The following is a 69,522-nucleotide window of genomic DNA, read 5'->3' as shown; positions in this document are numbered from 1 at the left end:
AGCCAGAGGTCAGTACGCCTCCCAGACTACAGTTCACAGGCTGGGACTCAGGCTCCCATATCCCCCGAACGTTCTAGTGACTCCAGACTTCCGTTTCCTCCAACAAGACCTTCCAGGACCCCCTGCGGAAATGGGAGAAGGCAGTGACCCCTGGGCGGGGGTCTCAGCCTCCTGACGGCTGATGGAGGCGCTGAAAGGGGAAGGCCCACTGCACGGGATGTCCAGTGCTGTCCAGGAAGGGCAGAGCCCTGAGCCACTGTCCGGGAGGTTCTCCGTCGGACGGCTCTCGATCTACTGGTTCATTCACACAAACATTTCCTGACACCAGCTCTTCGCCAGGCACCAGGGAAGCAGACAAATCTCTCTGCCCTCCATCAGCCTTTTTCCTAGTGAGGGGAAACAGAAGAAACAAATCACACAGAGGATGTGGCTCTCAAACGGTACTGAGCATTGTGGGAGAAACAGAGGACAAGGTGGGCAGCGGTGGGCAAATTCAAACAGGGTCGGAGAAGGCGTCACCGGTGGGTCAGCACGCGGCAGTGGAGGGCAGGTACTGCAGGGCAGGGAGGGTCACATGAGTTCATTTCCTTCCCCCAAAGCTTCACTACAGCCTCGGGCACAGAGCAAGGGCTTTCTGTGAATTTGCAATTGTCACAATGTGCCACTAGAGCGCAGTGTTGAAAGTGTCCCCTCCCTCCCCAGCACCCCTCCCAGATCGCAGCTTCCCTGGGACGGTGCGGGGATGGCAGCTGTCCCCAGTCCTGCCCCTGGTTCCTTATACCCGGTCAGGGACTGCCAGCCTGAGCTCTCGGCAGATCTGGGCGTCTGAGATCTATGTCGACGTTGCCAAAAGCTGTGTGAGAAGCACAGATTGACACACCAGGAACCTACACGGCAACACGTCAGGCTCCTCTGGCTTTGGTTGGTTTTACATTAACTTTAATTATCTCACACATAGGGGAAATTTTACAATTTCACTTTTAAAATGCTCCTGGAGAGGAGCAGAAAAGTTACTTAACAAATATATCTTTATTAGACAGTCTTTCTTAAAACAGGTCTATAGGAAAAACAATTTCAAAAAAGGTCTTTGATGGTGAAAATGGCTGTGAATCAGTGACTCTGGTAACCACCAAGGAGAGACGCTCAGACAATAGATTTGGACACACCTGTAGCTTTAAAGCAACCCTGTGATTTCACGGACCGGCCCTGTTGGAGAAGCAGAACACCATGCGTGGCTCTAAGTTCCAAAACCAACCAGGTCCTACCCTGGCTGGACACCCAAGCTGCTGGCCACTACAGGCTGCTTGTCGCCACGCGGACATTTGCCAAGCACTTCATCCTGGTTCATCAATCCTGAACTTGCGTCTTCACCCCAGCCTCCCAACACTTGCCGCTCCTTCCTGATCCCCGAACTCAGTGGAGACACTTTGACTCACACCATTTCCAGAGGATCCATCCAGAGACGGACCCATCCTTTGGTCCAGAGCCTCTCCCCCAGCCCCTCCCGCATCAACCTTCAGATCCCGCTGGTTCGTCTCCTGAGCCGGGGCTTCCTTTCATTCCCGTTATCCCCGCTTCTCTCTGCTCACCTGGGCAGCCGCACTGACCTACTGACTGGACTCCCTGCTGCAGCACTGCCCCCCAAGCCCATTGTCCACGCTGAGGCTTAAAATTCTATCAACAGACAGTGGCGCCCGTAACCCTTCACTGTGTTAAAGGAAAAGCTTCAGCAGCTCTGGTTCTTCTGGAGAAAGTCCAGCCTATTTATCTGATATCTGACCCCCATGACCTTGGCCGGTGTGTTCTCAGCTAATCTCGAGGCGCACCCTGCCTTAAGTTGATAATTCCGTGCCGTCCAACAGGGTGCGCTCCCATCACGGCTGTCTATTTAAATTTAAATTGCTTAAAATTAAATAAAAGTCCAAATTCGGTTCTGTGGCCGCACCGGCCACCTTTCAAGTGCTCCACGGCCGCAGGAGGCCAGGGCTCCCGGCTTGGACAGCCCAGATTCTAGAACATTTCCATGAAGGCAGAAGGTTCCACTGGATGGCACTGTTCTAGTACATTCGTCAGGAGTCTTAGTTACAAACAAGAGGATCCACTTTAGCAGGTTTAAGCAGAAAGGGAATTATTATAGAGGAGTAAGTACCTTGCAGAACTTTCCGGAGAGCAGGCCTGGAAGCTGCACGGCCAGAGACAGCGCACTCTACCCCCTCGTCCCAAGGCTGCTGGCAGAGCCCTGGTGGCTCCCTGGCCACCTGCTGCGCCCAACGCCCTCCCTCACCAGCATCCGAACTGGCTGGGACTCTGTCTTCCTTTTCGTCCGGGCCTGTGTCTGGCGTTCTCTGCCTCTGGCAGCTCTCACTGTGTGGTCCCCGGTCCCCCATCAATATTCCCCACTGGGCCAGCTGTGCGTGGGGGCCTCCTCCCTCCCCACTGTAGCAGGAGCCCTCGTCCACCGCCGCCTCCTCAGGAGAGGTCACCACGCGGCGACAGCTCTTGGCCTGCGACGCAGCCTGGCGGCATCTGACAGACCGGCTTGATAGAGCTGCATTTGTGTCCCCGGGGAAACACTCTCCCCTCGCTCCCCACTTGCAGCACCTAAAGGCACAGGCAAAGCCAAGACACCGGTTGCTCATGGCCCACTGGGTCCCACCAGCACCTGCGCCCCTCCTTCTCCAGCCCCTGGGGCCCGACAGAGAAGAGCCCCAGAACTGCGGTGTCTCAGTGCCCACCGCCTAGGCCAGGACCACACCCCAGTCCCCGCACGGTGACCTCTCCGCGGGCGGCCCCGGCGCTGTCCTACCCTGACACCGCCACAGGCCTTAAGGAAGCTGGGCAGGACCCTGAATCCCGGAGGCATGAGCCTTCAGGCAGAATTCCTCAGGCTGGGGGCTGAAGCAGCAGACAGTTCAGGGGGCCGGGGGTCTAAGGTCGGGGCGCCCGCCCCCTCGGTGTCTGGTGGGGACCCGCTTCCTGGTTCAGAGAAGGCTCTGGTCCCTTCGTCTTGTAAGAGCCCCTCCCCGCATGATCCCGTCTAACGCTAAGCCCCTCCCAGAGGCCCCCCTGCACATGCCATCACACGGGGGTTAGGGTTCACCGTATGGATGGGAGGGGATGCGGCATTCAGCTCCCCGCGCCCCCTTGCTCTGAGCCCCTTGGGCAGAAACGACACTGGGTGGGTCCATGGTGACGGGCGCTCGGTGAGCCCACGGCTGTTGTGTGAAGAAGCCTGATGGGGGCCGTATGATCGCACAGGGCTGTCTAGGAGCTGGGCCCACTCAGCCAGTCGGGGGGGCCTCCCTGGAGGCCATGCGGAAGGTGCCAGGGGGCGGAGACACCAGCTGACACGACACACCTGTGCTGGGCGACCCGCCCTGTCCCTCACCCCGACTCCCAGCTGTTTCTCTAACAAAGGGAGTTTTGGTCCTCTCTGCCATCTCCTCTGCCCCGACACCCTTCCCTGGCGGCTCCTGCTGGGGACTCAGGCCTCAGCTTCTCAGAGACGCTTTCTCCCATGATCCCACCCAAAGCAGCAGCGGGCCGCCTAGCCCGCCCTGTCCACGGCCTGCTCTATCTCATCACCCTGCCTCCCCCTCCTGGCGCTTGGCAGAAGCGCATTAACTCGTTCTCTCTGTCTCCGTGTCTGTCTGTCTGTCTGTCTGTCTGTCTGCTGGAATGTGAGCAGAGTCCTCATCTGTCTGAGTTTCCCTGAACCTCAGGTGCGCCACCTGGCATCTCCCGGGCTCTCAGGCAGCACCCGTGGGACGGATGGAGACTGGAGGGAGACCAGCATGGGAGCAGCGCAGAGACGGTGGGGGGGGGGGGGCGCCATGTAAGATCTGGGGTCACTAGATAGAGAAAACCTCCCCCTTCCGCTCCCCACCCCACCCAAAGTCACTGGAAGACTTCATGTCCACAGCCGGTACCAGCCGTGTGTGAAAATAGAAAAGCACGTTCCCTCTGGCACCTGGAAGTCACAGGCTCAAACCCTGGGCTATTCTGAGCTGCGTGAGGACCTGTCCTGTCCCAGGGGCTTCGGTGAAGGGAATGTGGAGTGAAGTTGGGGCCGTCCTGTTTCTCCCCCCAGGAGGGGAGCTGCGTGACACGTGGGGACCACGGGAGGTGCCTCACGGGTTCCCTCTCTCTCTCGGTGGAAACGTCCAGAGTAACTCTTATTGCTGTTGCAGGCAACGCCTCCTTCAGCTAAATGACCCGAGGATACTGGCATTTGCTTGATAGCATAGACTCCTGTAAGGCTGCATCTTCTCTTTTGAAGTGTAGACCTAGGCCGACGATAACAGGCGAGGACAGAGCAAATATTAGCTTTTAGATTCGCCACTCAGAACTGCAATCCAGACCACAGGGCATGGCCCATGTGGAAGTGTCTTTGAGGCCAAGTCAATAGACTTAACCAAGTCAAACTTTAACCCATTTTGTGGGTGAAAGATTTCTGAAGAAATTGATTGATCTTATCCTGGGTTTCAGTGTTTGTGACTAATCTGTGTAACCACATTATACTGATAGGGTATGCACTTCAACTATGCCCCAAGGCCACCAGCTACTTCCATCTCTGTCCTTTTTCCCATTTTGAAGATGTGTTAACTGAGGCCTAGTTGGAGCCGTTAGAATCCAAGCTCCCAGCCCACTGGCTTCAGGCTGAGATGAGGCACCGCTGTGGAAAGCTGGCAAAGCTTGTGGGGTGTTCTGCAGGTAAAACAAGGAGAAACCAGGATGGGGCATCAGAGGAAATGATCTGTAATGTGTCTTGAAGAAACTAGCAACTGACACAGCAGGGTGGGCGCTGCATGCTATGATAAAGAAAATTCATATTCATGAAAAATTGGTGACAAGTTGCCAATATTATGTATTCAGAATACACCCATCTTTCAATTGCTCGAAACATCATTTAGGTTTTCAAAAGGTAATAATAATAAACGGATCTAAAACGCACCTAAACATATCAAATATGGAACGAGATATGAAATGAAGGAAGATGGCATGGGCTGGTCCAAGGCTGAAGCCACGTACCAGGCCAGCAGCTGACTTGCAAAGGTAGAAAGAAATGTTGCCAATTCGTGGCCTGGAAAATAGAGCCCAAGGCGGGCATTTTGGGGTCTTTTAGAGCGTCAGCTACAGGTGAAAAAAACGGGTGTAATTTCTAACACAATGGATGGCACTCCAACTATGTTAGCGGAAATCAGGAATTTTGGGGAATTGTTTATTTATTTATTTCGGCTGCACTGGGTCTTCGTTGCTGAGTGTGGACTTTCTCTAGTTGCGGCGAGCGGGGGCTACTCTTCGTTGCGATGTGTAGCCTTCTTATTGCAGTGGCTTCTCTTGTTGTGGAGCACGGGCTCTAGGCCCACGGGCTTCAGTAGTTGTGGCACGTGGGCTCAGTAGTTGTGGCACACGGACTTAGTTGCTCCACAGCATGCGGGATCTTCCCGGACCAGGGCTTGAACCTGTGTCCCCTGAATTGGCAGGCGGATTCTCAACCACTGTGCCTCCAGGGAAGGCCCTGGAATTTTAAAACATGACACTGATGTTTCTCTTATTGCTTTGTTCCGTTGCGTGATGCGTATTGAAAATATTTGCATCCGGTTTTCTGAAGCAGACACTGCAAAGAGTGTCATAAATAGTTTTTCTTTTAATTGTTCCTTAAATGTGTGCCAATGCTATGACTCATCCTCAGTTTAATGGATTTGTTGAAAGAACCCATTAAGGACGAGGAATGTAATGATGTGTGCCAATGCTCACTGGCAGAGTTTTACTCCTACTTTACCTCCAGTTCAAGGATTTCTTGAAATAAAGGGACTATTTGCCAAATATTCAGTAATCAAAGGCAACAAACAGCTGTGTGATTTGGGTTTTCTCCCCAGCATCACACTGCATATGAATGAGCTAAACCTGAAGCTTAAAAACTTCACTTAAAACGTGAATTTAGGGGGGACTTCCCTGGTGGTGCAGTGGTTAAGACTCTGCGCTCCCAATGCAGGGGGCCCGGGTTCGATCCCACATGCATGGTGCAACTAAGAGTTTGCATGCTGCAACTAAGAGTTTGCATGCTGCAACGAAGACCCAGCACAACCAAATAAATAAAAAAATATTTCTTAAAAAAAAAGTGAACTTTTTCACATTTGTGTCCTAGCTAGACAGGTATGAGAATTTATTTGCAATTGAAATTTTTGGACTACAGATCAATAATAATGATTTTACAAAGCTTTCCTAACATGAATACATAGGCAGAACATTTTAATAGTAATAAACAGCATTATGTAAATTAACTGCAAAAACTACCCTCAAACTAAAGAGATGCTTTTCCATTTAGGCAATAACTAACCTTTTTTTTTAAAATTAATTTATTTACATTTTATTTTTGGCTGTGTTGGGTCTTTGCTGCTGCACGCAGGCTTTCTCTAGTTGTGGTGCACGGGCTTCTCATTGCGGTGGCTTCTCTTGTTGCGGAGCATGGGCTCTAGGCGCAGGCTTCAGTAGTTGCAGCACATAGGTTCAGTAGTTGTGGCTCGCAGGCTCCTGAGCACAGGCTCAGTAGCTGTGGCGCATGGGCTTAGTTGCTCCGTGGCATGTGCGATCTTCGCGGACCAGGGCTCGAACCCGTGCCCCCTGCATTGGCAGGCGGATTCTTAACCACTGCGCCACCAGGGAAGTTGGGCAATAACTAACCTTTGACGTTAAGGTTAACACGACTGAGCTGAAACAAGAGTAGGTGAATTTAAATTGAACTGATGTAATTTTGAATTGTCAATGCAAATGCAAATGTTAAAGGAAAATGATTTCTTTTCTTTTTTGATTCAGTTTTGGAAATTTTTTCAGTATGTTTGGAACAACTTGGGTGTGTAAATATACTTTTTTAAACTGTAAATGCTATGAAATTTAAATACAGATCAAATATTGCCAATGAAAATTTAGCATCTGAATTAAGATTAATTATAAGTGTAAAATACATACCAGATGTTGAAGACAGTACAAAAGAAGAAAATAAAATATTTCAGTGATATATGTTATTGATTATTTTTGAAATAATATTTTGGATATATTGGGCTAAATAGATGCATTATCAAAACTAACTTTCTCTGTTTCTTTTTACGTTTTTAATGTGGCTACTGAAATACTCAGAGCTTGGGTTGTGGTTCCTGTTACACTTCTACGGGGCACTGCTGATCTGGACCGTCCTCCTTCCTCAGGCCAGGGAAGAGAGGGCTTCCGTTGTCCTGTTGTCCTATTAAAATGTTCCACTTACTGGAGAAGCTGGGTCACTCCCTCACTAGTTTCCCTTGACTAGTTCTTCTAGCACCTTCATTTCCTGGGAACTTGAAGATGGACCCACATGCCTAATCAGATTCAGGTTCAAGATGCGGGGTGGGGGGGTGGGGGTACTGTAGGCCAGGTGCTGCCGGGAAGCACTTAAGAGTCAGCTGTGATGCTGAGTAGGTCCAGCTGCATCCCTCCTTGCAAATTTGCATTTTCCCCTTTCAGACCAGCAAATAATCCCTGGGATAACACTGCTGCCCTGCGAGCCCCAGTTCCCGTTCCTTTACTGAACAGGGTTAGCGTCCTTGATGATCTTTGTCTGAATCAATATTTCACGTGGGATTACAGACTGATGTTCTTTTAATTCTGCCATTCCTTCATATTTATTAGCTGGACTCATTCTGAAAAGAAGAGCTTTCCTTCATGACTAGGGCTGTCTGAAATAGTTCATACAGATAAATGCTTCTTCCCCTTTAATTACCAAGAGTTGATGTACTGATTATGACAAAGGGGTTTCAGGATTTTTGCTGTTTGCTTTTCTGTGCATCTTTTTAAAGATTTTTTTTCTGTTAAGTTTTAAAAAATAACTTTATTGGGATATAATTCACATATCCTACAATTCATCCCTTAAAAGTGTACAAGTCCATGGTTTCTAGCATAGTCACCGATGTGCAACCATCACTACAACCAATGTTGGACCATTTTCATCACCCCAAGAGGAGAGCGTAGACCCATTAGCATCTCTGTTTCCCCAACCCTCCCAGCGGAGGCAGCCACCAGGCAACTTACTGTCTCTACAGATTCGCCTACTCTTCACGGAAGTGGAATCACAGGACGTGTTCCTTTGTGTCTGGCTTCTTGTACTTTAGCAGTGTTTGCAAGATCTGTCCATGTTGTAGCACCTGTCAGAACTTCATTTCTTTTTATTGCTGGACAATATTCCATCTTATGGATATTCCATATTTACCTACTCACAGCTGATTAGACATCTGAGTCGTTTTCACTTTTTTGCTATTATTTACAGGGCTGCTATGAGCATTCGTACACAAGTTTTTATGAGGATGTATGTCTTCACTTCTCTTGGGTGTATACCTAGGAGTGGAATTGCTGGGTCACATGGTAACTCTGTGTTTAATCATTCAAAGAACTGCTAGACTGTTTTTCAAAGCAGATGCACCATTTTCCTTTCCCACCAGCTGTGCACAAGGGTTCCTATTTCTCTACATCCTTACCATTTTCCATTTTTTTTTTTTCATTTTCCATTTTTTGATTGTAGCTATACTGGAGAGTGTGAAGTGGTATCTCATTATGGTTTTGATTATCATTTCCGTGATTGCTAATGATGTTGAATATCTTTTCATGCGTTTATTGAGCATTTGTCCATCTTCTTCAGAGAAATGTCTATTCTGATCCTTTGCTTATTATTTAATGGGGTTCTTTGTATTATTGAGTTCTAAAAGTTCTTTAAATATTTTAGATACAAGTCGCTTGTCAGGTGTATGATTTACAAAAATCTCCCATTCTGTGGTGTATCTATCTTTTTGTTTTTCCTTGACAATCGTGAACTCACAAAATCGCATGCATGTTTCCATTGTCTGTAGTCATTCTTTTCAATACTTAGCCTGTCTGTGTTTAGCCAGGGGGAGACCCTCCAAGGACGGCTTCCTGTTCTGTCAATACAACACCGACTGTCTTCAAGAGCGTCCTCACAGAGGTAGAATTTCAGGTCAGTGTTAGCTGGAGATGAGAGAGGACTTCCCAGGCCCCTGTAACCACTACCCCAGAGTCCCTCACAGGGCTCAGGGCCAGCTCCCCCTGCAGGCTCCTACCACCAGCTAAGCCTGGGTCGGAGCTGGGAGCTACCCTTTGGGTGGACCTGGTTTTCCCCTAACCTGATTTTCCACATATACAGAACCAAATGATCGTGCAGGAGAAGCAGAGATGAGCACCCCCCACCCCCCCACCCCCCACCCCCACCCCCCCACCCCCCACCCCCACCCCCACCCACCCCCGCTGGCGAGCTCTGACCCCTCCGACCTTCCTCCAAGGACAGAAATCCACACAGATAACCTCTCGCCACCTTTGTCCTTCAGGAGAGTAGATAATGCTCAGAGGATTAAAGGGTGGTGCAAGGTACAACCTCTCCCTAATAATAATAATAAGAAAACAAACAACCCAGTAGCAAAAGACAGGAGGGCAGGCGGGAGCCCTTCCCAAGGGGGACGCAGGGAAGGAGAACTGGACATCCCCGCCCTTCTACAGCACAAGCACTGCCGTTGCACACACCGTAAGTAAACACAGCCCGTACTAACAGAGCTGGCCATGAGAGTGCTCTGAACCCGGGGCCAGCCTCCCTCCAACCTCTGGCTTCAGCCATCTGTCAAAGCTCACAGTCTGTCCTCAGCCAGCAGGGAAGCTCTGAGCGCAGCCTCGGCGGTGACTGCCTTTCCTGGACTCGGATGGGCATGCGGGTTCCCACTCACTGCTAGGCCTTTGCAGTCACTTTCGCAAACCTGGGGTTCAAAGTAGCCAGTGATGTCTGCATCTTCACCTCCCATACTCTGTCCGTGCAGGGACCACGGAGGGTTGGGCCTTTCTGAAGATTTAGGAAATAATGTAGCTGGGTTTATCTACTGTTATGTTTTCTTATACATTAGCCCATACTGCCTGCTCCATATTTAAAGCAGCAAAGATACTGTTACATGAAATCCTCTTTGCCCCAACATCTGAAATAGTGGAGAAAGTATGGCTCTCAGAGTAAGAGAACTGGGTTCAGATCCCAGGTTAGCTACTTAGTAGGACATTTATATATTCCTTTATCCAGTATATTCCTATACTTAAATACTCCAGTTGACATTCCTCCACACAATGGGAAACCAATGGAAAGCTCAAAGGCCCAGCTGAGGCCCAAATGGGAAAGCTGAGTCTTCGAGGCCGGCCGAGAGAGGACAGCAGTAATTGGGACAGATGACCTCAGCAGCCTTTCTCCAAGTGCTGTCATTTGACAATGAGGCTCAGGGCTCCACTCTGGACCTCCTGAGGCTTTGAGGTTGGGGGGTCTTCTGACAGCTCAAGTTTCAGAACCACTGCTCATGAGGGAAAGAAAAATATTAGGGGATAAGACTGAACCACTGAGATCCAGGAGCCCCTTCTCACATGGCAGGGGGCAGACACAGTTTGGTTTTATTTAAAAAGTCCTTCAGTTTCCTTACACCCACCTTCTGGGTTGATGTGAGGAGGAGAAATTACATTTGAAAAGTGCCTCTTGGGACCTCCCTGGTGGCGCAGTGGTTAAGAATCCGCCTGCCAAAGCAGGGGACACGGGTTCGAGCCCTGGTCCGGGAAGATCCCACATGCTGCAGAGCAATTAAGCCCGTGCGCCACAACTACTGAGCCCGCGTGCCACAACTACTGCAGCCCGCGTGCCTAGAGCCTGTGCTCCGCAACGAGAAGCCAGCGCAATGAGAAGCCCGCGCACCGCAACGAAGAGTAGCCCCCGCTCAACGGAACTAGAGAAAGCCCGTGCGCAGCAACAAAGACCCAACACAGCCAAAAATAAATAAACAAAGTGCCTCTTGGTCAACAAATGGGAGGTATTAATAATATTATGAATAATAAAGACAGCTTTGGTCCTGCTAGGTCGTACATTCCTCTCTCCACCATAAAGCACCAGTGGAATCTAACGGCCTTCCTGGTGTTATTATGGGATTGCAACATTGTGTATTAAGATATACTTTCACAGAAGATCAAGGTTAGGTGTGACCCATAGACAGCCTAACAGGAAATAAATCTGATTCAATGAAACGATTGCTATTTTAACTCTCAAAGGCATTTTGTTTCTTCTTTAATGCTTTTTATTTTGAATAGATAGCATATGTTCATTTTACACGCTTCAAAAGGAACAAGGGTATACAGTGAAGGTTCCCTCCCTCCCTCACCCCCTTAGCCCTCCCTACAGGTAAACACTAACATTTCTCCTCTATCTTTGGAGACAAATTTATACTTTCTTTGTCCCTATGTACAAATGACTGGCATACTTCACACAGGATTCTGCACCTTGATTTTTTTCCCTATAAATTTTAAAGATCTTTCCATATCAGCACACATAGTTCCCTTATTCTTTTAAACTACCGTATAGCATTCGATGATGGAATGGATGCACCACGATTTATTTGACTCTGTCCCTTTGGTGGATATGTAACTCATTTCCAATCCTTCCATATCAAAAATAATGGTGTTTACATTCCAACTGAAGTCCTTGCTAGAGATGCCCAAGGGTCTCTGCCCCCATGCTCTCATCCGGGGCATTTTAGATGACGCGGCCGTCTACAGTTTTGGCCAGGGTAAAACATTTACAATAAACAAAAACAAAACAAAGCCCTTAACAGCCGGAGCCTCCCACGTCTCCCTCTCCACGCGGTGCGCCCCACACGTGGCGCTGCGGTTCCCGCGCTGGTCCAGAGCTAGCGGACCTGCTCTCCGGCACGTGTAGCGGCAACTGCGTACGCAGCCCGCGCGCCGCTGCTGCGCTCCTCCCGGCGCCCACCTCCAGTCTGGAGCCTGCAGGCCCGGGCGGCCGCAGGGGCTCGCGGACGCTGCAAAGGCCCACGAGGTGTGGGCGGCGGGTAGTCCCGCGCGCCCTCGGACAATCATCTGCCCGCCCTGAGCGCGCCAGCGCGGATGCCTGGCAACCGCCAGCCAATCGCCGCCGGACCCCGGCCGTTTTACGGCAGCAAGCCTCGCCCCCACGCGCTGCCGAGGGGCGGGGAGGAGGTGTGCGGCGAGCGCGAGCCAATCCGTGCCGCCGCCTCCCGCCCTGCGCCCTCCCATTGGCCCAGAGTCAGGTGGCGGGCCGCGACCGTACGGTGGGGCCGAGCTGTCGTGAGGCACGCCGGCGAGCGGTTGCGGTGTCCGCGCTGTCCGCTCCGCCGGGTGTCATTGGGCTCCGAGGAGCGGCGCCCAGGGCACCGCGGGCGGCCTGGTGTCTGGCACGGCCATGGCGGGCGCGCTGGTGCGGAAGGCGGCGGAGTATGTCCGGAGCAAGGACTTCCGGGACTACCTCATGAGGTGACGAGTCCCCGGGGCCGGACCCACCAAGGGGTCCGGTGTGCGGAGCCGACGCCGCCGGGACGAGGGGCCGCGAGGGTGCGGGCAGCGGGGTGGGCTCCGCGCAACGGGGCGGGGATTCCGGGGCGGCGGGGCGGTGGGTTGCGGACAGCGGGGTTGGGGCTCCCGGCCTTGGGGCGGGAGTCCAGGCAGCCGGGCAGGGTCCCGGGGTAGTGGCGCCTGGGGCTCCGGACAGTGGGGCAGCGGGGCGGGCCGGAGCCCCGGTGGGGGGAGCCCCACCCCGGCGCGGGCGGGCGCCGAGAGCGGGCCCGGTCCGGCGAGTGGGGCCGGGGCTCCGGCTTGCTGCACCTGCTTGGCAGGTGTGTGCCCAGGTGTGCGGCGGACCTGCCCCGGGCGCGGGCTGGGAGGGCGCGTCCCGGCATCGCTCGGTGGAAGGTGAGCCGCAGGTGCTCCTTTTCCACGACAAGGGCACTGAGCCTGCCCGGTCGACCTCGCCCTTCGGATTTCGCAGCTTCAGGACGTCAAGCGTGGGACGGAATCAAATCTAACATACGAATATTCTGCCAACCAAGGGCATACTTTTTAATATTCTGCTTTCCATTAAGTCTTTATTTTCAATGAGAAAGAAAGGGCAGTGGCGGGATGAAAAGCCTACTTCCTATGTTTTATTTTATTTTTTGGCTTCGCCGCTCGTCAGGCGGGGTCCTAATCCCGCCCCCACACAGGGGCCACCTGCGGCCCCTGCATTGGAAGCGCTAGTCTTAACCACTGGACCTCCAGGGAAGTCCCACTTTCTGTATTTTATTTTCGCCTGTAATCTTGAGATGCTTGCTTTTTATTTCATTTATTTAATATAACTTTAAAACCGTTTGATATAGTTTATTTAGGTGTATACATTTTAGTTTTTCTTTGTGATTTTTTTTTAAACCTAGGTAAGTGTAGGGCTGCAGTATTTTTCAACAGGTTAGTGTAGTAAAGAGGTGAAGTGATGACAGCTGAGGAGAAATAAGTATCCATAGGGTACAGTATGAAGGCAGCTTCATTTTACCAGTAAAAGAAAAAAAAAGGATTATTTTTTTTAAATTCTGAATTTTATTGCAAATACTGTTTGCTTGTAATTTTAAGGGCAGTAGGGTAAGAAAAATAATTGCCACGTGGTAAATTTGGAAACAGAAGCTTCACTCTCGACTTTCCAAAAATGAACTTTGTGTACTTGCATAGGACCATGGTTAATTAGGACAGATGTTTAGTACTGTGGAGCAGAGTATTCATCAGAGTAATGTGCTGGGGAGATCGGAGGAGAGTAGTCATGGGAGGCTGTGTTATTAGTCCCTGCAGTCAAGTTTCTCTATGACTTCAAATATTACCTTAGGTTTCACTAATGTTTCTCCTTTGTATGAGCCTTCCTAATAGTTAAGTACAGCTAAGGGTAAAACTGTATGATGTAATTAAGAATAAAGTCTTATCCATATTAGAAATATGCTGATGATTACCTAACATTCTATTACACAAGAAGAATTTGTAAAATATATGTATTTTCAATGAAGAGAGTTAGCCCTGCTTTTCTACATGTATGGTTTTTTTTACTAGACAGGTGTCTGTGAGCCAGATATTTCAATTGAATACTTTGATATATGGTCTAACCTTTTTTCAAAGATTAAGTTCATGTAGCTTTAATGTTTACATGCCTTTTCTAGTATTGCTTTAATTGTATCAAGCTCTGACTAAATGAGGAAAAAAAGAGAATTGCAGTGTCCAGGAAAGTGCTGCCTGGTAGGACATCCAGCTAGGATTCTGAAGAATGACTTCTAGCCAAGGGATCCCCAGCAGTCAATCCCAGTGGACTTTTGTTACCCTGTCTGTGAGATGGGTTTAATGACAGTGCCCTATCTGGTTGGGTTGTTGAGAAAAGTAAACCAGATGAGGGATGTGAAAATACTTGGAAACCCCAAATCACTACGTATTTCTATTATATCTTGCTATTTTTGTAGGAGAAACATTTTAAAAAGTGTACTGATATGGGAAAAGTTAAAATCTTCAGTGTGAGTGTTACTGAACAGAACTTGAGTCTGTGCACCCGACGCACAGCAAAGCCGGTCTCCTGACACTGGTTGTGGGGAAGGGAAGTGCAGCGTTTACTGCAGGGCGCCTGCCAACCAAGGAGAAGGGGCAACTCATGCTCAAACTCCCAGATGGCTTTCAGGGAGGGGTTTTTAAAGACACATTAGGAGTGAGGGTTGCAGGGTGCGTGATCAGTTTGTGGACTTTCTTCTGACTGGTAGGTGGTGAGGTAACAGGGTGATATTTTGGGAATCTTTATGTCAACCTTCTAGTTCCAACTAGTCTGAAGGCTACCTCTTGTGGTGGGAATGTAGTGACCATCCTCCACCTGGGTGGGAGCCTTAGTTCCTGCAGAACAACTCAAAGATATGTGTTAGATTGATATGTGTATCCCTTCAGGAGGAACTAGGGCTCTGTTTTATCGCTGAACTATTGTTTAAGCTATCATTACTTTTCTTGCTTAACTGCTTTTCCTTCTTCCTGCATTCCCTCACTTCCCTCCTTAGCAACTGCTTGAGTCCGCCCTTGGGAACTTGGGGAAGGCCTGGAAGACTCAAGCCTTTTTCTACAACAAGAAACGGGGGACACAGAGGGGCATTTGTACTCAGGAAGGCCCTGCAGGGTCCTGCTCAGTTTCATGAGGCGTAAAGCTCTGCGATTTTGACTTGGAAATCCTTCTGTGGACTGAACAGGTGAAGTGAGATGTCCACTGGCCTTGTCTTCCCTGCTGCTCCTGGCAGCAGTAGGATTTCATGCCAGCCTGCAGAGCAGTGATTGGGCTGATATCAAAACGCTCAGCAGCAGCTCATTTATTAGCTTTTTCTCCAGAAAGGAGTCACTTCTCCCCAGCATTTATTAGAGGAACGTTTCCCCTGTTTGGTCCTCTAGTCTTCTTGCTTACGGCCCCTGCTTTGCTTTGGCAAATAAATAAAGCCATAAGGAGACAATTTCATATTCTCTTCCAATCAGAGACGGGGCCCTGTGCCTTCTCGCCTTGTCAATCATTTGCACTCCTGAACAACTCAAGCTCTCTAGCGTTGTTTTTACAGCCTGCCGAAGGGGTGTAGAGGTTTTCCAAACTAAAGCTGCTCTAGAATTTTTAAAGCCATTTTATTAACAACATAGTTGAAGTTTTTAGCAACAATTTAAAGTCATATTTTACATAGATTATAACCTCCTGTCAGTTACATTTTATGGATAAGACTGAAATGTCTTTCTTACTAAAGTGAATTTCCAAGTGTATTTTAAAATGTTGATTTTTTTTTTTCATTGAGGAACAGGAGTTAGAACAGGCTGTAACCAAAGGCAGTGTGTGGACTTTGATTGGATCTGATATGGGAAAAAACAGCTATAAACGGCATTACTGGGACAACTGGGGCATTTAACTTGGGTCTTAGTATTAAACTGTTAAGTAATTCCTGACAGTTTTTGTTGGAAGCGATGGCAGTAGTATTACACCTATAGGTGATGGGTTTGATGATGGGTTTGCAACCCAGCCCGTTTGCTTTCCAGCTGTGTAGTCTTGGACAAATTGCTTGGTGTTGGGGCTTTGGTAGCTGTTTGACAACACAGCACAGTGCTGTGCATATTACAAAAGTAAATGTTCTCTTGTTATTGTTATCAGTATTCCATGTTTAATCCCTGGGCTCCCAGTGCTCCTTCTGATGCCTTCCATCCTTTCACTGATTTCTTCTCACTTACTTTAATGAAAATCTTGAATCAAGAACTTCCTGGATCTCTATTATCGTTTTGTTTTGTTTTTTTAAATAAACTATTTCCTCACATACGTTATTGGTGGAGTAAAAGAAGATAGCTGTCTCTTTTTTGCTCTTATTCTCCCTCCTGAATTTTGGTTAAGAAAAATAAATTAGATGAGCAACTAAGTTTTGAGGTAGGATGTGTGTTCTAGTGGCTGAGTCGGTCAAGGTCTGTGTATGTTTATCCTAGAGATTTACTCCCCTCCCTCAGAGAAGTGAACAGAGGTGTACGTGCACATATGTATTTGGATATATGTGCAAAGAATGCTTGCTTAGGTAGAACCTAGATCACGAGTATTTGAAAATCAGTTAATCAGTCAGCATGCTCTTGTAGATCTGAAGTGAGTTGGCTGTTGGCAGTGAATAGTCTCCAGTTAATGAGGTTATCTATTCTAAGTTATTTTAACTTCTTAGTTTCCAGGAGAGCTTTAAGAATTTATATTTACTACCCAAGTGAGAAGTTGCAGTGGAAAACAGGGAGTCTTTCACAAGTTATAGGATATTAGAGCTGGAATGGACTTCAGACATCAGGTAGTCCAACACTTCACCTGCCATATGGAAAAACAGATCCAAACCAGGCGGAAAAGTTGAGACCCTCTGGACGCCAAACCTGTGAAACCAAAACAGGAATGTCATTAAGATGACATTAAGATTTAAAGGGAAATGGTTATGCACAAAAACCTTTGAAAAGAAGGTTTCAGGTACTTTCTTTGCACCTACTTTTCCTGTGTCTGCCTCCCTTCTCTGCCATGCTGCTTGCATACCCGCCCCTGGCCTTACTTCCCTGCCATGTAAATGACCTTCAGAAAGTTACTGAGGCTGAAAGCGTTGAAGCAGAACTGGCCACAGGAATCTCTTTTCTGCCGTCCAGTTTAGTTTTGACCATCTAAATACAGTTGAATATCACACATTCTGATTGTTAAAACTCCCTCTCATTTTAACTTGGACTAGAAAATGAGGTACAAGTTGCTGAGCATAACTGAAATGGCAGTGAGCGTTTTCAGCCTGTAGGAGAACTGCAGTCTCGAACGTCTCCAAGCCTTACCCCGCTCTCAGTGATGACATAAACAGACTATGCTAGGCTGCCACTTAGATCCTTTTAGTACTGTGTAAGCAAGTTATAAATTACTCACAGTACTTTCAGAGAAAGCTAACAGTTACTGTCAGTAATTTTAGGAAAGGAAGAAACAGATTGGCAATGCCGAGAAGACACTAAGAAAATAAAAATGAGCTTAGAAGAAACCTGGAGCCAAACAAACAGTATTCCAAATTAAGGAGAATCAGAGGATAAAGTTTATGCAGGGTAGTCATCCTCCTTTGTCACCTCCATCATCATTCTTAACGGGGGAGATCGGTTTTTCCTCCACAAGAATTCAAGGTCGTAAGGGAACCAAGAAAACCCTTATGCATTTTGAGGTTGTTTTAACCTTCACTGAAATAAAATACAGGCAACATACCGAATAAAGAGAAAGTCAAGGGTATTTTCCACACAGTTTTAACATTATTGTCCGCCAACTGCAGTTTGTGTTGCTTATAAGTTTACCTTTCTTTGGAACAGAAGCTAATACATACTAGGAAGCTTTTCTTGTCCAGTTTGGCTCTGCGCAAATATGCTTCTCAGATTTTTTGCCTGAGTACTTGATGCATGTTTTGGACAGTTCTGACATAGAATTAAGGGATGCTGAGTTGTGGCTTTTTGTATTTCCCAGGGATGTTTAGAATAAATTTATTCTCAGATTGGCTTATCGTCATTAAACCACTATTAAAGTGATGTGATCAGCTTTATTTTTGTGGTCACTTTCACATAGGACTTTGGGATTGAGCAGAGTATGATGGCAGAAGTTATTCCTCCTTCACACTCCTTTATAACCTGCCTGTTGTAAAATAGGGTAGAATTTGAACTATTGCACAACTCAAGGAAAGAGTCCTGAATTGAAAACTCAATTATCTCCAAGCTGACAACTTAGATTTTAAGAAACACATCTTTTAAAATATTTTTGTAGGAAAAAAATGTGCCATTGGTAATTTACAGATAAATAAAAGGCCTGTGTTCAGATCCTGAACAAAGGAGAGTGACACCACAGGTGACTATAGTCCATAAACTACTGGATCCTGCCCTCTGACCTGATAAGGGACTCACCCTCTCTGCCGTCCAAACACTGTGCTGAGCTTGGACTTGCTGTGAAATACAATCTTGGCAACGTAATTTGTTACCGCAGTTGAAACATTATCTATTAAAACAGTGCACTTAACATTGAAAGACAGACTCTTTCTAGGCTGTTCGTATTTCATAACAGAACCTATTTGAAGTATATTATTAGCATCGTCAACAACTACTCTCATGCTGGAGATTAGAACCTCCTTGACCTCTGCATCAAAACAACTAGCGGAGCTGTTTGGACGAGACAGTGTGTATAGAGGATTTTATCATTTTATTTCAGTAATTCTTTCAGGAGCTACACTTTCAAGAGTTTGCCTTGTCAGAACAATTAAGCTATATCCTGAAAAGAAGAAATGCCATCTCAGAAGTAAAATTAATTCGACGTATTTCTGAATGGTATTAATTTTAGCATTCAGGAAAACAATTCACTTAACATTAGAAGACCTTTCTCTTCATTCGTTCAGCAAACATTTTCTGAGTGCCTTGTGAATTCTGGGTACCACTTGGGCCAGAGTTTCAGCTGTGAACAGAATATGGAATTACACGCCTATTTTTAGGAGCTTACGTTCTGGTGAGAGGCTGTTGGTAAGTAAAAACGGAAAGTCCGTTGCTGGTAGAATTCTGCAGCATTGTGCTTCTCTCCAACTTGTCATTTTCAAAGAAATGCCCCCTATAAGCCTGTGCTGTCCAGTCTGAGAGCCACAAGCCCCAGGTGGCAGGGGAGCTCGTGGAGGGTGGCCAGTCCAAGCTGAGCTGTGTCGACACCCACCGGATCTCGGAGACTCAGTGCCGAAATAGAATGTAAAATACGTCATCAATAGGTTGTTATTGATTACGTAAAATAGTTAGAAATGTTGGAATAAATAATAAAATTAACTCCTGTTGTTTTTCACTTTTGTTAACATGACTTCTAGAAATTTTTAAATTTCATGTGACTCCTGTTCGTGACTTGCATTATATTCCTGTTGGATAGCTCCACTCTAAGGATTAAGTTTACGTTTCATAAAATTAAGGTTTACTTTCATTAGGTCAAAGTTATTGACCTAATATCACTAGATCTTCTCAAGAAAAAAAAAAGAATATGTGCTCCTAGTGTTGTAGTTCTGTTACTGAAACTTGAACACATGTATGAGGTTAAAGTAACCGAAATCTTACAAAGCATCTGATCTTTTTTTTTTTCCCCTCATGTCTCTCCTGTCTGAACCTCGGTGACTCCTCACAAAATAGTACGGTAAGAACCTGTCGCTACTTCATATCAGGCTTCTGCAGACTTTCTGCATTAACAGAGTATGGACAGGAGACAGCTATCATGCCACATCCTGGGACCTTGTGGGTCCCGGGCTAAGGGCACCTCCAGTGACCCCTTGGTCCTCCGGTTCCACTCTGGACACTAACTTCTCTGCAGGACCAGTGCATTGACTGATGAATATCTGACAGAGCACAGACCAAACATGTATTCCAGGAAAGGGAAGTGAGAACTAGAGTCTTGTACTCGATAGAAAAGATGTATTATTAACTTTCTGTGGTTAGATATTTTAGTAACTAGTGTTGAAATTATCTTTACCTTTTATGTTCTTTTTATGAAATATCTCAAGTATATCTCAATGCTTATAATCACAAGTGTATATATAGCCCTTAACTTGCGGAACGCTGCTTCATATAACCCTACACTCACCACAGTAAAACTTTGAATACTGTCTTGTGACCAGAAGTCCCCCGGGCTGCCTCAGGTTTCAGATTTATGCCGTGGCCTCTTACTACCTGGCCGCAGCTGTGAGCGCAGACGCCTGGCCTGGCTGAGCCTCTCAGGGCAGCCCTGAGTGTGTGCATAATGCGGGGATCTGGGGGCCACCGTGCAGAGTAGAGCAGAGCGGTGGAAAGTGATTAAACAGGCAAGCGATGGGAATAGACTGACGTGGTCAAAAAAAGGAGGAGAGAAACATCACTGGAGTAACAGAGAGTTGAAAGTGAAGGGACACAAAGGGAAGGACAGGAGGGGAAACAGGCGGGTAGGTGAGGAGGGACAGATACTCCATCACCAGAGGTCTGGAGGATGAGGAAGGAGGAAAATGGCCAGGCTTCATCTAGGCACAAGAAGCATTAAAGTGTCAGCAATGAGTAGCTGAGACAAAATCCAGTCTGAAAGCAGGAGGACTAAATAGCCTTCCCCAGAACCTCAAAGATTCTTTATACCAACTGTGCCTGAGGTGCGGCGTCCATAACTCAGGTGTGAGATTGTGCAGTACTCACCATGCTGGCAGTAGAACAGCTCTGACAGTTTTACAGCTATTTAAGGCAGAGGCCTCATGCTTACATTAAACACGTTATGTAAATGTTTCAAAATATTCTTAAATCATGACGAAGGTAATTCTCACTTATTTTTCTTGCATTTCCTTGTTTCTCATTCTTACGAAGTTTTTGGATTTTACTGACTCTTGGTCAGTATTAGAAATGCAGGTCTAGAAAGGTATTTTGCAGTCTGCGTTTATCTTAAATGCTCTGATAGGCAGAAATAAAGCACTGCTTAATGTTCTGATAACTGAAAAGGGTCTTTACCCAACAGTGTGTGGTTTCCTTCATATTTTATTTTATTTTTTGTTTTTCACTTTTTTTGGGCCGTGCTGCACTGCTTTCGGGATCTTAGTTCCCCCTCCAGGGATGGAACCCGGGCCAGGGCAGTGAAAGCACCAAGTCCTAACCGTTGGACCGCCAGGGAACTCCCTCCTTCATATTTTAAAGCATTATTTGCAAATCGTACATAAATAAAACAATTTTTAATTTAATGGGGAAAGCCCCTGGACTTATTTCAACCTCAGAAGTTAAATTAAATTGCATGTTGCTACTGTTCAACGTGGACAACTTCATTTCGGTACCCTGGGATGGCCATGGTCGTACATGAGAAACTCCTGATCCATTTCTTAAATATAGACTGTTCCTATTACTTCAAAATTAATTTTCAGTTTAATTTCTCATTATCTGGGGGTCTGAGTGTAGATTTTTAGGTTCTCTGATCTTCATATAGCTCGTATGAGCTGAAAAGCAATTTCTTCCCTTATTAAGTTACTTTCTTCAGAAAAAGTATCCAACTTAGGGTCTGCATTTTAAGAGATGTTGACAAATAAATACCTTAATGAAAATTTGAAAAAAGTTTGATAGATTTAAACGTTACATTACGAGAATGGTTGTAACAGGTTTAAGTTGTAGCAAGAGTGACTTGTGTAAGAATTTAATCTCATTCGAAAATTCTCTAAACGGGACAGTCTGAGATTACTTAGTTGTGATCTGGAAGCTGGTAGGGACCTTGGTAAAGTGCCCGATCCCTTCTGGTTTGGGGCTCTCACCTTGTGAGAACTGCTGATTCATAGGCACATGCTTGCACACTGAACGCCTGCACGGTAACCTTCCCCAGTTAACCGCACACTTCACGTCACTGGTTAAGAGAAGTTGTAGCTGTTCACGCTCTGTCTTCACTTTTCCTCTTCTTTCTCCCCTCATTTTTTAACAGCACTTTTGGGGCCCAGTAGCCAACTGGGGTCTTCCCATTGCCGCCATCAATGACATGAAGAAGTCTCCGGAGATTATCAGCGGGCGGATGACATTTGGTAAGGATGCAGATTGGAATAACTGGGAGGCTCTTCATATAAAATCATAGCATAATACAGCTCCTGCTTACATTTCAAGTGCGTAGCACCAGACACTACAGTCACCATTAGAAAGTAACGTAAAGCGCCTGACGTCATTGATGGGTGTTACTCCTCATGGTAAGGAAGGAAAAGGGTTACTGTAGTTGGAAGTATTTGTTAAGGTCCCGTTTGCCTTTCAGATGTAGTCCCCCTAGTTAAGGAGTGTGTCCTCTTGAACTTTATGTGGAAAAAGGATCTTAAAGTTTACCTGAAGTCCTGATATTTGAACATAAAACTCGTTGAGGGGATTAAATAGCAGTTCTTTCAGATAAGGGACTATAAACCACTCTAGGGGACAGAAAAGGAGGCTAGAACTGATGTCAGTTTACTGACATTATGTTCTTTAACTGTTTAAGTAATAAGTAACAGTACGTAACGGGAGCAAACCATCTGATGAGTTTCCCATTCATGGAAGCATCTAAGCAATAGCTTTTATCATCTGTAAAGGTTTTAGCAGAAAAGGTTCTTTTTTTGAGGCAGTTGAGCCCTGTCAGCCCTCAGCTGGAGGCTGTAGGTCACTGTCCTGCGTGTCCCCGGCAGCCCTCAGCTGGAGGCTGCAGGTCACTGTCCTGCGTGTCCCCGGCAGCCCTCAGCTGGAGGCTGCAGGTCACTGTCCTGCGTGTCCCCGGCAGCCCTCAGCTGGAGGCTGCAGGTCACTGTCCTGCGTGTCCCCGGCAGCCCTCAGCTGGAGGCTGCAGGTCACTGTCCTGCGTGTCCCCGCAGCCCTCAGCTGGAGGCTGCAGGTCACTGTCCTGCGTGTCCCCGCAGCCCTCAGCTGGAGGCTGCAGGTCACTGTCCTGCGTGTCCCCGGCAGCCCTCAGCTGGAGGCTGCAGGTCACTGTCCTGCGTGTCCCCGCAGCCCTCAGCTGGAGGCTGCAGGTCACTGTCCTGCGTGTCCCCGCAGCCCTCAGCTGGAGGCTGCAGGTCACTGTCCTGCGTGTCCCCGCAGCCCTCAGCTGGAGGCTGCAGGTCACTGTCCTGCGTGTCCCCGCAGCCCTCAGCTGGAGGCTGCAGGTCACTGTCCTGCGTGTCCCCGGCAGCCCTCAGCTGGAGGCTGCAGGTCACTGTCCTGCGTGTCCCCGCAGCCCTCAGCTGGAGGCTGCAGGTCACTGTCCTGCGTGTCCCCGGCAGCCCTCAGCTGGAGGCTGCAGGTCACTGTCCTGCGTGTCCCCGCAGCCCTCAGCTGGAGGCTGCAGGTCACTGTCCCGCGTGTCCCCGCAGCCCTCAGCTGGAGGCTGCAGGTCACTGTCCCGCGTGTCCCCGGCAGCCCTCAGCTGGAGGCTGCAGGTCACTGTCCTGCGTGTCCCCGCAGCCCTCAGCTGGAGGCTGCAGGTCACTGTCCTGCGTGTCCCCGCAGCCCTCAGCTGGAGGCTGCAGGTCACTGTCCTGCGTGTCCCCGCAGCCCTCAGCTGGAGGCTGCAGGTCACTGTCCTGCGTGTCCCCGGCAGCCCTCAGCTGGAGGCTGCAGGTCACTGTCCTGCGTGTCCCCGCAGCCCTCAGCTGGAGGCTGCAGGTCACTGTCCTGCGTGTCCCCGGCAGCCCTCAGCTGGAGGCTGCAGGTCACTGTCCTGCGTGTCCCCGCAGCCCTCAGCTGGAGGCTGCAGGTCACTGTCCCGCGTGTCCCCGCAGCCCTCAGCTGGAGGCTGCAGGTCACTGTCCCGCGTGTCCCCGCAGCCCTCAGCTGGAGGCTGCAGGTCACTGTCCTGCGTGTCCCCGGCAGCCCTCAGCTGGAGGCTGCAGGTCACTGTCCCGCGTGTCCCCGCAGCCCTCAGCTGGAGGCTGCAGGTCACTGTCCTGCGTGTCCCCGGCAGCCCTCAGCTGGAGGCTGCAGGTCACTGTCCTGCGTGTCCCCGCAGCCCTCAGCTGGAGGCTGCAGGTCACTGTCCTGCGTGTCCCCGCAGCCCTCAGCTGGAGGCTGCAGGTCACTGTCCTGCGTGTCCCCGCAGCCCTCAGCTGGAGGCTGCAGGTCACTGTCCTGCGTGTCCCCGGCAGCCCTCAGCTGGAGGCTGCAGGTCACTGTCCTGCGTGTCCCCGCAGCCCTCAGCTGGAGGCTGCAGGTCACTGTCCTGCGTGTCCCCGCAGCCCTCAGCTGGAGGCTGCAGGTCACTGTCCTGCGTGTCCCCGCAGCCCTCAGCTGGAGGCTGCAGGTCACTGTCCTGCGTGTCCCCGCAGCCCTCAGCTGGAGGCTGCAGGTCACTGTCCTGCGTGTCCTCGGCAGCCCTCAGCTGGAGGCTGCAGGTCACTGTCCTGCGTGTCCCCGCAGCCCTCAGCTGGAGGCTGCAGGTCACTGTCCTGCGTGTCCCCGGCAGCCCTCAGCTGGAGGCTGCAGGTCACTGTCCTGCGTGTCCCCGGCAGCCCTCAGCTGGAGGCTGCAGGTCACTGTCCTGCGTGTCCCCGCAGCCCTCAGCTGGAGGCTGCAGGTCACTGTCCCGCGTGTCCCCGCAGCCCTCAGCTGGAGGCTGCAGGTCACTGTCCTGCGTGTCCCCGCAGCCCTCAGCTGGAGGCTGCAGGTCACTGTCCCGCGTGTCCCCGCAGCCCTCAGCTGGAGGCTGCAGGTCACTGTCCCGCGTGTCCCCGCAGCCCTCAGCTGGAGGCTGCAGGTCACTGTCCTGCGTGTCCCCGGCAGCCCTCAGCTGGAGGCTGCAGGTCACTGTCCTGCGTGTCCCCGGCAGCCCTCAGCTGGAGGCTGCAGGTCACTGTCCTGCGTGTCCCCGGCAGCCCTCAGCTGGAGGCTGCAGGTCACTGTCCTGCGTGTCCCCGCAGCCCTCAGCTGGAGGCTGCAGGTCACTGTCCTGCGTGTCCCCGGCAGCCCTCAGCTGGAGGCTGCAGGTCACTGTCCTGCGTGTCCCCGCAGCCCTCAGCTGGAGGCTGCAGGTCACTGTCCTGCGTGTCCCCGCAGCCCTCAGCTGGAGGCTGCAGGTCACTGTCCTGCGTGTCCCCGGCAGCCCTCAGCTGGAGGCTGCAGGTCACTGTCCTGCGTGTCCCCGCAGCCCTCAGCTGGAGGCTGCAGGTCACTGTCCTGCGTGTCCCCGCAGCCCTCAGCTGGAGGCTGCAGGTCACTGTCCTGCGTGTCCTCGGCAGCCCTCAGCTGGAGGCTGCAGGTCACTGTCCTGCGTGTCCCCGCAGCCCTCAGCTGGAGGCTGCAGGTCACTGTCCTGCGTGTCCCCGGCAGCCCTCAGCTGGAGGCTGCAGGTCACTGTCCTGCGTGTCCCCGGCAGCCCTCAGCTGGAGGCTGCAGGTCACTGTCCTGCGTGTCCCCGCAGCCCTCAGCTGGAGGCTGCAGGTCACTGTCCCGCGTGTCCCCGCAGCCCTCAGCTGGAGGCTGCAGGTCACTGTCCTGCGTGTCCCCGCAGCCCTCAGCTGGAGGCTGCAGGTCACTGTCCCGCGTGTCCCCGCAGCCCTCAGCTGGAGGCTGCAGGTCACTGTCCCGCGTGTCCCCGCAGCCCTCAGCTGGAGGCTGCAGGTCACTGTCCTGCGTGTCCCCGGCAGCCCTCAGCTGGAGGCTGCAGGTCACTGTCCTGCGTGTCCCCGGCAGCCCTCAGCTGGAGGCTGCAGGTCACTGTCCTGCGTGTCCCCGGCAGCCCTCAGCTGGAGGCTGCAGGTCACTGTCCTGCGTGTCCCCGCAGCCCTCTGCTGTTACTCGCTGGCGTTCATGAGATTCGCCTACAAGGTGCAGCCTCGCAACTGGCTGCTGTTCGCCTGCCACGCCACCAACGAGGTAGCCCAGCTCACCCAGGGCGGACGGCTGCTCCGGCACGAGTAAGTAGGTCCCGCTGAGCTTTGTGTTCTGAGGAGCTGGGGAGGCCTGTGTCTGTCGTGGGGCGGGCTGTGACTGTGCGGCTGGGGAGACTCGATGCAGAGCAGAAATACGCTGAGAAGCGACTGCGCCGTTGAGACAGTGCGATGAGAATTCACTTATCAAACATGAAAATTAGCATGAAATAGGGTATTACTGTTCTTATGACATCGTGAGTTGAAATACATGTTAACGTAAAGGTGTCCTCTTAAAGCCCTCCAAGGCCTTCGAGGCTGGCGGTGAAGTTTTGTTTCTCATTGCGTTTGTCTTTGTGCTCCTTCCCAGGATGTCTAAAAATGCCTCAGCATAACAAGGGAAAATGAAGAACCGGCTTCTTGAAGGGGTGGCATTGCCAGCTGCTGCTGCTGAGTCACACATTCCACCCTAGTGAATAGTCTTGCTAAGAGAAATATGCAGAATGCTATTTTTACTAACCAGACGATTCTTCTAGAAATAGCAGGGAGTTCCCAAACCCACTCTCGGCTGCCTTACAAGTACTGAATGTTTTACTTCTCTTCAGAAAGCGTAGCTCCAATATGCGATCAATGTAATGATTCCCAGTGATGGTTTTATCTGCAGTAATATGTATGTTATCTGTTAGAAGTTACCTTATGAAAAACCGAAGAGAACAAAATTTGTAACCATCAGCATTTAAGTACTCAGAAATCCTGACCTTTCGTTTAATGACCATGAGACAGCTGGCAGCTGGCCACATAGCTAAAATCACATTGCCAGTGTTTGAAAAGGTGTTTGTGTTTCCATGCAGTGTGTATATTGAAATGCTGTAAATTAATGGCAATAAATGATTTAAATATTTGTCAAATGAGCATGATTAAATGCCTTATTAAGAAACTGAAGAACTATATCCCTAAAAGGTCAATTACAGGTGAAAAGTGGAACTCCTTGAAAATGATTCAGATGGCTAGGGAAGTGACAAGCTGGGGGCCAGTTTCGGGAAAGCGTCCACATTCCCAGCTGTTCATAATGCGCTCTTGCAATGGGCAGATATTAGAAAAGGCACCCAAGCACTGCGCCTAAAACTGCCCCGCACTAGCTGACTGCAGGCTGCCCGGAAGCATCCTGGGCTTGAGTTTCCCCCCGAGGCAGGTCAGCTAACGTCTGTGCTGTTTCCAGGGAAGCCGTGGGGCTTGCAGGCCCACAGCACGTGTCGACGGCCTGGTGGCCAGCGCCACGCTGGGCCCCGGGAGTGGAGGCTGACCTCTGGGCAGGGAGCCAGCTCTGCGGGGCAGGGGTGGACCCGTGGCCCGAGAGCGTCCTGAGAGCACAGTCCTCACGCCTCAGGTCACATCACGCACTTAGTTGGAGTTTTTCAACCTTCACCGTGAACGTGAGCACGGTTTCCCATCTCCTGGCAATAGTGGACGAGAGCGGCAGGCGCAGGGCTGACGTCGGCGGGTCTGTGTCCCAGCACCTCCTCAGCTAGCCTGTCCCCTCTGAATCATTTCTGTCACTTTTTCTTTCCTTCAGAGGCGTTACACCGCTTTCAAAGTGCTTTCGGATGCGTTCTTTGAGCCACACGCAGCCCTGTGAAGCCGGACTGGTGCGCTTCCACACGGGGTACAAGGGGGTGTGCGTGGCGGGGCCTCCTGACACGCGGCTGCGTCTGCCCCGCCACCCGGGGCTGGGGGCCCTCAGGCTCATTCCTCCACAGCTCACTGGAGTTGAGGGTGGTTGAAAGCAGCTGGCGATAAGAGCCCAGATGGGTTTAATTCAGTTAAAACCGTGCGTCCTGCTTAATCTGATATACAAGTAATACAACTGGTGAGAAATTCAAACTATACGGACGCATATAAAGGAGCCACCGCAGCTCGTGCCTTTCTTCCTGTCCCGTCTGTCCGGAGTCACCACTGTTAGCTTTTGTGGTTTTGGATCTTCCGCTTCCCTTTTCACCTTGGGAAACTCGTCCTACCTACCTGTCTCTAGTGCTAAGTGAGGAGCAGGGATAGCCCGCGGGGGTCAGCCGGGCTGGAAACCGAGATGCCGCCCCAGGCCCGGGACAGATGCTGCCCCAGGCCCGGGAGAGATGCTGCAGAGATGGGAGCAGGAGAGGGCCCGATAACGTCAGTCGACGGTCTGCTTCCCTGAGCTGCTCTCACACCTGGTGAGGAAATGGGGCAGAGGCCAGCAAAGTCACTAATGCTCTGAATGAACACAGATGAGCAGGGCGTGTGCGCGGGCAGAAGGTGTGCGGGGAAGGGGTCCCGTGGGAGCCGCAAGGTGGACGGCCCACATCAGAGAGGGTCCTGAGGGGCCCAGACAGAGGACACCGGTCTCGTACCCTGGCAGCTCCCTGATGGGGTCTCGGGAAGCCCCCAGCTGTCCTCTTTCTCTGAGCACAGTGTCCCGAGTACTGGCAAGGACAGAGGCAAGGATTCCAAGTGAACAATGAGAAAAGGTGGGGCAGGGTGTGCAGTGTTCCACGGCTGGCATCTGACCCCTAATTTCCTACAACGTCGACACCAACAGGAAAGACTGTGCTCTGGAACAAGATTTTGTAAAGGTTCTTGGTTCCTTTAAAGTGACCAGTGTCTCATTAGCAAACAGGACACTTAAAACAAGTGGGCGTTCCATTTATAAGTGAAACCCTCTTCAAGCAGACTGACCAGACGACATGAAAACTTCGTTGCCGTGGGGACTGGACAGGAGCCCTCCTGGGAGCACCGACTCCAGGGCCTGGGCAAGCTCGGTGCTCTTCCTGGGAACTTAAAGAGCTCTGTCTTGTGGAGACATCTGAAGTGTGTCATCACAGCATGGTGGTCAACACTGTACATCAACTATACTCCAATAAAGTTAAAAGAAAAAATGTGGCTCTTCGGTCTACACTGTGAGAGCAGTGCCTGCTCCCTTCAGGGTGTCCTCAGGGCATCATACCTGAGCATTGGGGGTGTATTAGTAGAGAACACTGCCAGCAATGTCAATACATAAATACGTTAACAATGAACAGGAGTTCACATTTACAGTAACAACAGCTGCACAGCTAAAACATGAAAACACAAGGACTGGGTTGATGCAAAATGTAATTACTCTAAAGGCCCAATGATCCTGTAACCGAGCAGGACCCGATGGGGCCTTCCTGGAACAGGCCCCTCCCCCAGGTCCTCTTCATCAGCTCCGCTCTGAAGTACCCAGATCATAGTACCTGATGCACCTTTCCCGAGTTGTTTTACAGATGCTAAAACCGCCACCAAATGGAAGAAATTAACTACTTGACGACCATGGGCACGTAGCCCCCAGCCCTACTGGCACCTAAGGATTGATCATGTGGACCTCTGTGACCCCACCCTGTGACCTCACCATCAACCAATCAGAGAACTGTGCACGAGCTGATCACACACCCTGGGAGCCCCCTGCTCCCTCAGCTGGCCTTTGAAAATGCTTTCCTGAAATGCATCGGGGAGTTCGGGTGTTTTGAGCACAGCTGTCTGGACTCCTTGCTCGGCGCCTGCCGTGAACGCTGCACTTTCCTTCCCCACAGCCCGGGGCCAGTGGCTTGGCTTTACCGTGCGGGCAAGTGGACCCAAATTTGGGTCGGTAAAAATACATTTCCAGATTTTTAAATTACCACATATAACGTTGTCTCTAAAAATACTCAAGATCTCAAAATACTTTTCATTTCAAATAATAAAATACAGAGAGAATTTGAAGCTACGAATGCACTATGCCACCTCCATGATAAGGGACACTGACTGTCAGGGCCAAAGTGCCACGAGGGCTTCAGCCAAGGAGCATTTCCTTTCTCTGACAAGTCACGGGACAGAGGTGACCATCGTGAAGTACGTCCTGCACTGCCCCATCTTTCCCACCCACAGCGTGGGTCCTGGGCTGGGACGTGTACCTCCCCGGGAGCAAAGGGTGATAAGCGTCGGTGGTGACAGTTGCCACACGCCTCCCTGCAGAGCTCAGTGACTCCTTTTGTCTTTCTACATTTTCATCCAGGATTTCTTAGTCGTTTTCTCAGGTGCATGTGTAGGGAAGGTTTGCAGACAGTAGCGGGAAAGCAGCAAGAGTTGTTACAACATCTGAGGTCCTGACACCCACATTACATCAGAGTTCTTCCCAGTCATTTTGAGGCTGGAGATAGATGGGCTCCAGGCGGGGCATTTACAGCCAGCCTCCCGGTTACATTTCCTGAGGCGGGAGGCAAGTGGGCTCCAGGCTAGATATTTACAACCAGCCCTCTGTTTGTACTTTGAGATAGAAATAACAACAGGACCAGGGTAAATAGTTGGATTTTGCCTCCTGAGGACACTTTAAGATAACAGTTGCGGCAGGAACAGAGAGGAGCTAACCCTTGTTTGAGTAACAGATCCACAGGTCACGTATCTCCCATCCTTGGGGCAAGGGAGGCATTGCGCATGTGCAGAAAGGCTCCTTGGGGGTCAAAAAGGAGGGGGCACCACCCCATAATATGTGACGCCAAGGCCCCCCATAGGCCTCTGGGCTGGAATCCATCTTGGAAAAAAGTTGCACGCGCACGGTGGGGAGGGTCCTAGGGGAGGTCGGGTGTGGAGAAAGATACCAGATAATTGGCCTAAGGCAAACAAAGACCTGGAAGGAGTGTCCTGTCAATGACTTAACCGCCTCTTTACCGCGCTCCGCCTGGTTGGTGGGGGACACCCACACCCTTTCCCTCCAGGGGTGCATCTCTGCCCTGCTTCTGTCTTAACTAAACAAACTGCTTCTCTGTGTGCTCTCCCACTTGTTGTGCCGTGTCTCTAATAATAAACTTGTGCCTGTTTTTACAGTTTTTGCCTCCTTGAGAAATGCATTTTTCTTTCTTTATTTTTCCCATCAGCATTGTTTATTTTTTTAATTAATTTTTATTGGAGTATAGTTGCTTTACAATGTTGTGTTAGTTTCTACTGTACAGCAAAATGAATCAGCTATACGTATACATATATCCCCTTTTTGGATTTCCTTCCCATTTAGGTCACCACAGTGCATTAAGTAGAGTCCCTGTGCTATACAGCATGTTCTCCTCAGTTACCTATTTCATGCACAGTATCAGTAATATATATGTGTCAACCCCAGTCTCCCAGTTCCTCCCACCCCTCCTTCCCCCTTGGTATCCGTACATTTGTTCTCTACGTCTGTGTCTCTACTTCTGCTTTGCGAATAAGATCATCTGTACCATTTTTCTAGATTCCACATGTATGCGTTAATATACAATATTTATTTTTCTCTTTCTGACTTACTTCATGACACTCTCTAGGTCCATCCACGTCTCTACAAATGACCCAGTTCCTTTTTATGGCTGAGTAATATTCCATTGTATATATGTGCCACATCTTCTTTATCCATTCGTCTGACGATGGACACTTAGGCTGCTTCCATGTCCTGGCTATAGTGAATAGCGCTGCAGTGAACATCGGCGTGCATGTGTCTTTTTGAATTATGGGAGAAATGCATTTTTCAGTGGGGAAAAGAGCCAGGGAAAATTTGCTTGTCTGGTGGCTTGCTGGTCTAGCAGCTAGGATTCCTGGTTTCCATCCAGGCTACCCAGGTTCAATTCCTGGTCAGGGAACTAAGATTGCGCTTCAAGCCACCAGCCACTGCTGCCTCTCTGAGATCAATTTCATTGTCTCAAAATAATTTGTTTTTTCGGGCCCAGGAGAGAGCCAACAAGAGCAAAGCTTGGTGACTGGGGGGCGGTAGCCCCAGGCAGGGCGGTTGCTTTGGAGCCATGGGGGGTGGGAGGAGGGCGGAGGATGGCCTGGGGGGAGGTGCCGGCCAAGGGGTGGCCAAGGGGCTCCCAGGATTGTGATGGAGCTCCCAGCTCCACAGAAAAGCTGCGTGAGAATCAGCTACCCTCCCTGAGAGCTTTACTACAAAAGCTGATCTCAAAGCCAAGACCTGCTTGCTGGCAGGCACCTCGGGCAAACGTTCCTTAGGCGGCGGGCACAAAACGGGCTGTTGGTCTATATTCCTGATGGAGCCCGGCTCTGATTCCTCTCAGTTGCTCTGAAGGTCCAGCTGAGGCCATCGAGACAATATTTCAGCCCCAACTAGTATTTCTCACCTAATCATGCATGAGGGCCGCTAGACAGTGGTGTTCTATGTCCAGTTATCGGAGGGCCTTTTATAAACTAGGGCTTTACTCCATTAACTAAGACTATACCCTAACCTGGACATGGGCCCTACTGAAAAGGCAGGATAAATACTCAATTCTTTCCTTTTCTGCCCAATTTTTAAAGTATAATTGGTTCAATAGCTGTTTCAGTTGTAACACATTATTTCGAATTAATTTTTCTGGCGTTTTCCCTTTTGAGCATAACAGACTCACGAATTTTCATAGATTGAAAGTGTTTTTATGAACAGTGTTTATTATCATTTTTTGGCTCAATTGTCGTAACTTTAGCCACTGGGAGCCCCCCTCCAGGTCTCTTGGGCTTTGATCCCTCCTGCCCACTCTGAATGTTCGCTTCCCCACCACGAAGACATTTCTACGTGTATGGGGAGCGCGGGCTCCATGTATATGGGAAGTGGGGTTTGCGCCCTACACATGGGCTCTCGGTACCCACTTGCTGCTAGAGGTACAGGGCTTCTTGGCCAGTTCAGCGCACAGTACTCAAAAGGACTTTAAAAAGAAATCATGCATTCATACTGATACTTCCCTGTCAATTCTACTATAGTACCTCTACTTAATTTCTTTCACTTTCGTAATTGAATCTTTTATACTGAATTGCATTATTTCTAACACAAACGTTTCATTACTTACTTGCTTTACCCAACAATATAAAGAAAAATGGTTTCTCAGTCACACCATTATTACTGTAAACAATGAAACTACTGAATACAAGCCCGAAATTTCCCTTATTCTTTGTCCTTGGAATGAATGTCCCAAGTATGTAGGTTCCAAGTAATCGTTCTAAATTCACTTAAAATAATCTTTTGTCTCTGCTACGCAAGCACTTCCCCAATGTAGAGTTCAACACAGTTGTTCATATTTATTTTCAATGTGAAGGCTCTTGCATTCTAGCAGCTGCTAGTTCTTAGAAGGTGGCAGCTCCTGGCTTGTGTTCCTAGTACAGGAATTGGGGGCCAGGCAAATGACTATCGGGGAAATTCCATCTCTATGATCGCTTCAGTTCTCCAGTGTAGACGGTGAAGTCTGTCTACACTCATGGGTTCTGGCTGAACAAATCAACTCTACCTTTTCCTACTTAATTTCTAGTACTGTTACAACCTACATAGTTTAATTTTTTAATCTTGTACTGACGTGCACGTTTTATCTTGTGCCCTTTTTGAACTATCACTTTTCTCTTTAAATAGAAATAATAATATCCAAATTTTCTGCATACCACTCTCTGTATTTTCACACCAAGGCTTACATTATATACATTCAAATAATTCTCAGTTAATATTTTCTTAACCACATGCAGTCAGTGTTTAATTTTCTTGTAGGGAGATTTTGAGGAGACACATGGTCCCAAGATTCCACAGGGTAAGCAAAGGCAACACATGTAAAAACAAGCTCTCTTTATTTTTTAAATTTTTGTCTGAAATCCTCTCTTCACTCAGAAGTCAGAATGCAGGGTTTGCTTTCTTAATATATTTTCTAGCACAATCAAATACCCTCTAAGTAGTTCACCCACCTCAAACCTTATAGTGACTATAGTTATGTCCTTTAAAATACAAATAAAACACAAGAGTTTAGCCAGACCACATGTGCTTAGTTTGCAAGAGCAGCACCACTTTTGACACAATTTTTGCCAAAAGTCAGGGTAAAGGTCCAAGCGAGCCAGCTGAAAGTCTAATGTGTGCAGCAGTGACTTTCGCTGCAATATCTTTGCTTCTGGCCAAGAGTGAAACAAGAGCACGGGGTGAAACACGTTCAAACAGGCTCCAGTCACCTGCCCTGGGCCTGCCGAAGTCCTTCCTCTGTATTTTTAAACCAGCACTACAGATATAATAATCTGCATTATTATATAGATGATAATAACAGTCTATAATGGATGGATCCAGTCTTTCAAGTTTTGCTTCATTTAAATCCAACCACATTCCATTTTCTTCTAAAAGTCTTTCTAATTAAGCCTCCCTGGCAGCTGGGAGGTTTGGAGGGCTCCCTCTGTGCCACACAGCCTCCCAGGTGACCCTGCGTTTGGAAGCGAGCATCCCAGGAAGCAGGCTCTCCACACAGCGTCCACTTTGCGGGTCCACGTGCAGCTTCCGTCACTGAGAAGGGGCGTCAGTTCCGGCAGCAGATGCCCAGGCTTTAATCAGGTGGAGGCCGCTTTCTCACTTGTCCAGTCACATCGCACGGTCCAGGTGTTGGTCCTGGAAACATAGTCTTAAAACTCATTTCCATTCTGCACGATTCCGTGGTGGACCTCAAAGCATTTAGTAAATCCCTTTTCTGCTTAAACTGGTCCAAGTAGATTCCACTGTTTGCAATCAGCAGCTCTAACCATCCTGAGACAAGGAACGTGACGTCTTAGGCTTTATGTCCACAATTCCTGATGAGACATCAGTGGAGCCGTGGGCATCTGGAAATATCCTTTACGATTAGCCCAGTGTAATGTCTTCTTAGGGAAGGCCAGGGGATGGGGCTCCTGACTCCGCAGGCCCAGAGTGCCTAAGGCTGTGAAAGCACTCAAAAATTAAAATGTACTGGAGACAGAGGTGCAAAACAAAATCCTTTTTAAAAATCTGCAGTAATAAATATACGTCTCACATAGACTGAAAGAGCTCCTGTTGGCAGGATAAGTTACTCTCTGCATTTGACTACAATGAAGAGTCTGGGAGTGAAAGAAATTACAGCAGGAGTCACTGGGACATAGATGGAGGAAGGGAAGGGAGGGAAGGAAGGAAGGGAGGGAAGGAAGGAAGGAAGGAAGGAAGGGAGGGAGGGAGGGAGGGAGGGAGGGAGGGAGGAAGATATGGCTCAAATGGAAAGAATTCATAGAAGACCAAGTAGGGGACAACAGAAAATCCACACCTAGGGACTTCCCTGGTGGTTCAGTGGTTAAGAATCTGCCTTCCAATGTAGGGGACACGGTTTGATCCCTGGTCGGGGAACTAAGAGCCTGCATGCCTCAGGGCAACTAAGCCCCCGTGCCACAACCCCCGAGCACATGGGTCACAACTACTGAGCACGCGGGCCACAGCAGAGGATCCTGCCTGCTGCAGCTAAGACCCAACGCAGCCAAAAATATAAATAAATAAATATTTTAAAAAAGAGAAAAACCACACCTAAAAGTGTTACAGCAAAACCCAAGAATATCAAATGAAAGAAAATTCTAAAAGCTTCCAGAGAGAAAGAAGTAATCATCTATAAGTGGGGTGACTAAACCACCTGTAAGTAAGCAGAGTATTATGTCTCAGTTTACGCAGGATCATCCTGGTTTACACCGACCGCCCAAGCTTAATTACTGGTAGTGCCCTCTTCACTCTCAAATGTGTCCTGGTTGAACGATAAATTTTATCTTCACCCTAACCTATAAAGGAGTAAGAGACAGACTGGTAGGGAAATGGTACAAGGGGATACTGGTGTAATGGTTTTAAAGTAGTAAGAGTAAAGAACTTTGAATGTCAGATTTTTTAATCCAAATTGTCACTCAGATGTGAGGATATAAGTATTCTCACTCATATAAAGCCTTAAAAATGTTATCACACAGTGGAAACGCTCTTGAAGGAAGGATTCAGACAAGAAAAGAGACAAATTCAGGAGACTGCTATAAGAGGTGTGGAATTAAGGATAATCAAATGCTTAGGTAAAGTCCACTATAGGACCCAAGTGGGAAACAGACTGTCCATAACAGTCTAGAACTAAAATCTCAGCACTATGGGGCTGAGGGAAGAGGGAGACCAAGGGACATGATCGTGGGCAGAAAATCCTGACTTATAAGGGCACAATAAGATATTTCTAAGTTTACTACTACAGGTAAATATGCATAATTATAGGTTTTAAGTAGAGGGTAGCCACAGTAAGAACGAAAATATAATGTTTAACTTTTTAAACTGGCAGAATACTCAAAATGACCAAGGAAAACAGGAAAAGAGAAAAAAGGAAGCCAAAAAAAATTCAATAAAAGCAAAATATGAAATAAGATGAATCCTAGTATATGGTCACCATAATAATTATAAATAGATAAAACTTACAAATATAAAAGATAAAGACTCTCAGATTGACTATTAAAAAAAATCAATGTCCAATAATATGATGTCTAGAAGAGACATAATTAAAACAGAAAGATACCGAAAAATTGCATATAATGGATGATAAAAATACAAATAAGATGTTAGCAAGTGGAAGTCAATACCACATTAAGAAAATAATTCCCCATGACCAAGTGTGACTTATTCCAGGAAAGCAAAGTTGGTTCAATATTTGAAAATCCATTAATATTATTCACCTATTTACAGATCCAGGAAGACATCATATAATTACAGGATCTCCACATCATATAATTACATCATATAATTACAGACATCATATAATTACAGATGCTGTAAAAACCTTGGAACGAAATTCAGAACACATTCCTGATCAAAATTACTCAATGGATTTGAAAGACGGTTTCTTTTGTTGTTGTTGTTAATAAATTGATTGATTGGTTGATTGATTTTTGGCTGCATTGGGTCTTCGTTGCTGGGTGCGGGCTTTCTCTAGTTGTGACGAGCGGGGGCTACTCTTCATTGTGGTGTGCGGGCACTAGGTGCGCAGCTTCAGTAGCTGTGGTGCATGAGCTCAGTAGTTGTGGCTTGCGGGCTCTAGAGCACAGCCTCAGTAGTTGTGGTGCACGGGCTTAGTTGCTCTGCAGCACATGGGATCTTCCCAGACCAGGTATCAAACCTGGGTCCCCTGCATTGGCAGGTGGATTCTTAACCACTGTGCCACCAGGGAAGTCCCCAGATGCTTTCTTAATATGAAAATAATAAAGATAACATACATATTCCTTGGTCCTGAAGCCAGCATCTTATTTAATGGAGAAACATTAGAGGCATTTTTACTAAGATCGAGAACAAGGTTAAGGATGCCCAGTATCTCCTCAACTATTCAACACTGTATAGGGATACTAGGCAATGCAATTAGAGAAGGGTAATCAAGTACAGGTGTAAGGATTGGTAAAGAAGTAAAAACTCTCTCTTTGGGCTTCCCTGGTGGCGCAGTGGTTGAGAGTCCGCCTGCCGATGCAGGGGATACGGGTTCGTGCCCCGGTCTGGGAAAATCCCACATGACGCAGAGCGGCTGGGCCCGTGAGCCATGGCCACTGAGCCTGCGCATCCGGAGCCTGTGCTCTGCAACAGGAGAGGACACAACAGTGAGAGGCCCGCGTACCGCAAAAAGAAAAAAAAAAAAAAACTCTATATATGATATGACAATATACCAGGAAAACCCTAGAAAATCAATGACAAAACTAACTCAAATAATTTAATGTAGTAGCAAGATATAGACCTCACATACAGAAATCAAGAGTTCTTTTACACAAACAATAACCAATTGGAGGACACGGTAGTAGAGAAAACCCTATTTACAAAAGCAACAAAGGAGATGAAATACTTAGGAATAAAAAAACATGAAATATGCAAAAACTATAGGAGGAAAACTTTAAAGTACTCTGGAAAGACACAAAAATAGACTTGAACAGATGGAAAGACACCACCTGTTCTTGGATAGGATGATTCAAACTTAGAAAAATGTCAGTTCTCCCTAGATTAACTTATGAATGCAGTAAAACCCCAATAGAAATAAAAATATCCATAGGCTTTTTTTATGGAGTTAGACAAGTTAATATTAAAGTTCATTTTGGGGACTTCCCTGGTGGAGCAGTAGTTAAGAATCCACCTGCCAATGCAGGGGACACGGGTTCGAGCCCTGGTCCGGGAAGATCCCACATGCAGTGGAGCAACTAAGCCCGTGCGCCACAACTACTGAGCCTGTGCTCTAGAGCACGTGAGCCACGACTACTGAGCCCACAAGCCACAACTACTGAAGCCCGCGCGCCTAGAGCCCATGCTCTGCAACAAGAGAAGCCACCGCAATGAGAAGCCCGCGCACCGCAACAAAGAGTAGCCCCCGCTCACTGCAATTAAAGAAAGCCCGCGCGCAGCAACAAAAACCCAATGCAGCCAAAAATAAATTTAAAAAATTTTTTAAAGTTCATTTGGAAAATTAAACATGTAAATATAGCTAGGAAAATACTAAAAAAGAAAAACTATGAGGGTGGCTTATCTCTGCCAGAAACCTTTTAAGTTACAATACTGTGGTGCGGGGGAATGAGCAGACAGAGACCAGTGGCAGAGAAAAGGAAGCCCAGGGATAGATACAAGCACATATGAAAATTTAATATACTCAGGTCACTGGGGCAAAGAATAAGTCAGATTGAAGTGGATTCTCAATAGCAAAACAGGACACCAGAGGACTTTGATAAAGTAAGAGAGTGGCATGGACATATATACACTACCAAACGTAAAATAGATAGCTAGTGGAAAGCATCCGCATAGCACAGGGAGATCAGCTCGGTGCTTTGTGACTACCTAGAGGGGTGGGGTAGGGAGGGCAGGAGGGAGACACAAGATGGAGGGGATATGGGGATATATGTATATGTATAGCTGATTCACTTTGTTATAAAGCAGAAACTAACACACCACTGTAAATCAATTATACTCCAATAAAGATGTTAAAAATGAAAAAAAGAAGAAGAAGACAGTCAAAACTCTAAAAAAAAGAGGACTTTGATAAATGTTGCTGGGACAACTGGGTAGCCATTTGCAAATAGACATTGTCACAGTCCTACGTCACACCATACAGGAGGATAAACACCAAATGAAACAAGGACATAAGTGGAAAAGGAAACCATTCAAACACTAGAAGAAACCATGGGTGAATTCCTCTTTAACATTAGTGGACAGAAAGGCTTTTTAACTATGACTCAAAATTCAGAAGTAATACAAAAAAAGGTGATAAATTTGACTTACCAAAATAATTTAAAAATTTTGCATGGCAAAAGCACTATATGCAAAGTCAAAAGGCAACTGTCAAGCTGGGAGACAACATTTGCAACTCATGTTACAGAGAAAGGCTAATAACTATAATATATAAAAAACTCTTTAAAATTGAAGAACAAAAAACAAAATTGTGATACAAAAATAGGAAAAATACACCATCAGACAATTCACCTAAAAGATATTAAAATGGTACTTAAATGTATGGAAAACATGTTCACACTCACTCATAATTAAAGAAATCAAAATAAAACAACATTGAAATATTTTTTACCTGTCAAATTGGTCAAAATAGAAATGCCCAATGATGCATCGTGTTGTCCAGGCTGTGGGCAAACACACTCGTACCTGTGACTGGTGGGAATGCAAATCTGTGTAACCTACCTTGCGGGGGAATTCAGTGATGCCCAGCAAACCTACACACACGGACTCTGGCCCAGCAATCCTCTGCTTTACCCTGAAGATTCATTCTGTGACAGGCAGGCTCTGCAACGGCTCCCCGGCATCCCACCGCCTGGAATTCAGGCCCCCGTGCACTCCCCTTCTTCGAGTGTTACCTGGACCTACTGACTCACCTCTAATGAACAGAATGTGGCAAAGGGATGGAATGCCACGTCTGACATTAGGCTGCAAAAAGCCTGTAACTTGGGTCTTGTTCTGTCTTGCTCGCTTGCGCGGATGGAAGCCAGCTTCCCATGGATGACCTGGGAACAGAGAGCAGCCTGCAGCCAGCAAGGCTCTCAGCCCAGCACCACCACGTGACTGCATCCTACCAACAGCCGCGTGAGTGAGCCTGCACCTGAGTCCTCTCAGCTGAGACCGCCGCCCTGCTGGAACCTCGACGGCGCTCTGGGACAGACCCGAGACAGATGACCCAGAGAAGCCGTGCGTAGATCCCTGACCCCCGGATTCCGTGAGGTGATGAACGTTCGTTGTTTTAAGATATTATATTTGGAGGGAATTTGTTATGCAGCAGTAGATAGCTCATAACTCCACATACACTTATGTATATATGTATGTGTATGTATGTGTATATAGTATGTGTATCTATATATGTATGCATTGTTACTCATTGTAACATTATTTGTTATGGAAAAACATGTAGAAAGAACCTAAGTAGTCATTAAGAAAACTGCAGAATACACTGTAGCATTATGCAGCTGTAAAAAAAAAAAATGACCTCCAAGAACCGATATGGATATTCCAGAATATAGTGCTAAGTGAGAAAAGTGAAATACAGAAGGGCACCTTAGAATACCAGCCTCATGTAAGAGAGGAGGGTGACGCAGGAGAATACGCATGTATCTGCTCTTTGTGCAAAAGAAATGCAGAAGCACAAACTAGAAATTAATGAGATTAGTCACCAGCCAGGGAGGTGTGGGAATGGGGTGGAGACAGTGAAGGGAAGGGAATGAGGAGAAGGAGGTGAGGGGAGAGAGACACCTCTGTGTGTCCTTTGGTTCTAGAACAACTCCCTCAAATAAGTACTTAAAGTCAGCCAGGATGTGGGGTAGCCCGGGTGTAGTGCACAGGTTCCAGATGAACCTGGCTGTGGGGAGACTGGATGACACAGGCAGTGAAGCGAGTGGGGAAGAAAATCACTAACCCGTTACGTTTGGAAAACGGTACATCGACTACACGGTGACGCTCAGGACAAAACGATCCACATTCAAATATCTCACTCTCGTTCGGAAATGTGATTCCCAAGGAGTGAGGGTAAGAAATTGTGAACTGAATTACGTTTAATCTAGGATTGAGCAAATATGTAAATACACCACGGATGATAAAAGCCAGGTTTCTCACTGTCAGAAAAAGACAGTTATGAGCCAGGCAAAGGGGAGGACAGGATGAATGGGAGGTGTAAGAATCAACTCATGGTGTCTATATATTGATCCAGTTCTGTCTGCTTGGGTGGCTGAGAGTCAAGGACACCCAGGGGCAGCACAACCTAGAGGTCAGATACCCGCTTCTAAGTATGAGTTTCCAATAAAAGAAACAGTACTCCTTGGAAAATGTCAACTCCAGCGTGGGGTTAGGAAAACACACGATGAGCTTGGAACATTTTTATGGTGCCAGAAATTAAGGAAGTGCTGAAAAAATCATGAGGGCATATGTTGAAAGAACACAGGAGCCTGCTTGAAGAGCCCCAGTGGCCAAATCTGGGACAGTTTTGGCAATAAAATAATGATAGTAATTACTAACCCATAGAATAAAATCAATACCCATAAGTCCATAGTCATATCAATGAAGAACGAATGAATGAATGGATGAATGAACGAATACACACACACACATACATACATACATACATGCATACAGCAGAGAAGGGACAGTTCTTCCTTACAGTAGAATTACAAAGGTAAATGTAAATGATGGAAATAGAAAATTTCCCTTAGGCTGACACCACAGTAATAATGGGCCTAGGCCAGAACCATCTACTGGTGCTAAACGTGGTGGGTGTGGGCATGATGAGGAATCATAGCTGCAGTCTCAGTGTATCTCCTCCAAGGTGTGTACCAATTACAGATGGGAAAACAGTGACTCTACGGCGAGGACACGCGGCTGACGCCACTGGAATAAAGTTAACAGAAGAGTCGTCCCTCATTATCCGAGGCTGATTGGTTCCAGGACCCCCCTCGGACACCAAAATCCGCAGGTGCTCAAGTCCCTTGTATACAATGGTGCAGTATTTGCATATAACCCATGCACATCCTTCTATACTTTAAATGTCTCTGGATAACTTACAATGCCGATTAAAATGCCAATGCCGTGTAGTTGTAAGTACGATGTAAATACTATGTAAGTATTTGCTGACACCTGAAACTTAAGGTTTGCTTCTTGGAACTTTCTGGAAAAATTTATTTTTAATGTTTTCATTCAATCTCAGTTGGTTGAATCCACCAGATTGGGAACCCATGGATACGGAGGACCGACTGTGTCTGTAATAAGACATATCAGCACACGTCTTTCCGGACAGGATGCACTGAGAATTCTGCGGTATTCTTGCCCCAGAATGCGTAAGCTCAGTGTAATTGTGAGGCAATATCAGATTAGCCCAAAGCAAAGGACATTCTACAGAATCACTCGCCAGGACTCTCCCAAAGTGCTCAGGTTGTGAAAGAGGAAGGAAGCCTGCAGACCCGCTAGGGGCTGCGGAGTCGTGGCCGCTGAACCCATTGGGACTGGGTCCCGGACACAATGAAGCACGTTAGGGGGACAGTTGGAGAAACACGAATAGAGTCCACAGCTTAGTTAATGGTGTTGCATCCACGTTAATTTCCTGGTTTTATCCCTGCGGTCTGGTGATGTAAGATGTCAACATTAGGGAGAATTAGGTGAAGGGTATGAGCAAACTCTACTATAAAAATTATGACATTATAATAACAAGTGTATAGGAAGCACTTAAGACGCTCTGGGTACTTTACATGCCACTATGTTCCCTCTTCCACAGATAGAGACTGGACACAAAGAGGTTAGATAGCTTGTCTGAGATCAGTCACACAGCACGGGGCTCAGGGTTTGAACCCAGGTCTTTAAGACCAGAACCCACCACCCAACCACTAAGCAACATGGTCAACCTCAGTCCCCAGTAATCGTGGAACGTTCACCTAAGACAAGTTCTGTCTGACGTGTTAATGGCCAGTAGTCGCAGCAGCAAAGACATTTGTCTTACTTTACCTGATCTCAGCTCAAGTTCCATAAGAAGAGTACGGGCATCTGCCGTCCAGCTGGAGTTTTCCTAACTGGAACTCAGATAACACACAACAGTCAGAGAAAATAATTTTCATCCTGTGGAAGCAACACAACCAGTACGAGAAGAAGTCCTTCCAGAAAGCCTGTAGCACAGAGCTGCCCTCCCAGGTGCAGGCCTAACCCTCTGCGCTTTCCCCTGTTTACACTGGCACTTGTGGGCTGGTCCCCAGGCAGAGGTGCAAGATCAGGGCCAAAAGCGATAAGCGATAAAGGGGATGCGGCTCCCCTGGTGGCGCAGTGGTTGAGGGTCCGCCTGCCGATGCAGGGGACGCGGGTTCGTGTCCTGGTCCGGGAGGATCCCACATGCCGCGGAGTGGCTGGGCCCGTGAGCCACGGCCACTGAGCCTGCGCGTCCGGAGCCTGTGCTCCGCGACGGGGGAGGCCATGGCAGTGAGAGGCCCGCGTACCGCAAAAAAAAAAAAAAAAAAAAAGAAAAGAAATAAAGGGGATGGAGTCTCCTAAATATGAGTTAGAAAGAAAGAAAGAAAGAGAAGGGCGGGGGGTGGGGGGCAGGGGGGCAGGGGTGGGGGGGGACGGGGGGCAGGAGGGAGGAATTTGTATGTCGTCAGTTTTAGCAGCCAATGAAATATTTGGGGTTTTCAATAAAATACACAAATCATTAAGATCTCCTATGCCCTCCACCTGTCTGCAGGGAGGACCCTGCTCTTCCTGTGTTAAGTTGTGATGCCCCAGGGACACAGTCACTGGGTTGGGCTGGAAGAGACTCTGCCCCCGGCTTTGGGAGCAAGGAGCACCTGAAGGAGAAGGTGGAAAGCGCAGACACCTGCTTCTCCTCCCGGATGCAGGTGGTTCCCAAAGCGGCTTTGCCCTCCTCGGCTCTCTCCAGGCTTGAGACTCTTCTGTGGCCAAATTACGCCCCCTTGTGGCCTCACAGATTCAAACCCTGAGGTCATGGAGTCGTGATTTGTGTTCAGCTAACGTTTGTTGTAAGGAATACAACAACACTTTTAAAAACACATACATCCTCCTTATTAGAATCTCCCTTTCGCCTCCTAACATACACATGAAAACCTAGGACGAAAAGCTCACACGTTTCTGAGATTTAGCGTCTGGGCCAGTTCAGGCAGGGCCAAGACTGTCGGAAAACAAAGTGCTTTAGATTGTACAACTTTTATTTTTTTGTTTGTTCGTAACCAACCCTTCTGCAAGAGTGATTAACAATGAAATTCATGCAAAAACAAATCTACCCCTTAACCACCTTCTGCTTCCATAAATATCTCTGGACAGGAAACGCAAGTGTGAGTGAAGAAGACCCTGCATGTCAGGAAGGATGTCTGGGAACCGTCCTCGTGACCTCTCTCCCACTCAGGCCGAGCAAAATGAGCCAGTCTCGTCACCAACGGTCTGTTGATGTGGGTGACGTTTGCTCAGCTCTTAACCAGCTGTAAGACTGCAAGAATGTTACTGAATGAGGATGTTTGCCTTATTTATTTAAAAAGGAGGAAAGATGAGATAATTTCTGGTGAACTGTTGGAGTTATAACTTTTTGTTCGTTCATTCATGCAAAAAATATTTATGGAACATTTACTATGTTCCATGACTCTCCCAGACTCTGGGAATACATAAAGAAAAGGAAACAAACAGAATGACATCGATGCGGTACCTGAGTTCAACAAGCTTACCCTGAGGGGAGCTGTTCCCCCTCTTCACTGGGAAGAGTGTACAGTGTCATGGGCAGGGATACCACAATCACAAGTCCAGACTCTGATCCTAGGAAAACCATGCAAAGAGCTGAGGAAATCACCTTGTACCTGCTCAAACACCTTATAGCTTATGGAAAAATGACCCTCTACTTACTGCAATACACCAACCGCCGGGTAAAGCTGGAGAGCCCCCGTGGACATTTAATCCAGGTATACAGGTGTGCTCCCATGGCAAAGGTTCTAGAAGGATTATTGAAAGGCTAGTTAGAAAACTAGTGCACACATCTCTGGGTTACCCTGGCTTTTATAATAATTGTCACAAATCATCCCATTTACATCAACAGAAACTCATATAAGCACCTAGAATGGACAGTTTGCCGTTTAACTTTTTAGGCACTTTTATCAGCATCAGTTATATTTCCTGCACTTGCAAGAGCTTTTTATACAACATATGAAAAGTCCCTGCCTAAATTCCTGTAAAATACATTCACTGTTCCGATGATAGGAAAACAAAGACAGACTTGACAATCGTAACAGACGTCTAATACATTTTCTGAAGTTGAAATATGCATTATTTTGGCGTAAAGATAGCTTGTGATTCAGTCAGCCCACGTAATGGAGTACCAAGAAGGAGAGTGCTGGGTGCTAAGTGAGACCCCAGCTCATGCATCTTGGATGTTAATATTCTTTGTAGCAGCGCAAAACAGATGTTTCCTTTTAATCTTTGCTTATCTTAACACAAATTTGCAATTCATTTTCTTAACCAGGGAATAGAATTTCCAAAAGATGCAATCAACGAAAAGTGCATGAAATAATATTATTTCTAAGCAGAGACATGAAGTAAAAAAAACAGCAACAGAAAACCTGCACAAGGTCACAGCACCTAAGAGGCCAGGCTGGAATATAATTACAGGTTTATCCAAATAAATGATGCTAATACCCATCATCACTGAGCAAGCGTTCAGTGTGTAGCAGGCGCAGTCCAAGATCACTACTTCACAACATCCCTATCATGTCGGTACTATTATGATTCCCAATTTACAGAGAAGAAAAAGGAGACAGAGACAAATATGAAGTGAACGGGTCATATAAGTGACAGGATTCAGAGACCCAACATTGGTATAAGCGGTGCCCAAGCTGTCTGTAAACTGACTTCCTCTTCAGCCAAACCAGCTTCAAGGACTCTGGGGTATGGGTCTAACTCAGCGCTCTCTGTTCCCACATGAGTCCCCCTGTGGCCAATAGCCTTTTCTGGCCACGGCAGCTGTAGCTGCATCTCCCCGCCCCACTCACGCTGGTCGGCTGGCCATGGCTGCTGCTGACGGTGGCTTAGCTCCTGACACTGACCTTGCAGGTGGCCCCACGGTGGTGCTCACTTCTCCTTGGTTCCCAGGCTGACCGCCCCTCTCACACGTAACCTCGGTGAAGCCACTCGAGTGCTGGCTGAGTCCTCTTGGGGAATGGCCGCCTCACACCAGGTCACGCCTGTCCCCAGGGGCAGTCCTGTCCAGTGACGGATGGACGCAGAAGTGGAGGCCTGGACCTTTGCCCTCATGATGGGTTGCCTCGCGGGATGGGCTCAAAGCCTCTGCCTAGACTCTATCCCATTGTCTGGGTGCACACCTGCTCCTGTCACGCCCCTGCTGGGGCTGGTCCTGCGTCCTGCACACAGACACCTGCCGCACTGTCTCCATGGGAACCCAGTCGGGGCAGGTGGTATGGACCTGACCTATCTGTAAGGGAGCCGCACGCAGGTGTGAAAGCCGAGGGGCTGTCACCTGCGTTTCACTGGTCAGCGGGATGGGAGCCACATCAGAGTAGGAGAAGGGATGCCCGCCGAGGGGGGCCGAGGCTTGGGCTCTGCAGAGAGAGTTGAGATGCAGAAAGAAGAACAGAATCGATACAGATTTGGAAAGTAAGGTCTCTGGAATTCGGCAGCAAATCCTTGTTTTTATACAAGTATCCCTCCAAATCCGCCTCCTGAATAAAGCTGCCTCGGGATCTCCCTGTTTCCCTAGTGGAGGCCAGCGCTTGCACACTTCGCTGTGCATCACCCGAGGGGCCCGGTAGCGGGAAGCCCTCACTTCAGGGCCTGAGGCTCTACGCTTCCAAAACAGTCCCAGGTGCTGCCTTCAGGGGCCACGAATGTCCAAAGTTAAAATTCACCCTGTGCTGTCTTGCTTGTGTTCATTTATGATTAAATATCATTTCAAAAATTAATTTGTAACTTCTTCAAGGGTGAGATAGTATCTTTTTCTTCTCTGAACAAAATAACAAGTACACAACAAATGCACGTTAATCTACTAATTCCTTAAAAGGCAGATTGGGTTATTTTTAATTGGATAGTCATTTAGTTGCACTGATACACACTCTTTTTCTATAGATTGCATCCTGGTCGCAGTTACCATGGGAACATATTTTAACCATTCGTGTAATACTGCAGTCATGTTTCCATCATCCAGTAGGGATATAGCAAATGGAGCAGGAGAAATAAATGATCAAAATGCTGGATTTACCTTTGCTTTTAAGCAAGCAACATCCAAAACTCGTTTATAGCTGGTTCACTCATTCAAAGTCGTGTGAGGGTCCCTTGCTTTGAGGAACTAGTAAAGGAATTTCCTGAAGACCTCAAATGGACATTAATAGGGTGACTGGAAGCTCCATTTACAGCAGAGCTGTGACCTCAGCAGGGATTTTATGGCTGACAACACCACCTGTTGACAGAAAGACAGAGAAAGAGCAGAGTTCTGTTCTTACCTACCAGGCTCTCTGCTCTCTCTCAGGAAACAGGATTTGGGGGTGGCATTTTCTCTCGTCAAGGGGTTTGAGTTGCAAAAACTTTTCCCCTGGGGAATTCCCTGGAGGTCCGGTGGTTAAGACTTGGCCTTTCAATACAGGAGGTGCGGGTTCAATCTCTGGTCGGGGAGCTACGATCCCACATGCCTCGGGTCCAAAAAAGCCAAAACATTAAAAAAAAAAAAAAAAGAAGTAATATTGCAACAAATTCAATAAAGACTTTAAAAATGGTTTACATCAAAAAATCTTAAGAAAAACAAAAAAAACCTTCTCCCCTGGAAAGATATAATGCCCAACAGATAATCATAAAAAGAATCACCTTTGTGTCTTTCTTTGGAATAACACATTTGAGCAAAATTAAGAAGCAGGATATTTTCCAAAAGAGCAGATCTTTGGGGGACACACCCCTTCACTCAGCACTCAGTGGGTCACGCGGCTCAGTGTGTGAGAAGGGAGCCTGAGGGTCAAAGCACACTGCACACCACTTAGCTCACACATGGCAAAGGTTGGACCTTCTCCTCCTCAGTAGTGGAGGGAGGCCCCGTGAGCACCCACGGTGGAAGAAACGCCTGGCTTATCTGGGCCGTTTGAACGCTCAGCTGTATCTTTCTAGACCTCGCCAGCCCGCTGAAGGGACAGCTACACACAGAACATGCTCAACACATAACTGTTCATTTATTGACACCTAGATTTACTTTCACCCCTACAATGAACTTTAGACGTCGTATTGAGGCAAATTATGTCTCAGATCCTTTAAACATGCTCTCGTTACTGTTACTCATGTATTCATTCTATAAACATCCTCTGAGCTTCCATCACGGGGTGGGGTCTGGACACGAGGCAGTCTAGCGGGATGACCGACCTCGGCCAGGCAAAGCTGGGGAGAGACTGGTGACCCTGCTTAGGGATGGACAGAGCATGAGGAGGGCTCTGGGCTCGGACCCCTGGCCACGTCGTAAAAGGTCCGGGAGGGCTCCCCCGAGGAGGAGACCCAGAGGTCAAGTGGGCATTGGCCAAGAAAGGAAGTTTGGAGGAGTTGGGGGTGGGCCTTGGGGGACATGGGAGGCAAGATTTCAAGCAACGAGAACAGGCCTGTGGATGCCGCAGACGCTGAGCACGGAGGCCTGGCTAAACAGGTGGGTCTCCACGTGTGTTTACATGGTGTGCATGCAGGCATGCACGTACGTGTGCCCCTGTATGTGTTGTGGAAAGAAAGATGTGGTGATGTGTGAGGCTGGAGAGAAGAGCCGGGGCTGGGTCAGGACCAGCTCTGTGCGTTTCTCTAATCTACCCTGCCCTTTGTTATCACGATAGTGCCCTTTACTCTGGGGCTGGAGTGGAGTCCTTGGAGGTTTTTCAGCAGAGGAGTGAGATGAATAGATTTACAATGACCTCCACGCCACGTGTGGAGAACGGCCGGCTGCGGGGCCAGACGAGGGTTTGGCTGGAGCTGACGTCGGCCACTTCTGTGCCGTGTGCGTCCTGGGACAGTGGCGCTGCCAAACCACATGCTGTTTGCCCGCCCGTCTGCCTTCCCCTGGGTGCGGGAGCGGTCTGGCGATCATCTCAGGGGCCCTGCTGACCCGGGAGCGTGGCGACGGCGCCCACCTCCTGTTCCAGCGGGACACTCTGAGTGTCGCCCTTATGGCAGGGCTTGTCAGGGCGCTCGCTTTGTTTCCAGGGGTGTGGTCGGGAGGCAGAAAGGAATGAAGGTCTCTCCATCCCCACCCCTGCACAATGACAGCTGGTCCCCACCCTCTGCCTGGGGCAGCCTCACGGCCTTAACGGGCAACCGACTTGGTTCACTCACAAAGCATTCTGGGGCCTCAGTCCTCAAGGAAGAAAAGCTATTGTGTTGCATTTTGTGCCCAGCTTTGCTATCATGTCCAGAGAAGGGATTAAGGCAAGCTTATGAGACAGTCAAGGGCCCATGATGAACTGTCACCAGCTCTCTCCCAACTCATGGCTGCTGCACTCTTTCTAAGGCCCTTCTAGCTGCTCAGGGGCTCAGATTCCAGTGTAATTTCCTACCTGAATTGTCACTGGAGAGTGTCTGATACATTTTTCTACAAAGTACTGTATGAAACTTAAGAAATGGGAATAGGAAACTTGAGATGTTTTGTATTGTCTTTGTTTCAAAATGCTTAAAATGTTTCCATGGGGAAGGGTTCCCGCAGAGGCTCACCAGGTGTTACCTCTCCTAAGGCCCCTCTGGGAACCCAGCCTCTTTCACCACAGTCAGCTGGTGAAGGGGTGCTGGTTTGTGCGTGGGGCCCCTTGGGGGCAGAGGTCTTGACGTGGGATGGAGTGGCCTCTGGGGGGTGGGCTGGCCCTGGGCTTGCCTCCGGAAAGGACCACATGTCTCCCGGGGGGACCTCAGCTTCCCTGACCGAGGGCTCTGCTGGAACTTGTTGTTGCTTCCTTCACTCGGGCTCCCCTGCGGGCTGGTGAAGGGACAGAGGGAGGGTGGGTGGAGGGAGGAGGGAGGAGGGACCATCGCAGGTGCGGAGACCCCCCTCTGGCGGGCCTGGAAGGAAGCGGGGACTCTCATCTCAGGGCCCAGGAAAGATGTTCTCAAGCTTTGCATCTCACCACTTGGGACCACCTCCTGCTTGTCCGGCTGCCTCATGTTTGGATAGGCCATTGCCTCTGGAAAGCCCTGTGGCTGAGAAGCAGGAAGAGGAAGGAAGTAGGAAGCTCCCGGCTTTTGTTCTAGGATTCTGGGCACGAAGTACAAGCTAACTTCGGGCTTCCTTACAGACCGTTCACTAGGATGTGTCAGACAAAAAAAAAAAAAAAAAAAAAAAAAAATGCAGGGTGCAAATAGGAAGAATCTATTTGGGGTCGTAAGAATTGCAGTCTGGGAGACAGATTCAGGGCAACCCCAAAGGAGTGTTCCAAGGAAGAGAAAGGATCAGGGGCTTCTGAAGACACAAAGCCAGGAAAAAAGAAAACAAGCCAGGAGGCTGTTAAAGGTTGCCTGGCAAGAACCGTGATTGACAGTCGCAAGTGAGAGAAGATTTGCCCTTAAGGCATCGTCAGTTGTTTTAGGGCAGGGGTCCAATAAGTAGATAGACTGTCTCAAGTTATTTTAGGGTAAGGGTCCGATAAGTATCTTGCCTTTCTGGCAGGTGCTCTGGACAACTTCATCAGGTCAAAAGGTCAGAGTCCATCCAGGCTGAGGCATGCACGTCACCTTCCTCCGTGGCTTCCTGGTTCCAGGTCACAGAGCTCTCTGAGCAATAATGACTCCATTTAGATTTTCCTTTCACAGATGGGAAGGGAGACAGGGACCCAGAGCAGACATTAGACACGATGAAACAACAGTGATGGTTAGAATCACAAAACCCAGCATTTGTTCAGCACTTGGCATGTGGTAGGCCCCGTCCTTACACCTATAGTCAATCCTTGTCATCTGCAGGTTACGTCTGATAAAGTCGCTGCAAACACTGGTTTACGAAGACTGAGGCCCCACTCCTGCAGACACGGGTCGGGGTCCTGCGAGCCTCTGACTGCGCGTTCCTCAACTGATCAACCCATAACCTTGTCTGAAGTGATTCTGTTTAAAAACTTCGTATTCAGTATGTATTATTCATTAATGTGGAACTCACAGACATCAGCGTACAACAGCCTGAATGAAGCTTCTCTAACACATACTTTTTTTCCATACCTTCTTGTGCTTAGGACCCTAGACAGCACTTCAGCACTAGGCTTGGGGGCTATTTTAAACAGTGAGATCACCAAGAAAAGGCACAAGTATGTGAAAAAATGTAGCACTAAGCAGACCGCAAAAACGGCGCCTGTTTGCAGTATGTGTTGAAACAGGAAGGCACATCACGGCCTTGTTCCACCCCAGCCGTGATGGTGAGTGTTGGGTGTCTGACTTTTCACTGTTCTGCACATGTCCTGAGTGACTGCGAAAGTGCTTGCAAGTATTGATCTCGGGGTTACAAATAAATTTTGGCATGTAGGTGAATTTGTAATATAGAACCCCTGAATGATGCTGGTCGATTGATGTATTATTTAATCCTCATAACAACCCTGCAAGGTAGGCACTATTATCACCTTGATTTTCGCATATCAGAAAGTGAAACAGGAGTTTAGGTTGACTTGCCCCAAACGTCACAGCTACAAAACGGGGGAGCCAGGATTCTAACCCAGGCAGTCTGACTATGGAGCCTAGACTCTTATTCAATTATCTCCATTGGCTTATGGCTTCAGTAAATTTTGTGTGGTATTTTTTAGGAAACGAAGCTTGGCTCATAGGGCATGAGAAGTGAAAAGGCCCAAATCATATTCTTAAATCTTCAATATTCTTTTCTAAGTAAAATTTCTTACACCCAGGTACAGGTTGAAAATTATGAAATTGCCCTTTTTAGGTTAAACACAATTGGACACTGGCAAATTCCATGGCTCAACCTCACATATCCTTGGAAAGCTTTCTCCCCATTAGTAGAGGTATCAGTTTGTTTCGTCTTTTTGCATACGCAAAACTAAAGTTACTATACTTCAAAAGGAAAAAATTTAGGGAATGTATAGATGTACTCTTATTATAGAAGCACACAGGTTTATTATTTCATAGCATTTTTTCCGCTCCATTTTCTGATCTTTTTAAGTTAAGGACAAAAGAATAGGATCTCACACTTCAGTATAAACAGGCCAAATATAAGTATTTTCCACCTAAAAGATGCTGGACATTGGACTGTTTTATCAGAGCAAGTGTATCATCTGTGTTTCTAGGGGTCTTACCATGTGTTTTCTATCTCATTGAGATTAGATAAAATTCTACTGAAGGCAGTAAGGATGGGCAATAAAAGCCTTTGGGGCTCCACCTTTTAATTGTTACATTTTAGGGAAGGAACGGAGTAGGTGATGTAATAAAACAGAACAGCAGGCATTTCATCACGATCACACCAAACTGGAAAGCAGGAGTGTATTTATGGAAAACTCCTGGATTCTCTGGAATTCACACTGTACAGGAAGCCCTAGTTTCTCATCTCTCCTTAGCAAGGTAGAGAATAAGAGAGAAAATAAGTCACTACCGGCAGACTGAGGAGACGGCTGACTCGTGTCTCCGATAAACCACCTTATCGGGGTTTGGATGCCAGCTTCTTTTATAGCACAGAAAGGGGTTAGAGACGAGGAAGCAAAGTAAAAAGGCCATACGTTTTGCAAATATTCCCTGGAACTGCCAGCCTGAGTGAGGGGATGTGTTAATGTCTTTTTTTTTTTTCTTTTTGGCAGCCATCTACAGGTGGGCGGGGTAAGACTGTCTCCCTGGGAAACGAAGAGAGGCTCTTTAGTTTAACATTCAGGCAGAGGGGCAGGGTTCCCTGGGGCAGGCCATAATATATGTATATGATTACACCAACAAAAGCGACGAAAAACAAAGGCTGAAATCAAAGAAACAGACGGAACAGGGAGTCGGATTTAGCTCTTCCCTGTTACACCACCAGCGCCCAAAGCCTGCCCCTTGTTCCCGGACTCCCTTCGAGCGGAGATACTCGGCGAACGGCAGTTTAGAACGGAATCCCTGCCAGTATTGGCACAAGGGCCCCAGCCTTCTTCTGTCGGGCCTGGAAGCGGGTCTAGGGCATGGGGCCTCAGTACTGGACCTGAGTCTGCAGACCTAGACTTCTAGTCCCGGCACTGGAGCCCGGGTCCGCAGGCCTGGACGTGGGCCCAAGGCACGCGGCTTCGAGGACACTCGTGAGGATCCGCGTTCGTGGGTCTGTTCATCCAACAAGCAACGGCTGTGCGCACCTCTGGGTCCCGACTCCCGGAGGTCGGAGGCAGCGACTGCTGAACCCGAGCGCGGGAGACCGCGGCTCTCCGCGTCCTTCCCTGACAGCTTCCACCCCGCGGGCCGGCGAGCAGCTAGCACAATGTGGACGCCATACCCCACACACCCCCGCCTGCGGCCACAGGGCCCACACAGGCCAGCGGCGGAACCCGACGCGCATGCGCACGCTGCTACGGGGGCCGCAAGGGCCGCGCCGACGTGCCGGAAGCGGGCTACCCGGACTTCCGGTCGACCCCAAGAGTTTCCGGTTTCGGGTTTCTCGGCGGGCGAGAAGGGCCGTTGCGGCCCAGGAGCAGGGCCATGGATAAGCTTCGGCGAGTCCTGAGCGGCCAGGACGACGAGGAGCAGGGCCTGACTGCACAGGTAGGGAGCCTGCCTCCGGCCTCTGGGGTGAACGTGTGTTGGGGCGGGGCCGCGGAGCGTGGGCAGCGGGCCGCTTCTACCTGCAGAGGTGATGCGGGAGGGCGCCACGGGCCTCCCGGGAAGAACTTGGGGCGCTTTCCAGGTTTCCATGTAGTCTACAGAAGCTCACTTTGAGACCCCCCCCACCCCCAATTTGGCCTTGCGACTCTCAGGAACGTACTTCGCTGCATGTCTTCCTTTCCCAAATAACCCATTTGCCCCCACGCTGCTCTCCCCCAGCCTCCGCTTGGTTTTCTGCGCCTGGTGTGGACTTTGAACTCGGGCTGGCAGCGCAGTAGCTGTGCGGGTACTCGTCCTGCCAGCTGCATAAGCTGAAATCTTAAAGCTTCGTTGCATCTGTTAGACCCTGGAATTAAGTGAGGTGTTGTGAGTGTATGTTTTTTGGAAGGAGGGAGACTGGAGGGAGAAAAAAAAAAAAACACAGGTCATTGAGAAGTGAAATAATACTGAATGAAAAGTTGTCAGTTGAGCCCTCATAAGCGGTTTTTTTAAAAAACAATCCTTGTCTGCGTACTTGACCCACGAGACTTGAAAAGGGTTACTTCCTTTAAAAAGAGGGATAAAAATAGTGCAGGAGGAACTGCTTTGTAAGTATCTTTGTCATTTGCATGCAGACAAATTCTTGCCTGCCTGTCACAGAAGTGGAACATTTAAAATGAAACGGTATTACATAAGAACCTTTTATTTGTCCCTTCTCTTGTCCTAACTTCCTTCCTTGTTATAAACAGCACCTCTTGTGAACAGGATTCTGGACTAGTCTGTGAGGGTTCAGAGACTGAAAGCCAGGCATCTGCTCTAACCAGTTTGGCGAATCGTAATGGTAATACAAGAACCCATAAATGGTAATATGAGAAACGTCCATTAGGCAGCAGTGGCTTACCCAGCTCATTTATTTATTTTATTTTATTTTAATTGTTTTATAAATTTATTTATTTTATTTTATTTTTGGCTGCGTGGGGTCTTCTTTGCTGCGCACGGGCTTTCTCTAGTTGTGGCGAGCGGGACTACTCCTCTTTGCAGTGTGCGGGCTCCTCATTGTGGTGGTTTCTCTTGTTGAGCATGGGCTCTAGGCGCGCGGGCTTCAGTAGTTGTGGCACGTGGGCTCAGTAGTTGTGGTGTGCGGGCTCATTAGTTGTGGCTCGCGGGCTCAGTAGTTGTGGCTCACGGGTTCTAGAGCGCAGGCTCAGTAGTTGTGGTGCACGGGCTTAGTTGCTCTGTGGCATGTGGGATCTTCCCAGACCAGGGATCGAACCTGTGTCCCCTGCATTGGCAGGCGGATTCTTAACCACTGTGCCATCAGGGAAGCCCCCAGCTCATTTATTAAACCACTGTTTTATGCTTCACGTTATGCTTTAGGTCTGTGCTATACAAACAGTAGCCCTAGCGACATGCGGCTATTTAAATTTAAGTTAAATAAAATTTAAAATTCCTTTCTCAGCCATACCAACCACGTTTTAGGTGCTGGGTGGGCAAGTAAGTTAGTGGCTGATGCATAGGACAGTACATGCTTGGGGCATTCCATTGCAGAAAGTCCTGTTAGACGGAGCTGCTCTAAACCTTGGGGGCGTGAAGGTGGTGGTGCCACTTCTCTTGAGCCCACTCTCTAGAGGGGAGAAAACTTATGTAGAGAAGTCATTGACCAAAGATTGGAGTGATTGACTGGAATGGACAAGTGCATTGAGTTCAGAAGAGGTGATCATTTATTCATTCAACAAATATTTTGGCGCCTGCATATGTTTGGCTCTGTTCAAGATGCTGGTGTTATAACAGTGACCAAAAGAAAGGCCTCCCCTACATGGAACTTACATTTTAATTGGGGAAAACAGTTAATAAACAAGTAAATATAAAAGTATGTCAGCCAGTGATAAGTGCCATGGAAGAAGGTAAAGCAGGTGGATGAGGTTGGGATCATCTTGTTGTGTTGGATGGTCAGGGAAGATGTGTCTGTTAGGGTGACATTACAGCATAGATCTGAAGAGCACTGGGATATCTGGGTAACCTGTACAAGTAAATATCTCCCAACTCATGCAAATATAGATCCTGAGAACAGGCTCAGCACGTTCAAGACCCGTAAAGAGGCCTCAGGGTGTCTGGAGCCAAGGGCCAGGGAAGCGGGAAGGTGGGAGGTGGGCTCCAGGTCATGTGGGGTGTTGCAGGACACAGTAAGGACTTCAGCCTTTACTCTGAGCGTGCTGAGGAGCTGTTGGGTTTTGAGCAGAGCGGGCATGTGACTGCCTTGGATTTTAAAGGGTCGCCCTGGCTGGTCTGTGGAGAACAGACTGCAGGGGCAAGAGTGGCAGCTGGAGCCTGGTCAGAGGGCTAGGGTAGTGGTCCTGGGAAGAGACCTGGGTCAGGGAGGTGGGAGTGACGGTGGCTTAAAGTGAGAGTGGCCAGCCTCTGTAAATGGTCCGAGTGCAGAGCTGAGGGGTTGGGTGTGAGAGTGCTGCTGGAGGGGCCCGGGTGCCTCTGGTTTTGACCTGAGCCGCTGGAGAGATGGAGTCGCCCTTGACTGGGACATGGAAGGCGCACGTTGGGGGGTCATCTGGATGTTGAGTGAGATGCCAGCTAGCATCTGAGCGCAGGTTCTAGAGCTCATGGGAGGAAGTACTTGAGATAACCAAGGGATTGTGGGTAAGTAGAAAAGGAAGAAGGCCCAGGGTTTGACCTCTGGAGCTTTCAGTGAGGAGCTCAGGAGACTGGGAACCTGGAGAAGGCCAGGTCCTGGCAGAGACAAGCTCAGCAGCTCAAGCAGAGCCACAAATGAAGGGGCTAGTTCACCCGCAGATCACTTCCTGCGATGTAACCAGCCCGGGGCTAAAACCAGGGACGGGGTGGTGATCTGGGGTCTGATGGGGCAGCGAAGGCCTGGAGTCAGGCAGTTTTATGGACTCTGAGGTCGGGGGAGGAGGGTGATTGGGAGGGCTGAGGGGGATGAGTCAGGAGGAGTGTGTCCCCTGTTGGACAGGGAGCTCTCCTAAGGGCCTCAGACAAAGAGCCTCGGGGCTGGGGGTGCAGGGAGGTGAAAGGGCAGGACCAGCCGCTGTCCTTGCCTGCAGCTCCTCTCAGGGGCTGTGGGCCCGGCAGCTTCCCCCACATGCCTTTTTTTTTTTTTTTTTTTTTTTGCGGTACGCGGGCCTCTCACTGCTGTGGCCTCTCTCGTTGCGGAGCACAGGCTCCGGACGCGCAGGCTCAGCGGCCATGGCTCACGGGCCCGGCCGCTCCGTGGCACGTGGGATCTTCCCGGACCGGGGCACGAACCCGTGTCCCCTGCATTGGCAGGCGGACTCCCAACCACTGCGCCACCAGGGAAGGCCCCCCCGCCGCGCCTTTTAACCAAGAGCCAGGCCCTCACCCCGCACTTAGCACCCAGGAGTACCCAGTAGGTATTTGTTGAGTGAATCAGTGAATGACTGACTGAGCAGAGGCTGGAGGGTGAAGTCAGGCTTTTTGTCTGTTTAAGATGGAAGAGGCTTACGCGTGTTCACAGGTTGATGGAAGGGGGTCTCCGCAAGAATGTGGTTCACTGTTGTACACGGGGAGAAAAGCCAGCTGTGTCGGTTCCCTGGGATGTCAGGGGGCTTGGCCTCTGAAGCAGGGCGGCCACGTTGGCCTTTGCCCCTGTGCTGTGGTCCGGGGCCAGGAAGGGAGGGTGAGTGTTCCTAGGGTGAGCTTGGTGTTTGGCAACAGCAAGCGGTGCAGGGCATCCCCACGGGGCTTCCGTGTTTTGTGGGAAATAGAGGCAGTGTGTCTGCTGACTGGGGAGGTGCCAGGGCAGGAACTGGAGGTTGAAATGGAGGTGGGTTGGCAGGGTCAGGGGGTGACAGTGAGAAGGCAGGTCCGTGTGACTCCACCCAGAGGAAGAGGAAGGAGGGCTTGAGTCATGCCAGGGTTTTGCTGGTGGATAGAGCAGAAAGGGAACTTGCGCTTTTGTATTGAAGTAAAGGAGGGGATAAAGGGGCCCGAGAGGCTGCGAAGCATCCAGGCAGGAGCCCTTGAATCAGTGCCCTGGGGAGGATGTCGCAGCTGGAGAGCAGTGTGGCCTGGACTTGGAGTGATTTCGGGGAGTGCGAGTCCCAGGGTCTCTGAGTGGAGGGGAGAGCAGAGGCTGTCGGAGAGGAGAGAGTGAGGAACAGAAAGGCTGGGCTGTCAACGTGCATGTAGAAAGCACCCGAGACTCTGCTAGGATCTGGGGCAGGACCTGTGGTCGGGGCTGCTGAATGAGAGAGGATGCCTGGGAGAGCGGTGGGTGACGGCGATGAGGAGCCTCTGAGTAGGGGAGGGGACCCCTGGGGAGGTGGGTCAGGACCGCACTGGAGGGGCCGTGGGCGCCTGCTTCTGTGCTCACTGTCCTCTCGTCTTTATCTCATCGTCCACCACTGTCTCTGGAGGAGCAGTTCTAGGAATTGCATGTATGCGGTGGTTGCCTTTATTCGAGTGGTGGTGGCCCGGGAGCCAGGCCCAGGTGCCCACGCTGTTCCCTTGTGATGGTGTCCTTCTCCCGGCTTCTCCATCCCCTAGGAAGGCAGCTCGTATCTGTGCCATGGGTTCATTCATTCACCTGTAATGTTGGTGCTGTGGTGAAGACGTTTTCCTCCATTGTTTTCAACTTTTTTTTTTTAATAAGTTCTGGTTCCAGGTGAGGTTGATTTATTGCAGCAGGAAGAGGGCACCGGCGAATGGGAGAGTCGCTCCTGCTCTCACGAGGTTTATTCTTGGCTTCCTCTTCCTTTGATAACAAATAAGTAAAATAACTGGTGGCCACTTCAATGTGTGTTTCTTTGCTAAGACTAAATTTACAAGATCAGAATAGTTGCTGGTTTTGGTGGGCTCCTTCCTGATCCCGTTGGACAAGCACGTCACACCTACAAGCACATGTTAACGCGGGTCTGCGGGGTCAGGGCTCCCTCCGTCTCCCTCATGGACAGGGCAGTGCCTGGTTTTCTTGCATGGTGGGCACTGTATCATTTTCCCAATTGGGAGTTAGGGAATCTGTGATTTGTTTCTGTATCCTGGGCAATCTGAGGGGCTTGCAACAAGTCATTTGCTTGTGGATCAAATATTCCAAATTTACAAATGGAAAGAATTTGTTACATGTTTTGATTTAAAGATCACTTGGCTGATGGTAATGAGAGGAAAAATATCTACTATTTATACAAATGACTCTGCTTAATACTGAGTTGAACTTAAGAACAATGGGGTGATTGAAACTTGTAAAGGAAGTAAAAACAGATGCTTCTTCCACTCTCATAAGTCCTCACGTCATCGTGTATTCGCACTGACCACTTAGAAACCCTGCTTACTTAGGGTACCGTTTCTCCTTTTTTACAAACCAGTAGATTCCCGGTGCGATACGCAGTCTTCAGGGTTTATTCTGTTCTATGTGTATTCTACCTAATCAGATAAAAATGAAATTTAGATGTTTTTATAGGCAGGTTCATTCTTTGTTTAAAAAACAGTGATCAGTTTTAGTATAAACAGATGACATTGCTGGAAACAAGAATGTCTGTGGATTAAAGCAGATTTTAAAAAATATTTAAAATGTGTTCAAAAGTGATGGATGTTACATTGACAGAATCTTTAGTTGTTTTTATCTGCTTTTCATGCTGCATAAGGATTCACAGATCAATCTATTGAGGTAAGGAATTTTGAGCTTTTGCATATAAAACTTTGTATTTTTGCATCATTATTCTTGAAAATACATTATAAGCATGTGGTCTTTTAAGTATATGATAATGCAAGTTAATAATAATTTTGGAATATAAATCCTTATTGTATATTTCTAGTTTCTTGAAACATCTGTTGTTGATACTTTTTCAGCCTTGTTGGGAAAATGAGTTTTAATGGTGTACTTAGTAATGTAAATGTGTACTTACCATTTGCAGCAATGTAGATGGACCTAGAGAGTATTAAGCTTAATGAAGAGAAAGGCAAATACTGTATGTTATTGCTTATATGTGGAATCTAAAAAATAAAACAAATGTGTATAACAGAACAGAAGCAGACTCACAGATACAGAGAACAAACTAGTGGTTACCAGTGGGGAGAGAAGGGGGAGGGGCAATATAGGAGGAGGGGATTAAGAGATACAAACTGGTGTGTATAAAATAGCTAAGCAGCTGAGATGTACAGCACAAGGAAATATCCCCGTTATTTTGTAGTAACCTTAAAGGGAATATAGTTTATAAAAATATTGAATCACTGTGCTGTACAGCTGAAACTAATGTAATATTTAAATAATATAATAATATTGTTAGTACTTCAGTTACACTGTACTTCAGTGAAAGGAAATGTGTGCTTAATCGTTACTGTGTGCCGCATCATAGTGTGACGTGTGTGGAGTGCGGCCCTGTATAATCTGGTTGGAGTCCACGTGACATGCGGGGATGTTGTCCCCCTGCAGTTGATTCGCGTGCGTTCCAAAGTGCGTTTCTAATAACGGTTGTGAGGACGCCAGGGCTTCCGTGACTTGTAGCTGAGGTTGTCAGATGTGCCCCGTGGTAGACGCTGCGGGGGCTCCCCAGGTCCCAGTCACTGGGCGGACGTGCCCGCCGCCCTGCAGCTCAAGCTGTCCTCTTGTGCTCACGCTGTAGCTCCTGCAGCAGCCTGGGCCCTCCGCCCTCTGCCTGCAGCCAGCCACCAGCTGCTGGGAGGAGGGTTCCAGAAGGGCGGCCTGGCCTCAAGCGGCACAGACAGTGAGGTATGGTGTTCACTGAGCTCCAGCTGCAAGCAGGGCCTCACTTGTCCCTCCCCTTCTCTGTCCAGCTGCCCTCCCTTGCCTGAGGGCTCCCCCCCCGCCCCGCCCCCAGAGAGTTTCCGGCAGGACAGTCCCCGTGTCAGGCTCTGCGTGTAGGGACTTTGCCCAGATGCCCTCGGACATAGAGGTGTTGAGAGAAGGTGTGTGTCTATGAGTCCACCTCAACACCTGTCAACATTTTGCCCGTCTTGTTTCATCTTGCCCCTACTTTTCAATCAATGAGTATTTTATAAGGTACCCCATAGCTTATGTCATTTCATCCACATCAGTGCTTCTCCTGTCCCTAACAGGTGAGAGCTTTCTAAAACCGTATAACACAATAATGCTGTTATCTCACCTGGCAAAGTTGACAGTGACTCCTCAGGACCGTCTCATTCCCAGACCTGTTGATATTCCCCTTTACGGCCATGGAATCGTAATGTTCTTAAGACTACAATGTGCAGAGTAAAACAGATTCATTGTCTATATTAACATGAAGCTTTGCTTTAATGTAGTATAAAGCATCAGGTCGGCAAGTGATGATTTAAAAACACGTTCTGATTCCCCTTCTTTCCTCAGGTCCTGGACGCCTCGTCCCTCAGTTTCAACACCAGGCTGAAATGGTTTGCCATATGCTTCGCCAGTGGCATCGTCTTCTCTATTCTTGTGCGTTAAGGCTGTATGTTGCTCCGTAATTTCTATTTTGTGTGAGACTGATCATTCCATTTAGTCCCAACATGCAGTCCACTTTATCTGGACTGTTCTGATGGGACATATTTAGTCCCCTGAAATAAAGGGGTAGAGATCAATAAAAAGATGCAGAGATTAATATTTTGGGGGGTTTATGGATTGTTAAAATAATTTCATTTAAGAAAGATCAGTGTGTATTAGGGGAGTTGCAGTCAGTGATTTAGATGGGATTTAGATTTTTGACTTGCCATTTATAAAAAGAATACTTAAGTAGAGTGAGATTTACTCAGATGTATAAAGAAAGTTATGTAATGGCTCATTTATATATACTTATATGCAAATAGGCAGAAGATTCAAATTAGCAAATAACATTGAAAATTAACTACTTTTTAAAAAACTATATAGAGACTATATATTAACACATTTATACATAAACTTTATAATATATGTATATTCTATTATTACTGTTCTATTATTACTACAGTAGCACATTTATATTTTAATCTATTACAGTGGTAAAATTACTTTTAAATAACTATAATATCTTAACTCAGGGAACTGGATTACTGTGGCTTCCTGGTGGCATAAAGCTTTTTGCAGTGTTTTATACCCTTGGAAATATTGCTGCCTTAGCCAGGTATGTACAGAAGTTTGGCTTCTCAAAATATTTCATTTGCTATCATTATCAAAATTTTCTTTTCTAATAGGATATATTTCTGTAGATCTATACATACTGTGAATTCAAAATTTACATTCATTCAGTAGATACTTAGACTCCTGCTGTGTGCCAGCTGCCATCATAGAGTGTTCATGGTGGGAATAGCCAGCATTTGGAGGTACTTACTGTGTGCCAGGCCCTATCCTAAGTGTTCTGTGTCTGTCACCCCATTTGTGAGGTGGGCACTGTTATCAGCCCATCTTATAGCAGGGTGTAGTAGCATGGGGCGGGGGGGTCACTCCCCGGGGAGGTGCCTAGTGAGGTGACCAGGCCTGGTTCCCACCCGAGAGTCCTCCGGAGCCCCGGCTTGTAGCTGCCTCGGCGAGGGGACCGTCAGATGCCCAGCCGACCAGCGGCGGAAGCAGATCGGGGGTGGCAGTGCCGGGCCCAGGAGTCAGACAGGGCCACACGGTGGCAGTGACTCTGAGGACTGTGCACTGGGCGCTCAGGGAGTCCCCCCCGGGGGCCTTGGGTGCATCTCTGGGGGAGTTGATGTCTGTTAGCGTAGTTGTCACGTTTACGAGCTCTCAGCTTTCAGAGGTGAGCTCCTGCCTCTTCAGGGACGTTCTGCATCAGAGGTGCTGCCCAGTGCAGAGGCGTGAGCCGTGGCCAAGCTCGGTCCCCTCTCCTGGGCTCGCCCCGATGCCCCTCCTCAGACCGCAGCCTGGAAGAGGCCTGAGGGCGCAGTTGCACACTTTTGCCCTTAGACAGTGCTTGTGGGGCTGTTCTCCCCGTTATGACGGGGAACGTGCGTAGAGGTGAGGAAGCAGTGGCTGAATTGGCACCAACGGAGAGCAGGCTGCCTTGTCAGCCTGGACCGGCTCAGCGGTCGCGCTCACCGGCACTGTGAGTGATTTGTGACAGGCGTTCCTGTGCCTCAGAAGACAAAAGGAGTAACGCTTCCTTCTAATGTTAAGGAGAAATGCAACAGACTCAGTGAGATTTTCTAATTAAACTAACATAGGATTTCTTTTCTTAAAAGTACTTATTTTTACACAGCCGGACAAGTTAATAGCTCCCTCTCTCATTTCTTTTATTTGTTTCAAATAGTACATGCTTTTTAATGGGACCCGTGAAACAACTGAAGAAAATGTTTGAAACAACGAGATTGCTTGCAACGATTGTTATGCTGGTAAGTAAATAATGATACTTTTAAAAAACTTTTTTCGAATTTTTTTTTTCTTTTTGCATTACTTTGTGAGGTACTAATGTTATAATTCTCTTGTTGAATGTGACAGTCACATTCTTCAGGCTGTGTGTTTAAAGAGTTTGGATTCGTAGCATTACCTAAAATGATTGGCTGGGTGAATCCTGTTTTCTTTTGTGTATTCTAACAGTGTGGCTCTGTGTATTGCACGTGAAAATGAGAGCTGCATGTATTTCATTTTCAGGCCCCATGGAGCACCTTAATGGACCCCTGTGTGTACTTTCTGGAGGGTGGGCCTGGAAGACGGGTCACTTCTGGGTCCATGTGAGGCTTCTCAGGGAGAGTTGGCTTAATTTTGGTGGCCTGTCACCTGGCCTTTGTCGCTCCCCCGTTGGACTGTTGCACAAATACCTAGGCCTCTGTCTCCACGCCTGCCCCACTGCTTTCCCTGCCTCTCCTCGTCTCTCCCCTGCCTCCTCTGGGGGACATAGCTGTGGAATGACAGTGCAGTCTTTCTGTGTGAAATCATAATAACAGGTTGCTTTGTAAAGCTAAGTAAAACAGAACTTACTGTACAGGAGCGGTTGTACTGAGTCCTGCGGTGGCGGCTTGAATTAGTAAACATTAGCGCAAGCATTCATAAATCCATAACAACAGCTGCTGTCACTCTCATTCATTCTTGAAACAGTCTCTCTGTTGGCTTAGTCAACGGGTGATTTATTACGTGCTTTCAGTTTACCAAGGAATATATATTGCAGCAGTCACAGACTTTAATACTCAGGGAATATATAAGGACAGCTAGAGTAAGCGGTCTCATTAATTTTGTTCTCTAGTGTGTTACCATGCAAATGAATGCAGAATAGTGTATGCATTTTTGTTAAGCTTTGGAAAAGGCTCAAATTGATGATTTTTCTTTCCTTTCCTGTAGTTGTGTTTCATACTTACCCTGTGCGCTGCTCTTTGGGTAAGTTACCTCAACCATATCTGTTTTCTACTAACTGTGTGGCCCCTCACCAGGTAGACTGTCATCGCACCATCATTTCCAAGGAGCTCAAAGTCTGGTTTCTTAAAACCCACCAAAGACTGGGTGTCCCTAAAACCTAGTTAACAGCTAGGCTTGCAGTGGATTCTGCCACCTAAAACAGACAGAAGTGAGCTCGTGCTTGCGTCCAGGTCAGACTGGCCCCTCTCTCAGGCCCAGGGCCGTGAGAGGCCCTCGCTGAGGGTCTGCGTGCTCTGTCAGCTGTGCTGATAGCCTCGCTGTGCTGTGGCTCTAGGGTGGGGGGTGCATCGTGAGCATCAGGGTGTCCACACAGTGAGGAGAAAGGGCCGGAAAACAAACCCAAACAGATTAACACAGAGGGACAAAAGGACTTAAATTATTCTTGCACCACTTACGGATGAGGTGAACGGCTCCTCATTAGCCTTCAGAGAAGTTACTTTGTTACAATTCAGTTTACTCGTCGATGCTCCTGATTCTTCATTACATTTGCTTATTGTTCCTTATCCACCTCCAAAGGGGTCTGAGGAGGTTCTTGAGCTCCCAAGAACACTGCACACTTTAAAGAAGATGGGGTGGCATACGACGCACTGCAGAAACGTTCATCAAAAATGTTCTGCTTTTAATTTGGATGATTTAAGGACCGGACTTCAGTTATGCAAGAATGCACTTAATGCCTCATTCCCAGTGACAACTTAGAAGAGTTTTCGTAAACAGTCTTTGCATTTCCCTATGGAAAATTGATTTCTGGTTTGGAAAGGTCCAGCAGTCTGTTCATAAGCAGTAGGTTAAAAATAAGTGAAAAAGTAAATAAATAAAAATTTAAAATAAAGATGGACAAGAAATTCTAAAAATAGATCATTTTAAAACAGCTGTGGAAACTTTATCTTACATTATTCCAGAAGATCACAATAAAATACAATTTTAGTTCAAAAAATAACTCAAGAAAATGAACAAGTGTGAATGAGAAGGATACGTAAATTCCACATAGGATACAGATCTAATAACCAAGTGGGTATTTTAGAAAGGTTAACCTTGACTTAAAGGACCTAACATGAGAGAGATTTAACATTTTCGGCCTGTGCACATTTATTTCATTAATGTTTAATGCCATATACTTAGCAGCATTTGAATAAATGGAATCAGAGGATTCTAGAAAGAAGATACAATTTATAGATATGTAATTCTCAGATCTCCTGAATCTTAAATTCGTCATACTAGGATTTAATGAAACAAGTTGGAGCTATCGTTTATATTTTTGAAGGGGAGGAACTGAACTTGCTTGTGAAAAATATTTTTTAAAAAAATGTTTAACTCATTATTTCTTTGTCTTTGCTGTTGTCAGTGGCATAAGAAGGGGCTGGCCTTATTATTCTGCATATTGCAGTTCTTGTCAATGACCTGGTAAGTCTTACACTAAATAGAAAGTTAAAATTTCCTAAGCAGTGCCATGCATTTTGTTCTGAGCCTGTAAGCCTAGGAAGGTCATTGGCATTTTACCGGGTCAGGTAAGCCTGTGCCTTGGAGGGGAAGGGCCTCCTGAGAGGTCAGGTGCCTGAGGTCTGCAGTGTGTCCTGGGGGGCCTAAATGTGGGAGAGCTGAGGAGAGTTGGGGGCTGTGCTTGCCCAGGCACACAGGGCTGCGTTCACTTCTCTAACGTGTGAAACAGAAATGCAGGAGGTGCCACACGAACCCTGAGGTCCAGGCCGAGCCACAGGATGAGCCCGAGGGCACGGCGGGGAACCACTCACTGCCTGGTATTGCTGAGCACCTGCCGAGTGAGTTCGTTCTGGTGCCGACTCCTCAGCGAGGCTGCTCTGCCCTTGCCTCTCCCTGAGGCGCCCTCCCCTCTGAGCGTTCAGTCACACCGTCCTTCCTGATCGCTCCCTCCCCAGGCCACGTTCAGGTCCTGGGCTGACGGCCCAGCGAATACGACTGAGTTGAATGTGCCCTCCTTGCACGCTCCCGCGTCAGACCAGAAAGGTGTTCTTCACGTACAAAATATTTCTACGAGTGTTTTTCCTTTTTCTTTAGAGCTCAGTCTTGTTTGCTTCCTTGCAATCGTCAGTAAACCCCTTCCTGACTTTTTTGTTTTAAATTTCTCCTTTTTGATATCACCCAATCTGAGATCAGTGGTTTTTGTTTTTTGTTTTTTGTTTTTTTTGCGGTACGTGGGCCTCTCCCTGTTGTGGCCTCTCCCGTTGCGGAGCAGAGGCTCCGGACGCGCAGGCTCAGCGGCCATGGCTCACTGGTCCAGCCGCTCCACGGCATGTGGGATCTTCCCGGACTGGGGCACGAACCCGTGTCCCCTGCATCGGCAGGCAGACTCTGAACCGCTGCGCCACCAGGGAAGCCCCAGTCTTTGTTTTGATGCTGTTTCTACCTTTCCGCTGATGGAATGTCAACAGATGTTAAATGCAGTTCTCTGCATGTTACAAAAGAACCTTATGATGTTGTTTTACTCTTTTTCAGTGAAATGTGGAAAAATTTAAATCTTTGTTATTTTCTATTAATATGTTGCTTTTTATTGTTAATCTGTACTTAATGATTGCTTTATCCCTGAAGGAGAGTGCAGTTTATTCTGTTATTTTATAGTTTTTATTTTTAAAAAATAACTTGAAAAGGGTAATACAACAGGCTTTTTATTACAGCAGGCTTCAGCAGGCATCAGAATCAGAGTTTTTTTAAAAGCACATTGCTTACTGAGACGCAGTTTCTCATTCAGGAGGTGTGGGGGGGCAGGAATCTGCGTTTTTAACAAGTTCCCCGGTGATGCTGTATGCCGTCAAGGGTCATACTTTGAGAATCACTGTGCAATAGTCTACTGCTTCATTTTTTATGGTGTTAGAATATGGCCATTTGGCAAAAAGGAAAACATCATTCAGTTTCAACGTTCTTGAATTTTTCTTGCAGGTATAGTCTGTCGTACATCCCGTATGCAAGGTGAGCTTGTTTCAATTCTGTCTTGTTTCTGCTCCTCTAATGCTCTTTACACAGATACGTGAATTTTAGTAATTTTCATATTAAAATGTGATTTAAAAGGCTGATTTTGGTTGACTTTGTTCCCAGAAGGAAACTATTTTTTAAATGAGTGGAATAGAAGCTTGCCATATCAAGAAAAAACATGTTGAACAGATGTAACAGGTAGGCTAGGAGTGTACTTCTGATTTACCACCTGAACATTTGCAGTTAGTGAATTTTGGCAAGAGATTCTAGATCCTTCCGCGACTGCAAGTATTCAGTAAATAGGATATGGAGACTTCAGCAAAAATAAATTCTACTTAAAAAAAAAAGAAAGTTAATGAAAAAATGAATCTGATATAGAAATGTTTGTTTTAAGCCAGTAGAAACATATTTATTCTGTATGTCAGGAGGTAATTGCCCTTTGTATAGCAAGAGGTAATTGCTGTTTTCTTGTATCTTTTCAGAGAAATGTACTAATTTAATTATGGAGGAAAAAACAAATACTTAATTGCAGTCTTAAATCTGACAGATTTGGAGGAATATTCTGTTGAGGCACAGCTTTGTTTCTTCGTGAAATTTGGAAACATAGGTTGCATATGAAAAACAGCAGAATTGTATGCCTGATACGAACAGTGAAGGAAATTGATAGCAGTTCTATTTTTATTCAGTTTCAAATGGATGATTCTTTTTGATGAACACCTAAAAGGAGAAAAAGCAAAGCAGGGTCAACTAAAGGAGAGCAGGCTTAGAACAGGAGCGCAGAGGTAACTTGCCAGTCCTCAGGACCTTGGCTGGGAGAGCTCTTGCTGTTTCTCAGTGAGGGGAAAAGGTGCCCCAAATGATGTCCACTGCAGTAGAGCTGGAGCTCACAGCCAGGGCAGGGCGTCTGGGCAGTGACCACCCTCCCCAGAAGTGTCGGGCCCTGCCCTTGAGAGCAGCATACAGTCTGTCCGTACATCTCCAGTCTGTTGGTGCTCGCCTTAGCAGTCCGTATTCATATAACAACAGTTCAAACTAACTGTTGTGAAGAGACATGTGAAAGGCGAATGAGGTTTTTCACATGAATTTTTTTGGAATTCTTAGGGACACAGTTATAAACGTTCTGCTTTTTAAAATCCAGTTCATTGTTTCTTTTTAAAAATACTTTCGTTGTTTTGGGTATTTACATTTATTTCTTCATAATAAAATTAGCATATGTGTTGTTTAAGATTTTGAAATAAATAAATACCATTTTAGCAACTAACAAATTATTTCCATGTCTCAGTTCTTGATTTCAAGTGATATTCAACAAAGTTTTAATTATGGAAAGGTACTGGGGGTTCCGCTGAGTTCTGACGGGAAAAGGTGATCGTGTATTTGTCTCTCGGCAGGAATCTTTTTGCAAGTTCACTCTGGAGGCAGGTTATTATATTGTTTTTCCTCTTTTGTTTTTTCACCAGGGATGCAGTAATTAAATGCTGTTCTTCTTTGCTGAGTTAAAATCAGAAACTCTTTGAAAAGACCATTTGAAAGCTGATGTTCTGTTTTTGGTGAAGTATACTTTTCCTGATACAGTAATCACTCCAAAAAAACAACTGCACTGACCATTTAAGACCATTTTGTATACTGATAAAAACTACATGCCAATTAAACTGTTAAATGCTTGTGATGTTAAATTCATTTTGTTTCATTAAGATGCTCTTCCAGAGATAAGGAGATTTTAATCATTGCCACTTGTAAATGATTTTTAGCCAGTTTTTTTAATCTTTTCTAAACAGCATCTGAGATGTGTATATTTAAGGGTAAACCTATGCTGCAAGATATATTCAGCTTTTTTGGTGGTTTTAAAATGTCTACATTTTAAAAATATCTTATTAAAATAAAAACTTTAAATGTGAAATTTTTTATAAGCTAAAAATTGCTAATTATATGTAATAAAAATAATATATAAATCTTTATAATTTTGAAATAAACCCACACTTGGGAAAAACATTTTCTTGATCAAATTTATGTTTTAAGTGGGTGGTACATTGATTCAGTTGAATAAAATTTAGTTTGGGCACTTATGCAATCTTTCTGCAGAAAAACGAGCAGGATACAATCTCTGTCCTAATAATGGGGCTGAGCACAAGTCTGTGAAGGATGAGAGGCCGAGTAACAGTGAAAGCGTTTATCCATCAGTGTGCTGTTCAGGGTGCGAGCCCGGACACAGAGCCGGTCAGGACGGCCGCCCGAGGAGGCGGGCAGGCGGGGCGGAGCAGAGGAGCGAGGAGGGCTGACCGGCCAGGTTGGGTCGGGGAAGCCGGCCGAGAGGAAGGAGCCGGGCCGCCGAGGAGGGAGAGCCTGCGTGGCCTGCGCCAGCTCGTCTGCAGGGAAATGGCCCGGGCCCGGTGCCGGCACCACACCTCCCTGGGCAGAGGGAAGGCGGCCTCGGTGAGGAGAGCGGGGGAGGACGGGCTCCCGGGAGGGTGTGGGAGAAGGACTTGCTGAGTCGGTGAGGGATCTGCTGGGGACCAGCACGAGGGCTGGGCTGGTGAGCAGAGAGCAGACACACCCTGTCCTGGACGGGGTCCTCATCTCCAGTCGAGCCCACGGTTGGAGTCATGCTTTAGAGCCACGTGTCCGCAGAGCCGACTGGAAGCCCGTTGCTGTGTGGGTGCAGAGGATCCCGGGACGGTACAGAGCAGCTTCGGGTGAAGACGTGCTCCGTGGAGGTGGGGCGTGGCCTCGGGACGGGGGGTGGGGGGGGAGGGTCACTGAGTCCGCTGAGATGGTGCGGGAGGGAGGGACAGAGCCCTGAGACAGCCGGGCTGCGGCCCCTCGGAGCTCTCCGGCTTCACAGGGACCCTCTGTCCAGCCAGGCGGCAGCAGTGCAGATGCTCCTGGCGTCCCCCCCGTAGCTGCTCCGTGTCCCCCTACAGGGAGTGGGGGGACAGTTCAGTGAGCTTCAGAGCCTGTTGGCCTGGGTGGGACACGGTGCACGTGTGACCCCTGCAGGAAGGGACGGCGTCCGAGGTCTGCCCGCGCCGCGCTGGGCCCTGCCTTGCGTGGAAGTGTGGACCAGTCTCTCGTTACTTGCAGAA

At 48.0% G+C, this 69,522-nt stretch overlaps 2 protein-coding genes and 2 long non-coding RNA genes across 5 annotated transcripts; 2 read left to right on the top strand and 2 right to left on the bottom strand.

The window, feature by feature from the left end:
* Positions 1–12,151: 12,151 nt before the first annotated feature.
* On the top strand, positions 12,152–26,623 carry MPC1 (mitochondrial pyruvate carrier 1). 2 transcript variants are annotated; one of them, XM_082669037.1, is made up of 5 exons: positions 12,152–12,342; positions 19,549–19,552; positions 21,827–21,923; positions 25,631–25,763; positions 26,086–26,623. In XM_082669037.1, exons 1-5 carry the CDS (start codon positions 12,272–12,274, stop codon positions 26,108–26,110), a joined length of 330 nt encoding a protein of 109 aa, XP_082525163.1. In that variant the 5' UTR covers positions 12,152–12,271; the 3' UTR covers positions 26,111–26,623. The 2 variants fall into 2 exon arrangements, with proteins under 2 accessions (XP_082525163.1, XP_082525162.1); XM_082669036.1 differs by lacking the exons at positions 12,152–12,342; positions 19,549–19,552 and adding an exon at positions 18,519–18,910.
* Positions 26,624–33,368: 6,745 nt separating this feature from the next.
* LOC309831694 lies at positions 33,369–42,947 on the bottom strand. The gene is made up of 3 exons (XR_014297623.1): positions 42,448–42,947; positions 39,341–39,473; positions 33,369–34,396 (listed from the first exon to the last, which is right to left on the bottom strand). It is a non-coding gene; the product is annotated as an uncharacterized lncRNA (long non-coding RNA).
* Positions 42,948–43,973: 1,026 nt separating this feature from the next.
* LOC309831695 lies at positions 43,974–47,125 on the bottom strand. The gene is made up of 3 exons (XR_014297624.1): positions 46,703–47,125; positions 44,341–44,426; positions 43,974–44,253 (listed from the first exon to the last, which is right to left on the bottom strand). It is a non-coding gene; the product is annotated as an uncharacterized lncRNA (long non-coding RNA).
* A 5,899-nt stretch (positions 47,126–53,024) lies between these two features.
* On the top strand, positions 53,025–68,487 carry SFT2D1 (SFT2 domain containing 1). The gene is made up of 8 exons (XM_082669238.1): positions 53,025–53,148; positions 60,521–60,607; positions 61,186–61,268; positions 62,400–62,481; positions 63,425–63,460; positions 64,842–64,900; positions 66,410–66,439; positions 67,900–68,487. Exons 1-8 carry the CDS (start codon positions 53,086–53,088, stop codon positions 67,937–67,939), a joined length of 480 nt encoding a protein of 159 aa, XP_082525364.1. The 5' UTR covers positions 53,025–53,085; the 3' UTR covers positions 67,940–68,487.
* The last annotated feature ends 1,035 nt before the right edge of the window (positions 68,488–69,522 follow it).

Source organism: Grampus griseus (assembly GCF_964374135.1).
Source record: "Grampus griseus genome assembly, chromosome: 13".
In the NCBI taxonomy this organism is placed as follows: Eukaryota; Metazoa; Chordata; class Mammalia; order Artiodactyla; family Delphinidae; genus Grampus; species Grampus griseus.
This window is presented reverse-complemented; position numbering and strand designations above follow the sequence as displayed.

Coding starts and splice junctions, on each gene's coding strand:
- MPC1 (XM_082669037.1), top strand. CDS start 12,272: ATGGCGGGCGCGCTGGTGCGGAAGGCGGCGGAGTATGTCCGGAGCAAG. Junction 21,924..25,630: donor CAGCGGGCGGATGACATTTG/GTAAGGATGCAG, acceptor GTGTCCCCGCAG/CCCTCTGCTGTTACTCGCTG. Junction 25,764..26,085: donor GGACGGCTGCTCCGGCACGA/GTAAGTAGGTCC, acceptor GCTCCTTCCCAG/GATGTCTAAAAATGCCTCAG.
- SFT2D1 (XM_082669238.1), top strand. CDS start 53,086: ATGGATAAGCTTCGGCGAGTCCTGAGCGGCCAGGACGACGAGGAGCAG. Junction 60,608..61,185: donor GCATCGTCTTCTCTATTCTT/GTGCGTTAAGGC, acceptor ATCTTAACTCAG/GGAACTGGATTACTGTGGCT. Junction 62,482..63,424: donor TTGCAACGATTGTTATGCTG/GTAAGTAAATAA, acceptor CCTTTCCTGTAG/TTGTGTTTCATACTTACCCT.